Genomic DNA, 60,948 nt, shown 5'->3' with positions numbered 1-60,948 from the left:
AGGGGTTGGAGATGTAAAGCGTGCGCTTTAGATCATTGGGTCTGTCAGTGTAATTAAGTGGCGTGGTTTCTATTCCCTGGTGGTACGTGATACGGAGTAGAGTCTCCTGTACAACCTAAGTCTGTTTTGTCCGGGTCACACGGTTTCCTCCCCTGCGCGCTAGCGAACCATTGTAATCAAATTGAGCCCTATGTTAGTCCAAAAATGACCTAGTTTGTGTTGAGTGGGCGTTAAAATTCATTTCTATCTCTAAATTTCACCTGACTAATTAAGACGGACATAAGCCATAAGCCATACAATGTACTATGAGGGGAAATTTTACCCGGGCAGCAGCGCTACGGTCCACTCTTATATAGAATTCCAAGACACCTGATTAAAACACAGATCCTATTTCGTTTCGTTTTTTATAGTTCAAAACTTCGGTTTATTCGTCTTTATACTACACTAGGATCTGGAAGAGTTCTTATCATTGACGTGTTCTGGATGGTATTAGGAATTAGCCAATGAAACGGTCTGTTACAGCGAGCTTTTGGCGTGTTTTGCACGAAACTGTGGGTGATCCATTAGAAACATCAATGCTGATTGGTTAATCAAATGTCTGACGCCATAGGGTCAAAAGTCGCTCGTCTGACCTCTGACGCGACCCATCGCTACAACTTGTCAGATCTTCATGTAGTATAGGCCATCGAAAATATAGATCTGGTATTTTAATCAGTTTGGAATTCCAACTACCAAGGGTTGTTTTACGTGCACGGGATCTCGGTATTATATCCCATCCGAACCTCCAATCTCGTGGGTTTTCTCCGGGTCCTGCGGTTTCCCCCCACTGCTAAATACCCCTACGTGCAAGCGAATTATTGAACTAAAAAAATAAACCATGTATGTTAGTCCCGAAATGACCTAGTTTGCATCGAGTGGACGTTAAACCCCGTCTCTCTCTCTCTCTCTCTCTCTCTCTTTCTCTCTCTCCATCCGAACCACTTTAAACCACTAACAAGGGGGAACCACGCCGGTAAATCGCGCTAAACTTTCTCGGCCAACACGGGGATCGAACACGGGACGACCAAGTTAACGAGCCAACACCTTACTCGCTGAGCCACCGATACCCCGTAGCGATACATGGAATAATCTTCCTTTTAAGGGGTTTATGAAACATACCACGATCAACCGAGCAAAGCTGGGGAAATAGTAATGGAATGTAATCATGACATGTTTGGAAGTAATGGTCATGCAATGAGCAATATGAATAATGGAAATGTAATTAATTATATTCCAAAAATCATGTAATAAGACATGGGGCACCAACACGAGAGAGAGAAATGTGGTTTGACATCCACACGACACAAACTAGGTCATTTCGGGACTAATATTTGGTTCAATTTCATTTCAATAATTCGTTTGCGCGTAGGGGTCTTTAGCAGTGGGGGGAAAACGGAGGACCCGGAGAAAACCCACGAGGTTGGACAGGCGACCCTACTCCTTGTCACGTACAACCGTGGAATCGAAACCACGCCAGTTGACTCAATGACAGACCTTATGTTACCAAGCGCACGCCCTAACCATTCGCCCCGCCCCCCACGACACCAGCACATCTTTGTAATATTTTACATGTAATTATACAAAACTAAGTAATGTTTTCTTATCTATTTTAAGTATGAAGCAGACAGATTGAAGCAATGTGAAATGGCTGCATCACTGGATGAAATCTAAAGGTATTTAAAAAAATCGGATTACTTTGTACAAGAAACGAAAATGTAACGTCAAACCTTTTAGCTCCAACCGGTCGCGGTCATACGTCTTGCGGTGTGCCATGACAGGCATTTTGCCCAGAGGGCCTGACAAGGACAGCTGTCTAGTCGTTCGGATTATACGAAAAACCGAGGTCCCGTGTACACATTGGCGTGCATGTAAAAGATCCCTTGACAGTTGGAATTCGATATAAGAGTAGGCTGTAGTGCCGCTGTCCGGGCAAAATTTTCCTCAAAGCGCACTATATGGCGTATGCCCGTCTTCATTAGCCCCGTTCGGAGCAGAGCAGTAGGACGTTAAACCCCATTTCATTTCATTTCATTTTGCTCAGACAGCGGCGCCATGACCTACTTAAATTTCTAAATGTCAAGGACATTTTTATTGTGTTGTCAAGGGTATACATGGAATCATCAGAGCGACACGAGACCCTCCCTTGTCAAGACCTCCGTCCTGCACCACTGACAAGAGAGAAACCAGACTGACAAATCATTCAGATTCTTCTCGGCCAATCTTAACTATTTTTGAGGAGGCTGCATGTTCTACAGACACCACCAACTGACAAATCATTTACTCAGCCAATTTTAACTATTTTGAAGGAGGCTCCGTGTTCTACAGACACCACCAACCGTTATAACACCTAAATGTGTGTCCATAGACTCTACCCATGCCCAATTAGCGGTATCTCAGAAAAATTTATATTACAATCACAAAAAATTTCAATACAAGTCATTATTGGGAATTACATTTTCCGACCCGCTTCATAGGGTATCATAATTAACGTTTCGCGTCTCGCTTAGTTCGGCATTAAGGTTCATTATGTAGCTACGTGCATGACCCGAAACAGAAACCCCGTGCATATATACATCATAGGTTATGAAAGCCCCAATTTTTACCAAAATGAAATAATAGAAATACATGTACTATAATTTGCATTTAGGGAGCGCATATTGTGACATATCGCGGGGTGGGTGGGTGTTGCAAGAACTGGAGTCTAGTCGTTCTAGATGAAATAAAAAAGGAAGGGAATATGGTTTTTGTACCGACTGGGCTAATGAAGTCAGGCATATGACATGCTGTATTATGAGGGGAATTTTGCCCGGGCAGCAACGCTACGACCTACCCGCCGGAGAGAGATAGAGGGAGGGAGAGAGGGAGGGAGAGATGGGATTTAACGTCCACTCGACACAAACTAGGTCATTTCGGGACTAACACATGGTTCAATTTTTTATTTCAATAATTCGCTAGCGCGTAGGGTTCTTTAGCAGTTATGACCGGGAGAAAACCCACGAGGTTTGAGACAGACCCGTTCGTGAGACATACGCGTCACTATCGTGTGTTCGGCATCGTAGAGGATCGTAGATTGGCCGTAGACTTTTGGTCCTGCACATATCTTCACCAGGTTTCTTGCGGCTGGTTTGCGAGCTACCAAACCCCAAGACCCGTGCGTGTCAAAACACGTACGGCTGGTTGCGAGCTCGGCGTAACCACACTGCATGACTTATGCCCGTCTTCATTAGCTCAATTGGCGTCTAGGCGGAGAAAATATAAAACACTAAACCCTATCCCATTTCATGTATAATAGTATTAATCATTTATTGATTTATTTTGCAACTATTTATTTCAGTCTGTGAATGACGAAGTAGTGATTGTGCCTTCCTGCCATAACTCCTGTAATCCGTCCTGCTAGAGGTTGACGAACGCAGTATGTCGAACACACACCTAGAATGACTGATGAAGGGGTTGTTGCAGTAAAAATGGCAGTCATCTCTCTGCTGAATATAATGTATATATACCAAACATAAAATAAAATATAAAAGCTACATGAGCTGGCTAATTGTTTTGGTTTTATTTTTTATTTTTCACAATACAAAAGACATGCTCATTTAACAATTATTAGGACAAGCGCAATCTGATTAAAATACAGATCTATATTTCGTTTCGTTTCTTTTTATACTTTCGATGGCCTACACTACATGAAGATCTGACCGGTTGTACTGGAAGGTCGCGTCAGGGTTCGTAAGAGCGGCTTTTGACCCTATGACGTCAGACATTGATTAATCAATCAGCGTTGACGTTTCTAGTGGTATACCCACAATTCCGTGCATTGCACGACAGGAACGCGCCGTAACAGACCGTTTCATTGGTTAATCTCTCACTTCAACCAGAACTGGGTTATATAACAAATCTTCCAGATCCTAGTGTAGTAAAGACAAGTAAAATGAAATTTTGAACTATAAAAAACGAAACGAAATAGGATCTGTGTTTTAATCAGATTGGGACTGTCGTTGAAAAGTTCCGTCATAATACCTTTTACTCGGCGGTCATCGACAATCTCCGTCACCCAAGGTTTGACATCGGGGTTTCTTTATCGAACTATTCGGAATTCCGCGGTAGGTTCCCTGAACTTCACCGTCCCCTCGACGTCATGCCCACCCGGAAGGCTACTATGTAAGGTAGCCCTTTATCAACTAGTTACATTATTATTTGGGGATTATTTTCGACGGATTGCTTCCTTTTTACCCCTACGTTATCACTGAGGTCCAATTTACTTGTACTGTACAAAGGATGTTTTTTTTTGCCCATCTTGGGAGCAGTGGTGGCCCAGTGAGTATGACGCTGGCTCGCTAACCTGACCCCGAGTTCACAAAGCTATCTCAGACTTAAGTTAAGAATTTACTCAAAATTGTTCCCCTGACCCCTTATATTATCCAAAATATAGCCCAGCCCATTATAAAACCTTTGTTGTTTTAATGTATCAAATACATCAATAAGATTAAGAAACTATGTGCAAAGTTTTGTGTTTCTGGATCAAAGATATTTCTCATAAAGAGTGATTGAAAGTTGAGTAAATTCTTAACTTAAGTCTGAGAATGCCTACAAGTTGACGCGCACGTAAAAGATCCCTTGACAGTTGGAATTCGATACAAGAGTAGGCCGTAGCGCCGCTGTCTGGGCAAATCTCCCCACATAGCACACTGTATGGTGTATGCTCGTCTTCATTATCCCAGTCGGGGCAGAATAGTAGGACGTTAAACCCTATTTCAATTGATTCCGTTTCCATTGTAGGCCTACATATAGAAAGGGGTTATTTCATCATAGTCAATGGAGTTAATTACTTTTCAATGAGTGTTACATTACAGTGGTCAAGTATGCTCTCGTGAAACTTGACGATGTTTTGCATTTGGACAACACTGATTCGAAAACTCCTCAAATAGTAAAGCTGTAATTTCCGAAAAGAGAGAAGGGGGGGGGGGGCGTCCACTAGACACAAACTAGGTTTTTTCGGGACTTATACATGGTTCAATTTTATTTCAATAATTCGCTTGCGTGTAGGGGTCTTTAGCAGTAGGGGGAACCGGAGGACTCGGAGAAAACCCACGAGGTTGGACAGGCGACCCAACTCCTTGTCACGTATAACAGTGATACAGCGCTCACGTGCTAACCATTCGGCTACCCCCGCACTTTCCGAAAATACAACAGACAGTGAACACAGTCGTATTAGTATACATTGCGGCACGTGTATTCTCTGACCTTAATAACAGTCAATCAACGTAGCTCCTGCCTCAATAATCACCACGGCACAAGATCACTTCCAGTTTAAATATCTCGGTAGCCCGAGTGACCCCTTTCCAAGAAAATGCAAAAATAATCCTACACATACAGAAATATCTTCTGTTACCAAACATGAACACAGCAAAGTTGCAAATTACGGAGTTTGGCGTCAATGTCCTCGACATATGTATGCCACGTTATTCATAGATTAACTGATCCAATTTGCTAGAAACTTCCATTTTGGGTGAAATATTCCATAAACGTGTCTCAATTCTATCCAAACCCACATTTAAGTTAAAAATAAACACACGAACACGTGTATTCTCGAGTCCTCGCGGCCAATCGAAATACAAATTGGCTGTTTTCCATATAAATGTATCTTGTGTCAATAGGTCAATGCCATTCAGTAATTAATATGCGTTTCATATTTTACAATCTGGACATGTTCGATCTCCAAGCACCTGCATGATTCTAGTCTGAGTGACTGGTTTTTCACAGACACTACAGGGTACAGTTGTATGTTTCTCTTTGATATGGCGTTGTAGATTACTTTTATAATTTGACATGGTGCCACACAATAAACACATGTATTTCTCTTTATCCCCATCCTTTATTACACGTATCTGAAAATAGACAAAACAAATAATTAAACATACATTAAGCAAGAGCTAAATCTGTCTATTGCAGGTCTTTCTTTAGCCCTGAGCCTGACAAGGACAGCTGACTAGTCCTTCGGATGAGACGAAAAACCAAGGTCCTGTGTATAGATTGGAAGGCACGTAAAAGATCCCTTGGCAGTTGGAATTCGATATAAGAGTAGGTGATAGTGCCGGTGCCCGGGCAAAATTTCATTCATAGCACACTGTATGGCGTATGCCCGTCTTCATTAGCCCGGCATAGGAGCAGAAAAGTAGGACGTTAAACCCCATTTCATTTCATTTCTTTAGGCCTGAAATGTCATCTAAATTATTAATTAGACATTAATTAACCTATCCAGACCATAATCAACTCTAGATGGCATAGCTAGTGGATTATGAGCCAATTTACTGTTTATCATACTGAATTTAGTAATGATGATCAAGGCTAGGCAGAAATTTCATTCCTTAATTCTCGGATCAGAGTGGATCAATTTGAATGAAATTTTCAGCAAATTGCCTTTACATTATCTAGTTTTTAACTATTACAGTGAGAACTGCCAACTCTCGAATCGAATCTCCCATAATTTATCTTTAATTCAAGCATTATAAACAAAACAATTGTAATGCTTGGTTGTATCAAAAACTCTGTTAGGGTTCCGATTCCCCTGACAAAGAGTAGGGTCCCCTGTCCAATGTGTTGGGTTGTCTCTGTGTCCTCCGGTTTCCTCCTACTGTTAAAGACCTCTACGCGCAAGCGAATTGTTGAATTAAAATTGAACCATATGTTAGTCCCTAAATGACCTAGTTTGTGTCGAATGGACGTTAAACCCCCCCTTTAATTCCTTATAACCTAAGGATGATCCCTATTGCTTTTGGTGCATGCCTGACCCCCAGGGATAGGGCCACACCCATTTTTTGTATTTATTTATCATCTACAGGCCATATTAACGTCTTATCTTGAAACTTTGCATACTTATTCTTTATACCCTAAGGAACACCCCTATTGTTTGTGGTGCATGCCCAACTCTCAGGGGCAGAGCCATGCCCATTTTCTTTTTGTGTGTCTGTGTGTCACCTACAGGCCACAATTCTTAATCGATTGTCTTAAAATTTTTTATACTTATTACTTATACACTAAGGATGATCCCTGTTGTTTTTGGTGCACGCCCGACCCCCAGGGGCAGAGCCATGCTCATTTTCTTTTATTGTGTCTATGTGTTGCCTACAGGCCACAATTCCTAATGGATCGTCTTGAAACTTGGCATATGTATTCCGTATAGCCCAAGGACGACAACTGCATGTCCCAATCCCCAAGTGTAGAGCCACACCCAATTTTTGTGTTTATCGTATACAGGCGGGAATTCTAAATGGATCATCTTGGAACTTGGCATATTTATTCCTTATACTGTAAGGATAACAACTATTTATTTTGGTGCATGACCACTTTTATGTTAATATTTAGTCTGTAAATTTGGCAATTTAGCCTTCTTTGCCTCTTGTCATATTACAGTCATTGCAGCCATTTTATATTTCATTCTCTTCATTTTAAAAAGTACCATATCAATCAAAGCAGGAATGTGGACGTATATTGCAGCGTTAGCGATGCTCTTGTTAACTATTATAGTGAGAACTGCCAGCGGTTTATCTAATCTCCCATAATGTATCTTTAAATTCCATTTCTTTTCATTTTGTTCAACTACACAGCCATGCCAATAGAAGCAATAAATTAGAGAACAAGATTTCAATTTTCAGGAGATCATTCATGAATGTAAAGGTTCATATATATCAGTCACCGCTAGAACACAATAAACCGTAGACACGACTGTCTCGGTAATTTAATTATCAGATGACAATTAATTAGGTTCAACTAAAAGGATAATTGTGTAGTAGCAGGATTGTTTTGATTATATTGAATAATATTGGTGTTAAAACTATAACCCACAGATATTACTAATATCATACTCTAATAATTGAAATATTGACATGATATGATGCTCACTTAATTCACTTTATATTATTGTATAATATAACCATGGTCTATGAAATGAAATGAAATGGGGTTTAACGTTCTACTGTTCTGCTCCTATGCTGGGCTAATGAAGACGGGCATACGCCATACAGTGTGTTATGAGGGAAATTTTGCCCTGGCAGCGGCACTATCGCCTACTCTTATATCGAATTCCAACTGCCAAGGGGTCTTTAACGTGCATTCCACTTTATACACTGGACCTCGGTTTTACGTATCATCCGAAGGACTAGACAGTTGTTCTTGTCAGGCTCTCCATCCTGCATCACTGACAAGGGGGAACCACGCCGGAAAATCTGGATGAACTTTCTCGGCCAATGCAGAGATCGAACACCCGACCTCCAGGCTAACGAGCCAGCGTCTTACCCACTTAGCCACCACTTGATCCCCCACGTTATGAAAAGCCAATGACATCATGTAAGTGTAGCCCACACACCGTTAATAGAGCAAAATGTGGCAAAATGTCCCTCATAGCACGCTACATGGCGTATGAAAGCCTACATTAGTTCAGCTGGTTCAGAAAGGTAGAGTATTAAAATCCATTTCATTTCAGAAGGTCCAACAATCCAAAACATGCCATCTGAGCAAACCCAGACTGTTTTGTATATTATTTGTATACTCATTTCACCCCCTTACTTGTATATCTAATTACGCCAACTCAAGTACCAAACAGCTCATCAGAATTCTTTTCATGGCTCATTACTGGTCGAGATCGCGGCCTGATATTTCTCCGACTCAGGTATCCTCTTGGGAATCATAACTGTGTACAAATTGGGAATTTTACAATTTTAAACAACCTTTCTGACATAGTTCCAGTCAATGCCTTGAATAGATCTAATTATATTACCGGTAATTAAAATTTATCAATGAGATAGCTTCCATAGTATAACACTGATAAAATCTCAAGGCTGTTGCTATACAATAAAATTAGCAACAATAATAGTACGGCCATTGTGGTTAGAAATAAAGTAATTGTTATTACCATCATGGAGAGACACAAAATAGGCCCAGTCTGTTCCGATTCCATATTGAAATAACATATTGTTTATAAAATAAAATCATTGTCTATCATTTATTTGCCGGTTATATTGTAATGAGGTAGGGATTTGTCAGTACAGCAATGTTAAACATACATTATGCAAGAGCTAAATCTGTCTATTGCAGATCTTTCTTTAGGCCTGAAATGTTATATAAACTATTAATTAGACATTAATTAACTTATCCAGACCATAATTAATCAACTCTAGATGGCATCGCTAGCCTGCAATCTTTAGTGGATTGTGAGACTATTTGCTGCATAACTTTCCTTCCCGATTTAACGATTCAATGGTTAATCGAGACTATGCTGTTTATCGTAGGCGGAATTCAATCGCTTTGTTCTCGGTTCATAGTGGATCAATTTGAATGAAATTTTCAGCAAATTGCCTTTACATTATCTAGTTTTTAACTATTATAGTGAGAACTGCCAACTCGTATGTATCTTTAACAATCTGTTTCACTGGGGTGTTGTGAAAGCCTATTTATTGTATCGGCTTAGTGAATATTCCCAGCTGATCAGCGTGCGGTGATACCAGGGATGGTGGGTTGGGTGAGGGGGGATGGAGGTGGGAGGCTTTAAAGGGGTTAATATTCTCGGGTAGTTTTGGGGGCCCTTTAGTCTGTTTTGATGAATTGCCATTTGATATATTATGTTTGATGGTTTAAAGCAGTGGTTCTCAACCCTTTTTTGGGCCAACGGCACACCTTGGAACACGTGAAAAACATAGCGGCACACCTGGCTAAATATATTTGAAAAATATTTGAATTTTGCAAAATAAAAACATGGTAAGTCAGACGGAATATAACCATAGATAGACACACTTAGAATGACTCAAACTAAATAAAGAAAAACACAGATATGAGCGTATCAGTAGACACCTGTTTATACTCAATTGGGATCACAAGGTTTTTTGCATTTTATTAGTGTGCCGTTCAAAATTTTGCAGCACACTTAGAAGATCAAGTGGCACACTTGTTGAAAATCAATGGTTTAAAGGGACAATAACACTCTTGTTGGCTTGACAGCTCCAGAAAATAAAAAATAGCCTTATTCTAAGTATTAGATGTGTTAGTGTTCTACCTGTTGTGTAAATTATCCATTAAATCCTATTTTACTTGTCCAGAGGGTTCAAAAATATTTTTAAATCCAAGTCACATTTGAACAGCTTTACATCAGGCTTTTCAAATCATTTAGTTGATTTTTTCCAATTTTTTAAATTAGGTGTGTTAAGATGAAATTTGTATCATCAATTAATTGGAATATTGTAAAATAGTACAATTTGTTGAGGCCAACTTCAAGTTTGGACAAAGGTCACGAGATGTTAACAGGGCTAGCGCTCATCCCAACCCTGGACCTAGGCCCACTGCTTACCCTAACCCTAACCTACAATCTCGCCAACAATCACGTGCCCTAACCTTACTTATATCTCAGTGACCTTGACGAAAATTGAGCTGACCTTAACAAATAGATTTGGCCGTGGAACGGGTATATTGCCAGTTCGAAAACTTAAAAGTAACTTGATACTAGTTACAAAGCATAGCGGTTTAGAATCGATTAGATATGACATGTTTTTTTAATAATAACAGACTTTATTTTTTCATTTTAAATTGCCTTAAATACTTTAAGAGGTTTGCCCTTGTCAGTGGAGCAGGAAAGAGGGCTTGACAAGGACATCTTTCTAGTCATTCAGATGGGACGAAAAACCGAGGTTTCGTGTATACATTGGCATGCACGTAAAAGACCCCTTGGCAGTGGGAATTTGATTAAGAGTAAGCCATAGTGCAGCTGCCTGGGCCAAATTTCCCTAATATCACACTGCCCATCTTCAATAGCCCAGTGGGAGCAGAACAGTAGGACGTTAAACCCCATTTCATTTCATTCATTCATTGCCTACCTTTAGTTTGGAAGATTTGAATAATTGCAGCTGACTTCGTGTCTTAACATGTAACGCTTTTGTGAAAATGCTCTCTGACATTTGGAACAGTTAAATTTGATGTTAAGATGGGTTTGTTTGATATGGTCTCGAAGGTTTCTTCTGTATCGTAACTGTTTTCCACATATAGGACAAATAGCTGGGTCAACATCATTACAGTCTGTTGCATACATGTTCTAAAATTACAAATGAACAAATTATTGAGAATGGGGCCCAAAAGTTTCGTATTTTTGGCAGCTGCAACTTATTTCAATTCTAAAGCATGAATGAAGATTTTCATGATATTCATAACCCAATGCAAGCGAATTTAGTTTAGTATAAAAGTCTCATTTTTAAAGACGTTTAAAGATACATTATGGGAGATTAGATAAAGAGCTGGCAGTTCTCACTATAATATTTAAAAACTAGATAATGTAAAGTAAATTTGTTGAAAATTTCAGTCAAACTGATCCACTCTGAACCGAGAATTTTAGGCCTAGCCTCGATCATCATTACTAAAGTCGGTACGATAAAAAAACATAGTCTCGATTATCCATTTTTTGATTTAATCATCAATGAGCGTTGAGCAGCAGATAGGATTCCATTCCAGTAAATATCGCAGGCTAGCGATGACATCGAGAGTTTTTTATGGTCTAGATAAGTTAATTAATAATTTAGATAACATTTCAGGCCTAAAGAAAGGCCTGCGATAGGCAGATTTCGCTGTTGCATAATGTATGTTTAAGTCTACAAGATTCACCGAGAAAATGTCCCATATGTTAACCCTTGCAAGATGTCTCTCCGACCCAAGGGGGGTTGGATGCAAGCCTGGAAATAAGGCACCTGTCACAGACAATGTCAGGCACTGATTCAGGCATTGTCAGGCACAAAACCTCTGGTGCCTGTCATTTTGTCAGGCACTGATTTGTCTTTTTTATTGATATTATTAACACATGTCCGGCACTAAGTTGAAAATGTCAGGTACTATTTCATTAATGCCTGATATTTTGTCAGGTACATCTAAAACCGTTATTTCCAGGCCTGGTTGGATGGCCAAATGGTTAGCTGTTTCATACGGTCTGTCATTGAGTCAACTGGCGGAGTTTCAATTCCCCGATTGTATGTGACAAGGAGTAGGGTCACCTGTTCAACCCCGTGGGTTTTCACCGGGTCCTCCGGGTTTCCTCCCACTGCTAAAGACCCCTACACGCAAGCGAATTATTAAAATAAAATTGAACCATGTCTTAGTCTCGAAATGACCTAGTTTGTGTTGAGTGGATGTTAAACCCCATTTCTATCTTCGACCTATGCCACTGACAAGGGGGAACCACTTCGGAAAATCCTGATGAATTTTTTCTGTCAACACGGGGATCCAACACAGGACTCCCAGGTTAGCACGCTAATGTCTTACTCACTGAGCCAACGTGGATTCTATTTGAAAAAGAACTATGTAGTGATAATTGCAGACTGTCATCAACAATTACAGGAAGCAATCATGTAACTACAACAAGAAAATCGACTTTGTGACATGATGAAACAAAGTCTATTTGATCTCAACATCTATATGAAGAGCCCCGGTCAAGAACGATCTAAGTCACTTTTTTAATGAACCCCAGTTAATGAAGCCATCTGGTAGCAAATTGTATAAGCTTTCTGTGCAACAATCAATTTCAGGTAAAAACGATCAGAGTCCCATCGAACCAAGGCCCTTATGAAATGGCCTCCAGGACAAATACAAGTCCATTGTATTTATTTGACCTTAATTTGGCTAAAAAGTGAAAGTTAGTTGTTGTACTGGTAATTATGATTCGTATTAAACATCATTTTGAAGTAACTAAACCCAATCGTTTTTCTGTTCGCATCAAGCATTCTCGTCCAAAAGTCTGTTTTGCCTTTTATGCGAAAAGACAAAAATGTGACTTAGATCGTTCTTCCCCGGGACTCTTCATATGTTTATATAAGAATGTCTACAGTAAACAACAAGAATTCTTTCTGAAACTGGGGGGGAGGGGTTGGGGGTGTTTGATCGAATGGTCAAGTGGCATGGCGATGATCGCCTGTCCAACCTTCTGGCTTTTCTCTGGGTTCTCTGTGTCCCCTGCCCCCGCCCTAACTGCTAATGACCTCCCCCCCTCTCCCTCTTTTTTAAATTGTCCAACAACGTATGTGCATTTTCTTTGTGGAGTGAAATTAAAACAAACACAAGTTTTGTACCATTATTCTAAATCATATATATATATATATTCGAAATAAAGATGTTTTAGGAAAGAAAACTAGGTTTTTGCAAGTATTTTTCGCTTTATTAAGCTTCTTCAGGCAAACTTTACCAATTCCAACAATTGATATGATGTATATTATACTGTATATACAATTAAACAACTTTATAACAAAAAAAAATAAATTGTGTATAATATCCTTAAAAGCATTATGTGTATATATATGCATGCATGTGACAAAATATATGACAATATAGTGTTACCAATCTGATTAAAACACAGATCCTATTTCGTTACGATTCTTATAGTTCAAAATTTCATTTTACTTGTCTTTACTACACTAGGATCTGTAAGAGTTGTTATATAAGCCACATTCTGGGTAATGTCAGGGTTTAACCAATGAAACAGTCTGTTACTGAGCGTGTTCCGTCAGTAAACTTAATCTGTGAGTTAGTCGTAGAGCGAATTTTAAGTATGCAAAGTTTAAGTACAGTAATGTAACCTATGCTTGTAACCTATGTATCCAGTGCTTGATATAAAATGTAGAAACAAACTGTTTCATTGTTATTCCTGTGTGAAACCATAATCTGAGATATTAAGAACAAAATACACCATGTGTATAACCAGAGTCAATACTAGACGATGACAAGGCTAATAAAATGTGTAGCAGAAGAGAATATGGGTTATGCGTTGGATGTGGGGAGTTTTTGGCATCTTTGCTTTTCAAATTTCTTTGCTTTAATTTATTTTATCATCCATTTAATTTTATTTTATTTTTCTATGTGTGATTTCCACAAAACGTTAACTGCGGCATTGAGCAGTATTTTATATTGGTAATACGTGCATTATAAATAAATTATTAATATTATTATTATTATTAAATCTAATCAGCGACTGAGCAATGCATAGCACTGCTACACTCACTCCACTCTTAAACACATACATATGCAGCTAAATGAGCAGAAATATTGTTTCAGATCTTCTCAAGTAATCCCCCAAACCACACCAAACTTGGCGTTGTCTTCACTCCGGACCCCCCCCCTGCTAAAATTCCTGGATATGCCCCTGTAATGGCTACTATACAAAACAATCTAAACGAGCAAACAAAGCATGAATACAGTTCAGACACCAACAATGTTAAATCAAATCCCATACATATATGAGTCTACAAGAATGCAAGGATCTCTTGCGGTAAAAGGGGGTACTCAATGGTCTAGAAAGTGTAAGCATATTCTGCCTCATGTACATCTGTAGCTATTTGTAGTCCACACTTACAGCATGTAGTGTTAGTCCTAAAACACTTGTAGTATTAGGTCTACAACTTTAGCAGAGCATTCCTACGGCACTACAAAACTTGTAGTATTAGCACTAAAACACATGCAGTATTTGTATTAGCACTACAACTGTTGTAGCTACGTGTATTAGTCGTATGTCTTAGCACTTGAAGATATTGGCACTACAACATTTGTAGTATTAATCCTACAGCAATTGTAGAAATTAGCACTACAACACTTGTAGCTATTGGCACTACATCACATGTCGCTATTGGCACTACAACACATGTAGCTATTAGAACTACAACACATGCAGTCTTGGCACTACAACACTTGTAGCTATTAGAACTACGTCACTTGTCGCTATTGGCACTACAACACTTGTAGCTATTGGCACTACAACACTTGTAGCTATTATAGCTACAACACTTGTAGCTATTCGAACTACAACACATGCAGTCTTGGCACTACAACACTTGTAGCTATTAGAACTACAACACATGCAATATTAGCACTACAACACTTGTAGTATTAGTCATACATTTGTAGCTATCAGTCTTGCAACACCTTTTAGTTCTTACAGGCAGTCCTAAAACAATTGCAGCTCTAAAGTGTAAATGATTTAATTTTAGCCTTCCATTGCAAGCAATCAGATGTGACGTCATCATTTGATGTTGGCATACCATTATTTGAAATAATAGAACGGGCAATGTGCCAAGCGTACATTATTTATACTAGTTGCGATATTGGATGCGCTTCACGTATATTTCCTTGAAATGCACATCCTGGATAGTGTCTGTATTTTAAGTTGTTTAATGGTCTTGTGTAAGACATTGCATAATATACAGATATAGCACTTGTACAATATCAATACATTACTTAATGTCTCACACTCGACCATTAAACTACACATATTGTATGAGAATCTGAATTTTGTCAACCACTAATTTCTAATTCACAGTCCCAGAAGAAAAGTTTATATCACCCCGGATTTTCTCCTTTCGATGAGATCTACCTTGGGCATTACCCTACAAAATCAAACTGGATCATTCCTATTTCCTATGGCTTCCTCCAGTTAGTTTCTTAGGAAACACTTGTCTACGATATCAACCCTTGGTGGAAGTGGACGTAAAACTCTAGGAATGAACGAACGAACATTTCGTATAATGACTAAACTAATCAGTCATTTCGCGAACAGCCTTTGAGCATCAGGCAATATGTGTAATGACTGAAAATTCCAGTCACAAGTCACAGAAGTAAAGTTTATATCCATTTTGAGAATGATGTACTGACCACTTCGCTTTTCCCCGATTTATAATATCTAACACGAAAACTGTCCTAGAATAATATCAACAAATTAATCCACCTATTAATCAATCTAAAATTTCTACTTCACAGTCACTGAAGAAAAGTTTATATCCATCTTGAGAAGGATGAACCGACCATTTCTCTTTCCCCGATCTATAATATCTAACAAAAGCTGCCTTCTGAATTAACGATCTCTCTCTTTGGGGTACGCGAAACCTTCCCAGAATGATGTCTACTATGGTGTCTTTTGTTTCTCGACTCACAGATTTTAAATTAGACGGGCGTCCAGGAGTTGCCTGAGGTACTTCTCTGCCCAAGAACATCTGCAAGACATAAAATAACCAATGACGCCACTTAAAATCTAATCATATCTAATTAAAACGAATAAAATTAGGTTCAACACTTTAATTTGGAGAGAGAGAGAGACAGACAGAGACAGAGAGATCGGTTTAACATCCACTAAACACAAACTCGGTCATTTCGGGACTAACACATGGTTCAATTTTATTTCAATAATTCGTTTGCGCATAGGGGTTTAGCAGTGTGAGGTAAACCTACGAGGTTGGACAGGTGTCCCTACTCCTTGTCATGTACAACTGGGGAATCAAAACTACGCCAGTTGACTCATTGGCAGACCTTATGATACAACACGCATGCTCTAATCTTTCAGGCATCCAACCTCCTTGGCGACTAATGGTTATTTTTTTTTGTATATGCAGAGGTGGTGGTTCAGTGAGTAATTAAGACACTGGCTTACTAGCCTGGAGGTTCAAGGTTCGCTCCCGTTGTTGGCCAAGAAAGTTACTTGGTGAAGACCTGACAAGAACAGTTGTCTAGTTGTTCAGATAGAACGCAAAATCGAGGTCCTGTGTACGCATTTGGAATTCAATACAAGAAGAGGCTGAAGTGCCGCTGTCTGAGCAAAATTTTTCTCATAGCACTGTCTGACATATGCCCATCTTTATTAGTCCAGTCGGAGTAGAACAGTAGGATGTTAAACCCCATTCCATTAAATATGGACAATCTGCTAATGCCAACCCTTTTGTCCATCAATGTACTAACTGTGTGACCTCAAGACCTTGGTTTTTATTCTTACGACTGTACATGTATGTTTAGCAGTCCATAAAATAACATAAGACTAATTTAGGCATGAGGGGATTTACAATGTTCACTGATATGAATTCATTATTCACAGGGCATTGAATTGTAAAATTCCATTATTGGATTTGTGAATGTCAAAGAAGCTAATTACTGAGAAGACATCTTCAAGTTCATTCAACCTTTGAATACAATTGTCTAATTACAGGACCGACAAGATATATTGTGTGGTGTGGAGGGCCCGGATATAATCCATGAGGTTGAACAGGCGACCCTCCTCCTTGTCACATACAAGCGGAGAATCAAAATCATGCCACATGACTCAATGACACCCCTTGACGGGCCTTGAGCCAGTAGGATGAAATGGACAATTGTCATCCATGTCAATCAAGATATCCTGAACCTGTAATGGAGCATCACATAGTAATAGAAACTGTATTGGTCCAACCAATGACTGAGTCTTGTAGTACAAACTATTTCAAGTTTTCTCGTTTATTGTTACCAGTTACACACTTACATAACGATTAGTATAGTGTCTGCTAACAAATGATAATCCTTATTAATTCTGCAAACAGTATTGGTCCAAGGAATGAGCCTTGTGGTACACCCTATTTCAAACATTTTCTGTGACATCAATTACATAAACAATTTGATGACTTGTCTGAAATCAGTGCTCATTCAGACGGATTAAATGAACCAGTCGATTCTGCTGAGAATTATTGTTAGTGGTGTTGAAGGTTGCATAAATATCAAGTAGATCTATTATAATGAACACGAAATTTGTTATCCATGCAACACACGATATCCGGAACTATCAGTGTTAAATAAAGGAATCAGTTCATAACAAATAAAAGTCAAAAATACTGTTGATAGCCTATCCTAATCTCAAAGATCAATACTGCACTAATTCACAGATAATTAATTCACATATTCAATCAATCGCTAATTCACTAACTCAGGTATCATGTAGCTGTTCTGTTTTAGTGGGAGTTTTCGTATTTCTAGATATAAGTCGGTAAAACACAAAAAACACTCCTAAACTCAAAGATTAATACTGCACTAATTCACATATTTCACCAATCACTAATTCACTACAACTCGGGCATCGTAACTTTGTGCTGTTTTAGTTAGAGTTTCTGTATTTAAAGTTTATTTTCAAACCACTTCTGGCTAATTACTATAATTCATCGAGAATCATCGAACAATATGGAGTTCCTGTTGTCGCCTAGATTAAAATGGTCTGTCTAGATTACATAACGAGTGTCAGATTTACAAATGTTTACTACCCCCCCCCCCCCCCCGAGAGTGGTGTTACCTAATCAATCCAGCCTATTATCAACGATAATACATGTAGGGTTGAGTGGTACATGTAGTTATACACTCAGTACACTATATTAATTTTGGAATTTTGAATATTATTCACCATGTCTTGATGTCCGATTGGGCATATTCCTGGTCAGACAATTTAGGACGTTTGGAAAATAGCGTCGGACATGTCCGGAATATACGGGCGAAATCCCATCTCTGGTGATTAATTTCACTAGTCCACAGTCATAGAATAAAAGTTCATATTGCACCAATTAACAGCTAATTAATTCACATATTAAATCAATCGTTAATTTCTACTTCACAGTCACAGAAGTAAAGTTTATATCCATCTTGAGAAGGATGAACCGACCATTTCTCTTTCCCCGATCTATAATATCTAACAAAAGCTGCCTTCTGAATTAACGATCTCTCTCTTTTAGGGATGTGGAATCGTCCTAAAATGATATCAACTATGGTGTCTTTTGTTTCTCGACTCACAGGTTTGATATTTGGCAGACGTCTAGGAGCTATCAGCAACCTGTCTCTGTCCACTATCATCTGCAAGACAAAACAACCAAGAGGTCACTTAAAAATCCTAATGTCCTAAATTCTCCAACTTGGAGAGAGAGAGAGAAAATATGGGTTTTATTGTATCTAGGTCATTCCATGACTAATATATGGTTTAATTTTATTTCAATAATTTACTTGTGCAAAGGGGTCTTTAGCAGTGGGAGGAAACTGTAGGACCGAGAGAAAACTCATGAGGTTGGAAAGACAACCCTTCCTCCTTGTCATGTACAAGCAGGGAATCAAAACCACACCATGACGGACCATGTGATCCAAAGTCATGCATTAATCCCATTCATCCACCCAAACTCCCAAAAACAGATGAACAAACTGGATTACAGAGAGAAAGTGAGAAATGGGATTTAACGTCCACTCGACACAGACTAGGACATTTTGGGACTAACACATGGTTCATTTTTATTTCAATAACTCGCTTTCGCGTAGGGGTCTTTAGCAGTGGGATGAAACCAGATGACCCAGAGAAAACCCATGAGGTTGGACAGGCGCCCCTACTCCTTGTCACGTACAACCGGGGAATCGAACCCAATCCAGTTGCCACATGTACCAGAAAGTTTTATTTTGGGTTACACTAGATCTTTAGCGAAACTGGATTAAGACATGGGCAAATCATACCCCAACTATAAATGACGAAGGATCTGAAAAAAATCCTTTTCTGAAATACACAACACCAAATTATCAAATACTGTCAGTTATTTATTAATATACAAAATTTAATATTCATCGGATGTACGGTATATCATTACACATAGATATTTCAAGAATAAAACGACATGTAAACATTTATATATGTAGTAGACATATTACACAGTAAACTCATTTGTTTATATATGTAGTAGACAACTCATTCATTGATATATGTAGTAGGCGTATTACACAGTAAACTCATTCAAACCCATCATTTATGTAGGTAGTAGCGTATAGGCGTATTACACAGTAAACTATTTATTTATATATGTAGTAGACATATTACACAGTAAACTCATTCATTTATATATGTATTAGATTTATTACACAGTAAACTCATTTATTTATATATGTAGTCGACGTATTACACAGTAAACTCATTTATTTATATATCTAGTAGACGTATTACACAGTAAACTCATTCATTTATATATGTAGTAGACGTATTACACAGTAAACTCATTCATTTATATATGTAGTAGACGTATTACACTTTTTAAGTTATTTATTTTTATATGTAGTAGACATATTACACTTTTTAAGTTATTTATTTATATATATAGGAGGCGTATTACACAGTAAACTCATTCATTTATATGTGTAGTAGACGTATTACACAGTGAACTCATTTATTTATATATGTATTAGACTACTTATTCATTTATATATGTAGTAGACGTATTACACAGTAAACTCATTTATTTATATATGTACATGTAGTAGACGTATTACACAGTGAACTCATTTATTTACATGTATATATGCAGCAGACATATTACACAGTAAACTCATTTATTTATATATGTAGTAGACGTATTACACAGTAAACTCATTTATTTTTATATGTAGTAGACATATTACACTTTTTAAGTTATTTATTTTTATATGTAGTAGACATATTACACTTTTTAAGTTATTTATTTATATATATAGGAGGCGTATTACACAGTAAACTCATTTATTTGTACCATAACTAAAATACTGTATTTATTCTTTGTCTATATAACTTGAAATTATAGGCTACATATAATACACATACATACTATCCACAAATAACCAAATTAATATACGCCTACTTGGCTTATTTGTACCATAACTAAAAATACTGTTATTATGCTTTGTCTATAATTACATACCGGTACACACTACCCACAAGTAACCAAATTAATTCAAACCTACTTGGCTTGTTTTTGCATCCTATTTTTTTATGTCTTTAAATTGTACTTTTGAAATGAATACTGTTTAAAACAAAATAAACTCATTACATAAATATCAAGCCAACAGTGAGGCTGATGTCCAAAGCCTTAATCCCAAAATTGTCGCAAATCATTTTACGGTATAGATGTGATGAAACAACACACAACTACCACAGAATCAGAGTAATTTTGTTTTAAGGTAATGACAAATCAGAGAGAGAGAGAGAGAGAGAGAGAGAGAGAGAGTCCATGCAACACAAACTAGGTCATTTCGGGACTAACATATGGTTGAATTTTATTTCAATAATTCACTTGCGCGTAGGAGTCCTTAGCAGTGGGAGGAAACCAGAGTACCTGGAGAAAACCCACAAGGATGGACAGGTGACCCTACTCCTTGTCACTTACAACCAGGGAATCAAAACCATGCCAGCCGACTCAATGACAGAATGACAAATCAAATGGCTTATCTTATCTCTCTACTTAGCCTAAGCAGAAAATGATCATCATAAAACTAAGTCAAGGTATTGATGTAATGAAACTATACACAAGGTTTCATAACTGCAACTCAATTATCCATTATTCTAAAACCCTGACAAATCAAATTGCTTATTACTTAGCCTTAGCAGAAAATGCTCATCATAAAATTCAGTTAAGGTATTGATGCAATGAAACTATACACAAGGTTTCATAACTGCAACTCAATTGTCCATTATTCCAAAACCATGACAAAATCAAATTGCTTATTTCTCTACTTTAAGCAGAAAATGCACATTAAAAACTATACACAAGGTTTTATAACTGCAACTCAATAATCAATTATTCCAAAACCGTGACAAATCAAATTGCTTACGATCTACTGCTTAGCCTGAGTAGAAAATGATCATCATTGAACTGACAACTATTCAAAAAATATTTTGACAACTTCTAAACATTCTACCTCAATTAGAAACATAGTTATTGTGTTTTAAAATGTGTAAAGGACAGACACACAGACGAACGGACAAAACCACTTCCGAGTTCCATACGGAAAACAACACAGCCATCAGGGAGACAGGTTTAATATAGGTTATGCCTGTTCCCCAATCCCTATTCAGATACAAATCTGAATAAAAATATCATTTATAACAAAAACAACACAGCCATCGTAATGATTCAAGTGAAATGACCAAGATATGTAATATAAAATACAAAATGTCTTGTGATAATATTTCGACACAAAACTTGGACTCACAATATTAAAATAAAGGCTTGATAACATCTCACAAAATCGTAAATTGTTCACATTTTCTCACAAAATCATAAATTGTTCACATTTTCTCACAAAATCATAAATTGTTCATATATTCTCACAAAATCGTAAATTGTTCATATATTCTCACAAAATCATAAATTGTTCATATATTCTCACAAAATCGTAAATTGTTCATATTTTCTCACAAAATCGTAAATTGTTCATATCTTCTCACAAAATCGTAAATTGTTCATATTTTCTCACAAAATCGTAAATTGTTCATATATTCTCACAAAATCGTAAATTGTTCATATCTTCTCACAAAATCGTAAATTGTTCATATGTTCTTCTCACAAAATCGTAAATTGTTCTTCTCACAAAATCGTAAATTGTTCATTGTAAAATTGTAAATTGTTTCTTACCTCCCAGTAAATATATGCAGGCCCGTAGGTAGCAGGGGGGCAAGGGGGAGCAGCCAAACAATGTCACTTGGCTTTATGGGGCGCCCATACTTTGATATGGGTACGTTATGTTGTTGGCTTCGCATTGCATCCACTTGCCCCGACCCCCCACACACACATACACAGGCCTGATATGTAGATTATTTCTTCACAGTTTGCAAATTTAAAAAAACTGATTTGTATAAACATATAACCAATAAAATTATCAAGAAAGTCACTGACTTCGTCACAAACTAAATTATCTCAAAGGTAACTTGTTTATTTCTTCTCTGTAAACTGTTTATTCTTCTCAGTAAAGATAATAGATTATTCCATTCACAATTTGCAACCTTAAACATGCATTATGTAAGAGCTAAATATGCCTACTGCAGGTCTTTCTTTTGGCCTTAAATGTTATCTTAATTGTTAATTAGGCAGTTATAAACAAAACAAGACCATAATCAACTCTCGATGCCATCGAATACTTAAGATTTTAACTAGATAAGAAAGGTTCGCCATTTAAAAATTTAATTTAAAAATGGGTAAGAGAGGCTAAGTCTCGAATATACCAGTGCCTTGGTTACCACAATGCACACATCTTGTCAAAACTACTAACAGTGATAACTTGGCTCAGAATAAGTAATTTGAATGAAATTATCAAAATTTTCATTTTGCATTATCTATTTTTGAGCTATTGCAGCAAGAATGGTCAGCTCTTTATCTAAATCTTACATAATGTATCTTTAAAACAGACTTGTATAAACAGATATCCAGTAAAATTATCAAGAAAGTCACTGACTTCGTCACAAACTAACAAGATGGTGGATTCATATCAATATTGATCAAAACTGGCACACCGTTAAAAAATAAACGTCTTTCACCATCGACCTCTTCCACGGAATATTTTCCTTTGTTTCTCCAAAACTGAATAATTGCGTTCTTCTGTAGTGTAGTACGCAGCTTAACAGGTGTATTAAATTCTCCCATCACTAAACTAATTATTGTTTCATACGATTCGGGCAAGACCGGTCGTAAAGCCCGAATATCTCGCGGTACTTGATGGAACGTTTGCCCAGAATTACATTGTATATTGAACTCGTCCTTCAGCAACTGCAACAGACAAAAAATATAGTCTTAATCTTCAGAATGAAATGAAATGAAACATGGCTTAACTTTAACATCTTACTGTTCTGCACCAATCGGGCTAATGAAATGAAATGAAATGAAATGAAATGGAGTTTAATGTCCTACTGTTCTGCTCCTAACCTGGGCTAATGAAGACGGGCATACGCCATACAGTGTGCTATGAGGGAAATTTTGCCCGGACAGCGGCACTACGGCCTACTCTTATATCGAATTCCAACTGCCAAGGGATCTTTTACGTGCACGCCAATGTGTACACGGGACCTCCGTTTTTCGTCCCATCCGAACGACTAGACAGCTTTCCTTGTCAGTCCCTCCGTCCTGCATCACTGACAAGGGAGAACCATGCCGGAAAATCTGGATGAACTTTCTCGGCCAATGCAGGGATCAAACACCCGACCTCCAGGCTAGCGAGCTAGCGTCTTACCCACTTAGCCACGTGATCCCCAATCGGGCTAATGAAGACGGCATATGCCATGGAGAAATACCACAAACATTGTCTGAAAACTGAGAAAGAGAGAGCACAAACGTCGGAAAACTTACACGAGTCGAGTTTCAGAGAGAGAGAGAGAAATGGGGTTTAACGTCCACTCGACACAAACTAGGTCATTTCGGTACTAACATATGGTTTAATTCCATTTCATTAATTTGCTTGCGCGTAGGAGTCTTTAGCAGTGGGAGGAAACTAGAGAACCTGGAGAAAACCCACATGGTTGGACAGGTGACTCTACTCCTGGTCACATACAACTGGGGAATCGAAACCATGACACTTGACTCAATAATACAACGCACACACGTTGATCATTGGTTTTAAGAATTGGTGTCCTACACTGTTAAACAGATGTCCTACAATGTTATAGTGATGTCCTACAATGTTATACAGATTCTGATGTCCTACAATGTTATAGTGATGTCCTGGACCATTAGTTTTAAGGATTGGTTTCCTGCAATATAATAGTGATGTCCTGCAATGTTATAGCGATGTCCTCCAATGTTATAGTGATGTCCTGCAATGTAATAGTGATGTCCTGCAATGTTATAGTGATGTCCTACAATATATTGATGTCCTGCAATGGTAGGGTACACTTTTAGATAATATGACTCCTTGTTATGTTATAGTGATGTCCTGCAACAACATGATGATGTCCTCCAAAGGCAGATGGGGATAAGTACGTAGTTGAGTTTGAGTTCTCAAACATATGCAAGAGCTAAATCTGCCAATTGCAGGTCTTTCTTTATGACTGAAACTTTATCTTAATTATGGATTTGATATTAATTAACTTATCCAGACCATAATCAACTCTCGATACCATAGCCAGTCTCCAATATTCAGAGGTTTGGAATACATTTTGTGATGGATAATTAAACGTAAAAATGGATAATCGAAACTTTGTTGAGAGTGGAGCAATTAGACTGAAATTTTCAGTATATTTTATTTACATTATCTATTTTCTAACTATTATAGCAAGAACAGCCAGCCCTTTATCTAATCTCCCATAATGTATCTTTAATATAACACATCAACTGACCTCATGACGTCTGCTCTCCAATTTCAATAAATAGTGACATAAGAACTGTGTGAAACCAACGAATTGTTAATTGGAACGGACACACCTTTAAAAAACAAACGCTTTTCTCCATTGATCATCTCAACAGTATATTGTCCTTTACATCTCCAGAATTGTTTTAAAGCATTTCTTTGTACGTTAGTTCTTAATCTAACGGGGGTATTAAATTCTTCTAGCACTAAATCAACGATAGTATCGTATGTTTCCTGTGAGACTGGACGTACAGAACGCATTTCTTGACCTTTGTTGAGAACTACATCTGCTAATGACATGCTATTGTATTTTCCAGTCTCCAACTGCAAATAGACAAAAAGATGTCTTTTTTTTAGATCAATCATTTCAACTTCAGAAATAACAAATTTCAAAGGTCAGAATTGTTCTTAAAAATGTTATTTCTGTCTTAACTGCAGTTGGAGAAAGCCTTAAGTCTGAGTTGACTGAAACAGCGACTGATCAAAAACAATGGGCCTGAAAACAAAATCATGTGATATATCATGTGACCATGTCAAAATGGCAGAAGAAACATGGATGGGGACTGCCGAAACACACTGCAGAAAAATGTTGAGGGAATAACCATAGTGAATCAACAAATGATGAGAGCGACCATTATTTAGATTAGGAAAAGCTGAAAATGGCAGAAGTGGCCATTTTATTTATCAATATCATGTGTCATAACTAGGATTGTACTGTCACATGACCAATAAAACACTTTGATTCTTGACGACAGTCACTGTGGACATCAATCTGAACGACAGACTCACCCTACCAGCAGAGAAGTGACTCTGACACAGTGAATAGCCATGATATCCATATGACGTTATCTAAACGTCACAGGTCATGAGGTCACATCAACAAACAAATGTAAACACAATCATTATGATCATTATCAACATTACAAGACACAATGTTACATTGTAAACAATAGCCTTCTTGCAGCCTTTAGGACTGTATAATCCGTACAGAACGTCTTATCGCTTCTTCTAATGATTTTTCACAAAAATAACATCATCTACAACTCTAGATTTGACGTCGGCATATTGGCACTATTTTGTGCTTCGGTCATGTCTATTTCAGATATACACAATCAATTCTGTTAATGTTTTTAGCGTGGGGATTGACTAAAAGTTAATTTATTTCAGTTCTAAACAAAAATTTAAAACTCTAACGCACTTTTAAAAAAATAGCCAAATTCTGGCTGGGATTACTGAGCAAAATGGCCATTCACTGTATACGTGCATTAAAAAAAAGCCAGCTACCATTTAATTTTCGTACGTTAGTTACGTACGTGTGGACATGTGTCCTTGAAAAATAAGATGCAACTAGTATTATTGTCAGTTGTTTGATGTTTCAAGGATGCGTAGAGCTCAAAATATATATATTAAACATACATTATGCAAGAGCTAAATCTGTCTATTGCAGGTCTTTTTATAGGCCTAAAATGTTATCTAAATTATTAATTAGATATTTATAAAGATCATAATCAACTCTCAATGCCATCTTATGTGTCAGATTTTCACTGGATTTGAATCCGATCTGCTGCTTAACACTCATTGATGATTAAATCCAAAAATGGATAATCAAGACTATGTTTTTAATTATACCGACTTTAGAAATGATGATCGAGGCTAGGCCTAAAATTCAATTGCTAATATCTCAGTTCAGAGTGGATCAATTTGACTGAAATTTTCAGAATATTCCCTTTACATGTATGTAGTTTTTAACTATTATAGTGCAAACTACCAGCTCTTTATCTAATCTTCCATAGTGTCCCTAAAGGCATTAAACCATACTATTTTACTTCTAAGTACTTCATCCCGATTTTCCGCGAGTTTTCTCCTTGTCAGTGATGCAGGACGGAGGGCCTGACAAGGACAACTGTCTAGTCCTTCGGATGAGATGAAAAACCGAGGTCCCGTCTAAACATTCAAATGTACGTAAAAGATCCCTTGGCAGTTGGAATTCGCTATATAAGAGTAGGCGATAGTGCCGCTGCCTGTGCAAAATTTCCCTCATAGCACACTGTATGGCGTATGCCCGTCTTCATTAGCCTAGTATAGGAGCAAAACAGTAGGATGTTAAACCCCATTTCATTTCATTTCATTACTTCTGGGTACCCTAATTAAGCCACTTGCTCTAAGATTTTTTTTTTCACCTTGATATCACAACTAGGAACAAATCTAAAAAATTTCTTGTCTGTAGCATAAATGTAAAAGAGCAAACAGGATCTACATTTAACGACCATCCCATAAAAAAAACAACCCACCAGAGTTTCTTTATTTTTTGTTGATATTTAACTAGGTTTATCTATATAAGAATAATTAACATCCCAGCAGCCATGACAGGCACCCCTGTGTTTTTGATATGTTTTCTTATTTTTTCATAATTTCATGATTCAAATTTTAATTGTAAGTTTTCCTACTTGTCCAAGTATAGCATAAAAAATGTTAAAAACAATTCCAGTTAATCCAGACAATACCACCACGCATTACATGTGATAAAAAAAAAACATGCTTAACTAAGATAAAAAAAACCCCAGACCCGGAGTGTGTAATATTTATCTATCATTCTATATATGACCAACCAACAACCATGTGCGTTGAAGACTTTTATTCTCCAGCTTCATTCATACAGATTACCCAGACAACTTGAATCATTTGATAAGCAAATGTTATATTCAATATACATGTAGTCTTGATTATCTGGACACTATGTTACACAGAGGACAATTATTTGCAAAGATCAACACAAGTTTGACGTAACAGTCTTGTAAATGAAATTAATCAATTATATTTAACAGGGTAACTATTTTAGTTTGTATATAAATATGAAATGAAATAAAATGAAATGGGGTTTAACGTCCTACTGTTCTGCTCCTATACTGGGCTAATGAAGACGGGCATACGCCATACAGTGTGCTATGAGGGAAATTTTGCCCGGGCAGCGGCACTATCGCCTACTCTTATATCGAATTCCAACTGCCAAGGGATCTTTTACGTGCATTCCAATGTATACACGGGACCTCAGTTTTCCGTCTCATCCGAAGGACTAGACAGCTGTCCTTGTCAGGCCCTCCGTTCTGCACTGACAAGGGGAAACCACGTCAGAAAATCCAGATGAACTTTCTCGGCCAATGCAGGGATCGAACACCCGACCTCCAGGCTAGCGAGCCAGCGTCTTAACCACCTAGCCACTGTGGCTCCCGTATATAAATATAAATATAAATATCACGTAATATAAATCACAACTTTAATATCACGTAATATAAATCACAACTTTATGTATTTATTACTTTTCTACTATAAAGCAGTAAATCCATAAATCTGTGTTTTATTAATAAAAAAAACGGTAAATCCATAAAGTTGTGTTTTCCTTCGAGGAAGTAGTAAATTCGTCAAGTTGTTTTATTAATAAGAAACTGTTGTTTTATTAATAAGAAACTGTTGTTTTATTAATAAGAAACTGTTGTTTTATTAATAAGAAACTGTTGTTTTATTAATGAGAAACAGTATATCCATAAAGTTGTGTTTACTATTATGAAATAATAAATCCATAAAGTTGTGCTTTACTACTAAGAAATAATAAATCCAATGAATAATCAAGTTGGGTTTTACTACCAGGAAAAGGTAAATCCATAATGTTGTGTTTTATTACTAAAAAGTAGTATCTCCATACAGTTGTGTTTTCCTACTATGAAGTAGTAAATCCTGATGCTGTGTTCATTGAGTTGAACTAAGAACAGAAAAGAACCATTTCAAAGTAAACCCATTCCAAAAGTTGCAGTCCAAAAACAAATCTAATTCTTAAATCAATGACAAATTCTTGGTAAAATAAGTCAGTTCTAGTCCAAAAACAAATCTAATTCTTAAATAATCTAAAAATCTGATGCTGTATTCACTGAATTGTTTAAGGATATTGTTGTGTTAAAACTTAAAACCCACAAAACCAAAAGCAGAAAAGAACCATTTCAATGTAAACCCATTCTAAAAGTTCTAGTCCAAAAACAAATCTAATTCTTAAACTAAAGACAAATTCTTAGTCAGTAAGTGAATAATCTCAAGAAGGAGACAAAAAAAACTCCCACTTGAAAGGAAAGGAAGGGCGGAAGAGTCCCTATAACATGTAAGTGAATACTTACATGAAAATAATTTAGAAATCTAATGACGTATTCATTTCATTCAGTTAAGGTTATTGTAGTGTTAAAAAAACCCCAACAAAACCAAGAACAGAAAAGAATCATTCCAAAGAAAACCCATTCTAAAAGTTCCAGTCAAAAACAAATCTAATTCTTAAAAATTAAAAATAAATTCTTAGTAAGTGATTATCTAGAAATCTGAACGGAAAAGAACCATTTCAATGTAAACCCATTCCAAAAGTTCCAGTCCAAGAACAAATCTAATTAATTCTTAGTAAGTAAGTGAATACTTACATGAAAATAATCTAGAAATTTGATGCTGTGTTCACGGAGTTGTTTTGAGGTTTTTGTTTGCATCTAATCATGTGTGTATTACAACTACTAGACTGGCTAAAAACACGGCCACAAAAACAACAAGCTGCTGGTCTATGTGTTCTTCGACTTCCTATATGTGTCTCTTTAATATGGCGTTTAATGGAGGCTTTTTGTAGGAATTTAAAGCAGACAGGGCACTGTTCATATCCCTCACATGGTGAAGTCTACAAAAGATATTTTACTATTAATAAAATAAATCGTATAAATTCACGTTAATGCCAAATTAAAGGGTGTCGGGGTGGGGTGAGGGATGACTGCCTATCTACCATAATGACCTACAAATTGCGCGAGTGTGGCGGACAATGACCAGAATATGCCCCTTTTTCACTGTTGATACAAAGTCCAGTGGCATTTTCAGCCAGGAGTCCCCATGCGAGCTCAACCTGGCACGCTATTCCACTAATATAGAAGGTCTTCTCACTATCTTAGAAGACATGCCTGACATCAGAAAATAGAAATCATATCTAATTCCCCATTTAAATTGTTGAAAACATATAAAACTTACATGTATGCTGTCTTTTTACAATTAGCTCTGCTTGAGAACAGACAAAAAAGCTACCTAACTGACATTTGAACAGCAACGATTTTAGCTGAAAACACTAAATTTTCATATTTAATAAAAATGGAAAATGTGTAATTTGTCTTTATGTGTTTTTAAGATGTAAATCGGATTAGAACCACATTACAAAATAGTACACAAAGTTTTATGATACAGCGTAAACGTGCTAACCATTCGACCATACAATCAATCCCCCTTCAACAGAAACATACAGAATGGTAAATACTGTAATTTATATACAGACATAGTCATGAATTATGTAGATATATTAAATGGTTTATGAAGGGTTCGTGTATCAATTGTTTATGAAAGGTTCATCTATCAATTGTTGTAAATATTTGACATCAAAAATACAAACATCTGTTGATAAAATAAAACTATCGTATGACAACTTAAACTTTATCAATGATTTATAATGTATCCTATATTCATTAAAGGCTTGAAGTATCATTTGCATTTTCGCTAAAATATAAAATTTCTTATGGCTTAATACATGCTAAATATGTAATTAAATCGATTATTTAACATTTAATTAAGAAAAAGAAAGTCAAAATATGAATGCTAGATAATTTCCCGGCTTGGATTAAATCGAATTAAACTACGCTCAACCGGTCTCTACACTACCAATAAAAATTGTCTGTGTCTTCTTTCGCTCGAGCAACATAGATCAATGAAATTAAAATTGACCATAACTTTGTAAATATTTAACAGAATACCAACGCTTTACAAGAGAGAGAGAGAAACGGGGTTTAACGTCCACTCGACACAAACTAGGTCATTTCGGGACTAAATGAAATGAAATGGGGTTTAACGTCCTACTGTTTTGCTCCGAACTGGGCTAATGAAGACGGGCATACGCCATACAGTGTGCTATGAGGGTAATTTTGCCCGGACAGCGGCACTACGGCCTACTCTTATATCGAATTCCAACTGTCAAGGGATCTTTTACGTGCACGCCAATGTGTACACAGGACCTCGGTTTTTCGTCTCATCCGAATGACTAGACAGTTGTCCTTGTCTGGCCCTCCGTCCATTTTGGGACTAACATATGGTTTAATTTTATTTCAATAATTCGCATGCGCGTAGGGGTCTTTAGCAGTGGGAGGAAACTGGAGGACCCGGAGAAAACCCACGAGGCTGGACCGGCGACCCTATTCCTTGTCACGTACAACCGTAGATTCGAAACCACGCCAGTTGACTCAATGACAGGTCTTATGATACAGCACGCACGTGCTAACCATCCGGCCATCCAACCCCCCCAACGCTATACAATCTCCGGGCTTGGATTTAATCAAATTTAAACTAGGCTCGTCAGGTTTCTCCATTACCAATAAAAGATGGTTGTCTTGTGACACTCAAGCAGCATACATGTGCAATGTCATACATGTGCAATGTAGATCGATGAGATTTCAATTGATCTTAACATTTTTGGACTGATATTTGTATTAGAGATTTAACTTTTACAGTACTGTAGATTTCAAGGGTTCAATTTATCACAACTTTGTAAATACTCAACAGACATTAAAGCGATAATTTCATATTTTCTAAGAAAGTCAAAACATAATTATTTCTATATCTTTTGCTCAATAGGATGTCAACTCACTATTATACGATCATAGGTATTATTCTCCCAATTAAAAATCCTTTGACCCCGAAAATAATAACACAATTACCTCCCTTGTTTTTCTATTCCCCCCCCCATGGAATAGCTATCTTCAAACGTTTGAATTTGAAGTTGAAAATGATATTTTTGCCAATTTCTCAACTGGCAATAGTGAATTATAGGATTAATAGGATTATTCTTTAACAAGGTAGGACTGTTTATACATACCATCTATATTAAGGCTTTATTTTAATAAATTTTAAAAATATAACTTTAAAATATGAAATTGCAACTTTAACCATTCTTGGACCGATATTCCTATTAGAGATTCAACTTTCCTTTCACAGTATTGTAGACTTCAAGGGTTCCTATACAGCTAAACGTTGAATCGAGCCTTTAAACAAGTGTTGAATTCTGACACAGTATTGTAGACTTCAAGGGTTCCTATACAGCTAAATGTTGAATCGAGCCTTTAAACAAGTGTTGAATGCTGACACAGTATTTGTAGTCAAAAGGCACATAGTCAAACCAGTTAAAGATGCCTTCCCATATTCAAACTGGGTGATTTGATGATATACTTGGACTAAAACCATGTTCAAACTAATTAATCTTACAAAAATTTGCACCAAATCCATCTCTTAACATTGTATTCTCAAGGAAATACCCCAAAATATACAAAATCTATTTAAACAAGCCATGTTGGTGTCACTGCCAAGCCGAAGGAGAATTCATTGCATATAAAAGATGACGTAGAATCAAAATACATGTAGAAGAGACTACCAAACAATATGTTTTTTATCAAATAAAGGGAAGAACTTCCCACTAAACCCACACTCCATGGCCTAAGGCCGTAAACGGAAAGATTCCAAAATCATATTCTACATAAACAGGAAGAAGCTTCGGCTCTCCCTCGTTAAAACATCAAGGTGGTAGTAGTACATACATGTCTGACTAATCCAGTATGGTACATGTACCAAAAAAATTCAACTCCTAGTATTACTTTAATTGATGAGGTCTATCATTAAACAATGCACTAGTCTCAAAACAAACAAAAAAATCTAAGGGCAAATACTCTATTAAACATACAAGGTAGTAGTAGATACATGTTGATTAATCTGGCATGGTACATGTACCAATAAAAATTCAACTCCTGGTATTACTTTGTTTGATGAGGTGTATCCTTAATGTTGCTATGATTAAACAATGCACTAGTCCCAAAACGTTTCTAACACATTCAAGGGCAAATAACTCAATGATTTTCTAAATGGTGTATGCTTACAGTGATACAATTAAACCATGTATATTTTCTACCAATTTATGACAACTTTATTCTCTAATGCAGTGATTCTTAACCAGTGTGCCCCGAGATCTTATTAAGTGTGCCGTGAAATTTTGAATGGCCCACTAAGAAATTTTCTCACTAAAGAAGCCAGCTATTTGATAAAATTCGAAACACTGCAATAAAGTAAGTTCATAGCTGGGCCATTTCTTTATTTAGTTTGAGTCATTATATGTGTCTGTGACGAGTTTGTGTCTATGGTTGTATGCCGTCTATGACTGACCATGTTTTTATTTTTCAAAATTCAAATATTTTATATATATGTCTAGCCAGGTGTGCCGCTATTTTTTGCATGTGTTCCAAGGTGTGTTGTTGGCGCAAAAGGGTTGAGAACCACTGCTTTAATGTCAAACGCATTAGCGAATGATAGGGTAATCACTTTGTAAAAATACATTAATTGTGGAAATGCAACCATGGGTCATCTTTCGTAGCTTTAATACACAGGTAACATTTTTCTTTTCAAAGTAGCTATTTTTATGACGAGTCTGAGCCAGGTTTAGAACGAATTCCAAAATGGCTGCCAATCTCCCCAACACCAGCTTTGAAAAAGGAGCAGTATTTTCAACGTTTTCAGAAATTAAGGCAGCAATTTAGAGATGGGAAGGGTTAGGGTTACGGTTAGGACTATGTTTACGACTATTCAGTTTTTAACTTCGCCGATGGAGGGCTGTGAAAGCATCGTCGTAACAATAGCCTGAGGACTATTTTTACGACTCGTCGTAACAATAGCCACTGCCTTTTCTTTTGCACCATGTTTTGAGTCAGATTTAATTGTGATTGCTTTAGTTGTGAAGACTCGTACATAATAAAACATGTGTATGGATATAATACTAATGAATTTTAATAAAATGCTACAGTTCAATAGACAGACAGTTATTTGCTTGATAGCATGTGGGGGGGGGGGACGGTGGCTAAGTGGGTAAGACGCTTGTGCGTTAGCCTAGAGGTCAGGTTGGCCGAGAAAGTTCCATCCAGATTTTCCGGCTTAATTCCCCCTTGTCAGTGATGCCGGACGGAGGGCTGACCAGGACAGCTGTCTAGTTGTTCGGAAAGACGAAAAACCGAGGTCCTGTGTATACATTGGCATGCATGTAAAAGATCCCTTGACAGTTGGAATTCGATATAAGAGTAGGCCGTACTGCCGCTGTCCGGGCACAATTTCCCTCATAGCACACTGTATGGCGTATGCCCGTCTTCATTAGCCCAGTTCTGAGGAGAACAGTAGGAAGTTAAACCCCATTTCATTTCATCATTTCGTTATTAAAATATTTAGAAGTAGTAAATCCATATACATGTTTTATTTTGTAAAATCTATATGTCTTATAAGGATTATACCACACATTTTATGAAAGAATAACAAATTGAATACCTTTAACTCTCTGCTCTCAAGCTGTAGTTTATACAGTGCTGTATTATCCTAAAGGCTCACAAAGAGTAGGGGCACACAAAAACTCAGGGGTCCTTGCAACCAGTTTTTTCTTTTAGTGTTAGCACTATGGATAAGGAAAACGCACCATGTATGTATCATCCTGAAGGCTCACAAAGAGTAGGGGCTCACCAAAAGCAGGGGTCCTTGCAACCATTTTTTCTTTTAGTGTTAGCACTATGGATACGGAAAACGCACCATGTATGTATCATCCTGAAGGCTCACAAAGAGTAGGGGCTCACAAATAGAAGGGGCCTTTCCAACCAGTTTTTTTCTTTGTTAAATGTTAGCACTATGGATACGGCAAACGCACCCTGCATGTATCATCCTCTGATGGCTCACAAAGAGTAGGGGCTCAACAAAAGCAAGGGACTTTGCAACCAGTTTTTTTTTTCTTTTAGTGTTAAATGTCAGCACTATGGATACGGAAAACGCACCATGCATCTGAAGGCTCACAAAGAGTAGGGGCTCACCAAAAGGAGGGGCCCTTGCAACTAGGTTTATTTTTCTTTTAGTGTTAAATGTTAGCACTATGGATACGGAAAACGCACCCTGCATGTCAGGCTGACCTTAAAAATATCTTTGTTTCACCAAACCCGACCCACAATCGAGGAGAAGGGTCGGTAGGTCGGGTTTTTTTTCAGATTTTTTTTTTAAGAGCTAATTTGACAGCTTGATAATTTTCCGGGTGCAAACATTCGTCTTCTTTTATTGGCAAACAAATCAATGACATCGGGATTTTTCTTGTGCACGACTCGCACACAAATTGCGACAAACTCACGTTTGAAACTCCCTCAACACGTTTTTAACGATCGTGCGGGTTGTGCCTTTATTTTTCTCGAAAACGGATATTGAAAATATCGTCGTCATGTTTAAAACGACGCCCCACAGACATAGAGGCAGAATCATTTCGTGGGAATGGACATGCTTTCGTCTGCAACCATTTTGTTGAGAAGCGACACCTATGACGCTTTCGTCTTGATCAACCAGTTTCAATAATGAATCAAACCATAGCCATAGTAAAGGGAAATAACTCTCGTGATATATTTCAGGTTGACACACAAAATAAAATAAAAAGATCGCGGAAAAGTGCAATAAAATAATTTAAGTCGGGGGTGGTTTTAGTTAGTCGGTCGCGTTAGGCGAAACAAAGATATTTTTAAGGTCAGCCTCACTGAATGCTAATTAAAGGCTATCTAAGATGGCGTTTTTTCTTTAAATGGAGTTTAATGTCCTACTGTTCTGTTTCGACTGGGCTAATGAAGACGGGCGTACACCATACTGTGTGCTATGAGAGAAATGTTGTACGGGCAGAGGCACTATGGCCTACTTTTATATCGAATTCCAACTGCCAAGGGATCGTTTACGTGAACCCTAATGTATACACAGGACCATGGTTTTTTAATCCATCCGAACTACTAGACAGCTGTCCTTGTCAGGCTCTCCATTCTGCACCACTAACAAGGGGAACCACGAAGGGGCCGAAAGAAGTTTGAAGTACTGGGGCTCCACCATGGGCTAATATGGTACTGGGTTTACAAGCAACAGGGACGTCACACACAGAAATATCCAGATTTTCAAAACAGGTTATGGTGATACCATACAATCATGCAAGTATTGACAAAATTCTTTGATTTCTTATTTTATCCGCATGTCTGTGGGGGATGATAATATGCAGGCCTTTAAAACAGGGGCCTGTTTCACGAAATTTTTACTAAGATAAAATACAAATTTTAGTAATTTGATTGGATAATATTAGATTGATTTTAGTGCTTAACCAATCAAAATTGAAGTATCTACTAAAATTAGATTTTATCTTTAGTTAACCCGTTAACTGCGTAGGGCGTTATATAACGTCCTGGACAACTGCCACTCACCGTGTGTAGGACGTAATATAACGCCCTGGAGGTATTTTCCCCAATCTATTCTTCGAACACGATCGCAGCATGTGTAGGACGTTATATTACGCCTGGTCGAGGAAATCTAATTGAAGGGAGACAACTCTATTTACCGTTAATTTTAATATGGTATTAGACCACTAAAATTTGTATTCAGGAAGAAATAGGCCAAAACATGACGTTTTTCGTCAAATTAATTACGCAATAGGGGGTAAGTAAAGTTTTTAAAACTACGCAGTTAAGGGGTTAAGATTTCAAGAAACAGGGCCCAGGTTTCTTAGTTGTCTTTGTGATCTGATTACCACTCAGCATCGTAGTCTTCAGCATTGTAGTCTACGTAAGAAAGTACTATAGGAATGTTGGGACTGGTATTGTACCAAATTGATGGGACACCCCTCCACAATGAGCCTCCAGACTATGCGATAATACTATTGTATTCGGACTGACTTGCATGTACTTTTTATTTAAATAAGTGATTCAATGTTTTTTGAAAAAATTGTTATTTTTAAAGCTACAGATCGTCATTTTCCCTTCTTCCGAAAGCTCAATCCGAAATGAAATGGGGTTTAACGTCCTACTGTTCTGCTCCGACAGTGTGATCTGAGGGAAATTTTTCCCGGGCAGCGGCAGTATGGCCTACTCTTATATCGAATTCAAACTGCCAGGGGATTTTTAACGTGCACGCCAATGTATCCATGTGACCTCAGTTTTCGTCCCATCCAAATGACTAGACAGCGGTCCTTGTCAGGCCCTCCGTCCTGCACCACTGACAAAGGGGAAATCATGTCGGAAAATCACGATGATCTTTCTCAGCCAATGCAGGGATCGAACATGCAACCTCCAGACTAGCGAGCCAGATTCTTAACCACTTAGCCACCGTGACTCCCTCGATAGCATACATTTAATTAAGAAACAATTATAGTTGGCGCAGTTTTGTTTATAACATCTGCAGAGAATACCAAATGTTGCGAAAATTTCAATTCATCGTAACTTTGTAACCAGCGGCTGCCAGGCAGGATACGCCCACATTTTCGAGAGATGGATAGAAAACAAGCTAAAATATCGAAAGGAACCAAGATCTTTGGGTTATAAACTTACATTTCAAGTTTCAACACAATCGGATAAAAATTGTGACCTCTATAGGGTCCACAACCTTGATATACCATATTTTTACGCTATTTGAGAACGAACGGCGGCATTTTGTCTGTCAGTTTTGGGCTGATTTTCACTAAATTCGAACTCAACCATCCTTAGGGTTTAACGGTGATATAATAAAACGTTTTTTTAAATCAGATAAAAATTATGACCTCTATAGGGTCCACAAGCTAAAAACGCGATTTGTCATACAATAAGGGGCCATAATTCATGAAGTTACGGTCCGATATGCGCGAATATCGAAAGGAACCGAGATCTTTGTGTTATAAACTTACATTTCAAGTTTCAACAAAATCGGATAAAAATTGTGACCTCCATAGGGTCCACAACCTTGATATACCATATTTTTACGCTATTTGAGAACGAAGGGCGGCCATTTTATCTGTCAGTTTTGGGCCGATTTTCACGAAATTCGAACTCAGCCTTCTTAGGGTGTAACGGTGATATATTAACACGTTTTTTTTAAATCGGATAAAAATTATGACCTCTATAGGGTCCACAAGCCAAAAACTGCGTTTTTGCGTACAAGAAGTTACGGTCCGATATGTGCTAATATCGAAAGGAACCGAGATCTTTGTGTTATAAACTTACATTTCAAGTTTCAACAAAATCGGATAAAAATTGTGACCTCTATAGGGTCCACAACCTCTACAGTGTTCACAAGCCAAAAAACGTGATTTTTCGTACAATCAGGGGCCATAATCCATGAAGTTACGGTCCGATAGATGCCAATATCGAAAGGAACCGAGATCTTAGGGTGATATACCTATATTTCAAGTTTCATTGAAATCGGATAAAAATTGTGACCTGTAGACTGTTCACAAACAATTGTGGACAGTAGACTGTTCACAAACAATTGTGGACAGACGTCCGGACGGACGGACGGAGGCGACGACAATATACGTCCACATGAAAATGTGGGCGTATAAAAACTGAACCATTTTTGAACTGATGTTGCTTTTAGAGAGAGAAGAGAGAGAAGAGAGAGAGAGGGTATAATGTTCATGATTCAAATGGTTCTATTTTATTTCAATAATTCACTTGCGCGTAGGTCTTTAGCAGGGAAGCGGAGGACCCGGAGAAAACCAAGGAGGGTGGATCCTTTTAGAGCTTCAACTTCCAGTATGGTCAAATGACGATCTGTGGCTTTAATATCTAGTGAAATACTTACTTTAAAATGACTATCTTGTAGGAGATGGGAATCAGCAACACCACCAGAACCTAAACAACAAACAAAATCAATCTTCAAAAAACATTTAACCATTTTTAATTCATTTCATGGGAATTTAACCAGTTAATTATATGACATATGTTACAGGAACAAAATCAGCTTGTAGTGGAAGGTCATGTCAGAAGTCATACTAGCAGCTTTTGACCCTATGACGTCTGGCATTTGATTAACTAATCAGCATTGATGTTTCTAGTGGGTCACCCACAGTTCTGTGCACCTCACGCCAAAAACCCACCGTAACAGACTGTTTCATTGGCTAACCCCTCACATCATCTAGAATGCATGTTATATAACAACTCTTCCAGATCCTAGTGTAGTAAAGACAAGTTAAACGAAATTGTGAACAATAAAAAACGAAACGAAACAGGATTGTGTTTTAGCAAGAGTTTCTGTATTCAATACATGTATTTAGTTTCAAAACATTGTTGGCAAATTGTTAAAATTATTGGGATCGTGTAGTTGTGCTGTTTTAGCACGAAATGAAATGAAATGGGGTTTAACGTTCTACTCTTCTGCTCCTAAACTGGGCTAATGAAGACGGGCATACGCCATACAGTGTGCTATGAGGGAAATTTTGCCCGGGCAGCGGCACTACGGCCTACTCTTATATCGAATTCCAACTGCCAAGGGATCTTTTACGTGCACGCCAATGTGTACACGGGACCTCAGTTTTTTGTCCGATCCAAACGACTAGACAGCTGTTCTTGTCAGGCCCTCCGTTCTCCATCACTGACAAGGGGAAACCACGCTGGAAAATCTGGATGAACTTTCTCGGCCAATGCAGGGATCGAACACCCGACCTCCAGGCCACGTTTTCGCAGGAGTTTCTGTATTTCATCTTTAATTCTGTGTTCTGAGTGTCGCATATTTTTCAATTTGCCCACATTAAATACAGGAACTCCTTCTGAAAGAATACAACTACATGATACCCTGGTTGTAGCAAATATTTACCATATCAAAACTAACACGGTTATATGGGAAAACAATCACTGGTTTATTATACACAAGCACAACGTTTGGATAAGTATTCTCTTATCGTTATCAAGCACAACGTTTCAGGCTTGTGTATAATAAACCAGTGATTGTTTTCCCATATAAATGTGTTAGTTCTGTTATGTCTCCAATCGCTAAATGCCACTAAAGGATTATATTTACCATATGTTGATGAACTTGATGAATTATTGGGATCATTGAACTGTGAAAAGTTTTCTAGAGCCAGATTTATATTATGTTTATTATCATGTAGTGAGACTGGGATCGCTGTAGAAGTTTCTAAATACTGAGGAGAAAAAGTAGCATGACTTGATACTTCACCATGTTGTTGTTGATCATAATCATCAGATGAACCTCCTGGACCTGTAAATAATAATATGTATATTTATATCGTGCACAGTTCCATGCTAGTATACATGCTCAAGGCGCTACACAGACTGGGTGCCATAATAGGCCATAAATAGATGAGTTTTTAAATTAGTTTTGAATTTTTCTAGGCTGGATGACAGTTTAATGTTCAGCAGCAATGAATTCCACAGAACAGGCACAATATGAACAAATGATCTGTATCAAAATGATTTGATTTTATATTTTGGGATTATAAGAAGATGTTCTTGTTGAAAACGGAGTAGACGTCCAGGAAAGTACATGTTGATGTATAGTAATAACAGATCTGCTAGATAGGAAGGTTCGATTCCATGTAAACACTTATACGTAAGGCACAAGAGCTTAAAATCTATTCTTGATTTAATTGGCAGCCAATTGATTGGCAAACATTAATTAAACATTTACAATATAGAGTAACTGGGGTAAATATTGAAAACAAGAAAAATAGAAAAGGTCTGTGCATTAACGTCCACTCGACACAAACTAAGTCATTTCGGGACTAACATATGGTTCAATTTTATTTCAATAATTCGCTTGCACGTAGGGGTCTGTAGCAGTGGGAGGAAACTGGATGACCCAGAGAAAACCCCGGAGGTTGGGCAGGCGACCCTACTCCTTGTCACGTACAACTGGGGAATCGAAGCCACGGCAGTTGACTCAATGACAGACCTATGATACAGTGCACATGTTCTAACCATTCTGCCCCCCACCCACTCCACCACCTATGGGACAATAAAGCCATCTACAAGGTTTTCACCAAAATGGGAGCCTTCACTTTGAAAGATGACATGACATTGGTCAAACAATAAAATTGCTCCACAAGACATTGCTTGCTGGAGCATGCACATTGATGGCTGTGTGATTTCAGATCAACAATCAATTCTTTGTCATCAGAGACGAAAGTCAACACTTGATATGTTGCAATAACAGACTCACACAGATGATTGTTTTTAGCTATCAAACATCAATCAAAAACTTCCTAAGAATCGATGAAATATTTTACCTGGTACATTAGAATGATCAGCTGAATCAAGTTCCACATCCATTATTTCAGTTCCTGGCTCTTTTTTTATATCACATAAATCTATAACTTGCTCTGAAGAATTCCCATGTGCTTTTGTGGCGGCTCTATAATATTCTGGAGATTGCTTGGGAAGTTTTCCCATTGCAAATCTGGGAATTTTAACTGGTGGTTCCTGCTGATCATATGGTTTGCTTTGGTAAGTCATATGCCTTTGATCTCTATAGGCGGGATTAATATTCGAAGCATGTGAAGGACTTTGCAATAAGTTTCTTTGTTGATTTTTGAATTTGTCTGATATTACAGGTGTTTGATTGAGATTCTTTTGAGGGGACTTTTGTCCGATTTGTTCTTTGTTAATGTCTGATTCCGGCTTAGCAGAACCCTTCGGCTCAGAATGATAACTCTTGCTCACAAAAACTGTAGACGATGTGTCATTTTTGCAGACTTTTTCATTGACTATATAGTCGATATTAGTATCGCTGTCGACGTTTAAATACAGATGACCAATGACTTGAATAGAGGTATTAAAATTAACATGACCGTGGCATAATACTTGTAGATTTTTAACCAAAGCATTGATAAATTTATTGGCTTCCTCAGGATCCATTTTGAAAGTCTGTGGTTTTCATGAGCTTTTCAAGATAAGCTTACAAGTTATATACTGTGTATCAAATCTATAAAATAAAATAGATAAAATGTAACAGAATCAGAGATGAAATGAAATTGGGTTTTAAATTTTAACATCCTACTTTTCTTCGACTGGGCGAATCTTATGAAGGCAGGCATACGCCATATATACAGTGTGCTATGAAGTTAATTTTGCCTAGAAAGCATGACACCTACTCTTATTTTGAATTCCAACTGTCCAGAGTGTCCTGTGTCCTAGAACACACAGGGTCCGATCAGAAGCCATTCCTAAAAGAACTAATATTGAGCGAAGCTTTGAAGCATCGCGTGAATCGCAGTGCTAGAGCCAAGCTTTTTTCCAGTCACACAAGAGCGTAACTGAAACTGGCACAGAAGTGGTTAAAAACAATTCAGGCCCCGAGTTCACAAAGCATTCTCAAACTTAAGTTAAGAATTTACTCAACTTTCAATCACTGTTTATGAGAAATATCTTTGATCCAGAAACACAAAACTTTGTACATACATGTAGTATCTTATTAAAACAACAAAAGTTTTATAATGGGCTATATTTTGGATAAAATAAGGGGAACAATTTTTAGTAAATTCTTAACTTAAGTCTTAGAATGCTTTGTGAACTCGGGGCCATATCGATACGCTGGGCAAAACAATGCACATGTCAACATAGATTTATCTCCCCTCTACCAAATCTTGTCTAAGTATCTAATCAATGATGTCACATATACAACGTCAATAAAATAATTCTCATACTTTTTGTTCTTTTTTTAAACACAATTAATCATTAATTTATCCAATACAAATACACAATTTATATTACTAATTAGATCTAAATTAAAATCATATTGAAAAAAACGAATTTATTTAACAGGTTTTCATCACTTGAGAAACTTTATTAATATAAAGGTTTTATATTTGACAACAATCAGCTTCAATGTACTCAGGAAATGCTTGTATTAGGCACCCTGCCTGGTTAAAAATGGGTGAAACTGAAACTGAAATGATGGCCAAACTGCTCTTCTTTGAATACTGTGATGATAATCCCCTCTTTACTCATATTATATCTATATTGTGAATAAACAAATGTCAGCATTGTCTTATAATTGTAATTTAGACAAAATTAAATACGCAGATGATAAACTTACATCGAAATTTCAATTTTTATGCTGGATTTTCACAAAAATTAGACACAAAAAAATAATTTCCTCTGCGGGAGAACTCATTACACATTTTTCCTTTCATGGAACAGGGTATAAATAGTTTATCAATAAATAAAAATAGGATTTGTTTTCAAAGATTGGTCATTGAGAAAGTCGAATTATTAAAATTAATTTGAAATGTAGATGACAAACACAAAATAGCAGAAAATAATTATGATTGAAAACAAACTACACAATAACGTCTCCCTGGAATAATTTTGTCTCCGTCAAGCAAGACAATTGACGGGAAGTAACTCTTAATTTAATGCCCAGGGTTCAGACCAACCATAAAAGCTTCCGATTACGGAAAACTATGCAGCGAACGTCGTATTTTTAGACACCAATGGTCAGCTAGTACAATGTAATCATTAACTGGGCTTGTAATAATTTATATCCAGCTAGTCATTTATGTAGTGCATTGAGGGGATGGATGGCCGAATGGTTAGCACATGCGCGCTGTATCATAAGGTCAACTGGCGGAGTTTCGACAATGAGTATGGTCGCCTGTTTAACCTCGTGGGTTTTCTCCGAGTCCTCCGGTTTTCTCCCACTGCTAAAGGCCCCTATATGCGCAAGCGAATTATTGAAATAAAATTGAACCATATGTGTTAGTCCCGAAATGAACTAGTTTGTGTCAAGTGGACGTTAAACCCCATTCCTCTCCCTGGTAGTATTCGATATACTACCAATTCGGGCTATAAATTTAATTTCGATTTTGAATTGACAAATAAGAAACGTTGTCGAGAAAAATAAGTATGTAATCATATTGCGGGCGGATTTATATACAACAGTGTTGACTGTATGCTTCGTCGAATTTGACTGTTTTGTCCAAACCACGAGTCTAGGTTATTTATTGACATATTCATATTCCTGTCTGCCCATTGCTGGATTGGCTTCTGATACTTGAGCTTTTGAGGGAGTGACGTCTATTCTTCTCGTTCAATCAAATCTATCCCAAGTACAGCAACATGACAGCCCTTTGTTTAATCTGGGGTCTTCCCTAAAACTTTGGACAGTGATGTAAGGTATAAAAACGGCGAAAGTCTTGTTCGTTTACATACATTATAGTTTACATTGTTTTCGATTTAATAGCCTCGTTTGTCACGCAATTAGTTTATCTAAAATATTCTGCTATGCACTGGTCAATTGGGAATAATAAAATATTTGGTCCAATTTGGAGCTTTGTTTAAAGCGTAATCATATTGTTACGCAGTTAGCTATTGGTTGTTAATCGGACTTTTGACCAGGCATAATTTGGAACATAAATTTGCTTCTATTAAAGCTGTGTTTAGTGGGTTATTGAAGAAATGTAAATTTCCACTGCGACTGACGATCAGTGCCGTGTTTCATGCTTACCGCTATTTCTTGTAGATTTCTGGTGTTCCATCTAGCACTTCTAATTAATTTTAAATTTTTGCAAACATGCAGAAAATAATTTGGGCAAGTTTCCCTTTTGAAGTTTTATCTCTTCAGATTCCCTTGAAAATGATTGAAAGTAGCTAAGTCTCTAACACCATGTCGTAGACTTTATGAACAAGATTAAAGTAGCTAAGTCTCTAACACCATGTCGTGGACTTTATGAACAAGATTAAAGTAGCTAAGTCTCTAACTCAATATCATCCAAAGTCTTCGACATTGAAAACACAAATTATTTGTCAATTTAAATCAACGTTGATTTTGTGATCTTACCAGGAAAAGATGGCTTGCATATATATATATATATATCTCGTGTAAAATTTACCTCGTATGCCCCTCTTCATTTGCCCAGTTGGAGCAGAATTGTGGGACGCCAAACCCCATTTCATTTCATTTTGTTAGGATACATACCTATACCTTCCAGACCATGAGGTCGCGTGGCCCTGGGGCAGCTTAGCTACCGGGCCCCAGTGACAAGATGACACCCTAGGGGGTCGGGGATGAGGGGGTCCGCGGGTCCTTCCCTTCGACCTGAAATGTTGGTCTGTGGAGTATATCCCGAGCGGGACTTCATATACTTAGTTCTAAGCGGTTAGTATCGGTCTGATTTCTAGATTAGTAATCTGAATGAAGCTGTTGCAGATCATACTTCCTAGTAGTGCAGAATTTGTTTCTTCGAGGGTGTACCCGGAGAATTGATTTAAGATTTTTTTTTCCAACGGTTATGCCACTTTTCTGTTATCCAAATCCGACTACACGAGTTAATTGCACAAAGAATTAAAGATACATTATGGGAGATTAGATAAAGAGCTGGCAGTTCTCATTATAATAGTTAAAAACTAGATAATGTAAAGGGAATTTGCTGAAAATTTCAGTCCAATTGATCCACTCTGAATCGAGATCTTAGCGATTGAATTTTGGGTCTAGCCTCGATCATCATTACTAAAGTCGGTACGATAAAATAAAACATAGTCTCAATTATCCATTTCATGATTAAATCAAGAATGGAAGTCGAGCAGCAAATGGGATCATACTTCAGCAAACGTCACAGGCTAGCGTTGACATCGAGAATTGATTATGGTCTGGATAAGTTAATTAATGTCTAATTAATAATTTAGATAACATTTCACGCCTAAAGAAAGACGTGCAATTGGCAGATTTAGCTCTTGCATAATGTATATTTAATAAATAATACCAATGAGACAGTGAGTCGGTAGCATTTCCGGCGGTCGAATTTTCAAAATGTGTCACGCTGAGATATTATTAAAAATAATATATAAAAATATAAAATAATATTATATAAAATAATATTTTTTAATAATATTATATAAAAAATATAAAATAAAAATATAAAATAATATTATATGAAAATAATATAATTTTTTTGTCTCCAAATCGCCGGACCCAAGGCGCCCGGGCCCTAGGCATTTGCCTCTGTTGTCCTCGCCATCACCTGTCACTGTTTGGCAGTGGTGATTACATAGGAGCAATAAAGATAAATTATCTAGAAAACAGATCAGTCAGAATAATCCCCAACATTAGAAAGGCGAAGGTAATACATGTACGTCTAGAAACCAATCCAAGTCGTTCAATACAGAGGTAGTGTAAAAAATTAAATGAAATGGAGTTTAACGTCCTACTGTTCTGCTCCTAACCTGGGCTAATGAAGACGGGCATACGCCATACAGTGTGCTATGAGGGAAATTTTGCCCGGACAGCGGCACTACGGCCTATTCTTATATCGAATTCCAACTGCCAAGGGATCTTTTACGTGCACGCCAATGTGTACACGGGACCTCGGTTTTTCGTCCCATCCGAACGACTAGACAGCTTTCCTTGACAGCTTTCCTTGTCAGCCCCTCCGTCCTGCATCACTGACAAGGGAGAACCACGCCAGAAAATCTGGATGAACTTTCTCGGCCAATGCAGGGATCGAACACCTGACCTCCAGGCTAGCGAGCTAGCGTCTTACCCGCTTAGCCACGTGATCCCCCAGAGGTAGTGTAAATAGGAAATATAATCAGTTTATTTCTTTGTATATACATTATTGTTTTTCAGTATTTTTTTTTTATTTTAATGGCATGTAAGGCCTATAGTTATATACGATAGCCACGTGGGTTCGGCGAACATGGCGCATGTTGTTGTTCTTAGTGTTGAACGTCCGCTTCCACCGAAGGTGATATCGCAGACAAATCTTACTTTATTATTTTTTTATTATCTTAGCGCATGCACAGGGGTGTTTCCTGTGGGAAGAAACCGGAGTACCCGGAGTAAACACACGAGGTTGAGAAGGCGCCCCCTATCTCCAAGCCACATACGCTCACACCAGGGATCGAATCCACAACCGCAAGCTAGAGGTGACCGGCCAACTAGAGGTCGAAGCGCGACACTCTAGACACCCCCCCCCCTCGGTTGGTGCAGGAAAGTAATCATGGTTATAGACTCTGTCGGTTAAATCTAAAATATTATGGCTCCTGCAAATTTCGTCAAGGTTACGAGATGTCTAAGCGGCTACCGCTAACTCTAACCTTAACCCAAGATCTAGCCTTAAAGTAGCTCAGTCTCTAATTCAATATCATCCAAAATCTTCAACATTGAAAGCACGATTTATTTGTCAAATTAAATCAACATTGATGTTGTGATCTTACCGGAAAAAGATGGGCTTTTGAAATCCAATATTTAAGACAAAATAAACATTTTACCATTGGTACACGAGTCGTGTATCATAATGGGCTTCAGCCCCAGATGTATCAAGAGACTCGAGGGACGAAGCTAGACAAATTGCACCAATTCAAACGGCGTATGTAGACTGGAATAACCAGAAGCTAGAAATTTACACTCGCTTGAGTAAAAACGGAAACCATTGAATGTAAATCAGTTTATATACATTCATATTACAGTATTATATGCGTTGCGACCCACTTTTGTCAATTTCTAGATCCCAAATGTTAGCGATTTAGCTCCTTTAACACTAACCCAACAAACTGTTTACAGTTCAAGCGGCATTTAGTAACTGGATGAGAATAACACATGACACAAATATATGGAATACAGTTTACTTGAAGAGTTTATTTCAGCGACGTTTCGACGAGGGTTCTCCCAATTTGATAACATCGCTCAAATAAACCCTTCAAGTAACTGTATTCCATATAATTGTGTCATGTGTTATTCTAACCCAACACTCACGTGCCCTAACCCTGTTCATACTCTGTCGTAATATGGTAAAATATATATTTTTTATCATATATTGCTTTTGAGGAATATGTATGGTCGTGAGTTATTTTTAGACAAATGTTTCTTTGATGACTCCAACCTCGTCGGTTTTCTCCGGGTCCTCCGGTTTCCTCCCACTGCTAAAGACCCCTACGCGCAAGCGAATTATGGAAATAAAATTGAAGCATATGTTAGTCCCGAAATTACCTAGTTTGTGTCGAGTGGACATTAACCCCCTCCCTCTCTCTCTCTCTCTCTCTCTGTCTGTCTCTCTCTCTCTCTTTAATCACCCAGCTGCAACCCACCCGGCCCATCCGGACCTATTATCCCCCTCAATTACCTAAAATTGCGGTCTTGAGTTGGAAAGGGTTTGAATTTATACTTTATTTCATATTTTAACCCAATAATAATGGATGTATAATTGTTTATGAGTAAGAATATTTAAAACAGTAACGGATTTTTTATTTGGGTTAGTTAGGATTAGGGTAGAAATAGTTCCACTACTGATGTCTTCCGCCTTGCTTCAGTCGCTAAAAATTGCCAATCTGTTATACAGAGAATTACGAGTCTCGTATAATATCTCTGTCATAGATGACTGCCTTAACACGTGCTGTCACAGCACGCGGTGTGGTGAATCATTGGCTGAATGGCGCGTGCATTGTTTACATAAGACATAACTGCTTCGGAGATAATGCTGCATTTTAGTCATTTTAATACCCATTTACACTAAATCGGAAATAATTTTTAACTACAAATACGTCAAACGCCTTTATTTATTTTTCCAATATATACAAAAAATGTTTTAGAATTTAATTTGTCGCATTAATTTCTAGTTCATTAAGCCGCATCAATGTCATCCTTATCAGTGATTGTCGCGGCCAAGCAAATATTCACTGCGGATCAGTGTGAAAAATTGCAGCTAGGATTAGGGTTGCCCTAACCTTTAAGGCCCAACCAAGAACAACGAAGCCAATGTCACCTTAGAATTGAATAGAAATGACTATAATTTTATTGCATCGAAACATCCTTTGAGGACAGCAATATACAATATACAAAGTATAGAATTCAGAGCAATCACATAATCAGACAGCATATAGAACCCACATACAAGGTACCGGGAGGCTACATTGTACATTTTATTATTTGAAAATACAAAACAAAACGTACCGGTACATACAATATACAAAGTATAAGATAAGATTTTATTGTATCGAAACATCTATTGAGGACAGCATACAATATAAACATGCAAATAAATCTATCACAATATGACAAATAATATATTTATATTTACAAACACGACATTTAAACGGTAATTTTAATTTAGCTTACATATACATTTACTAACAGGACAACAGTATGCGTAATGTACACATTTGATAATGCCACAGCATTCCATACAAGTATGATGTATGGGTATTAAAATATAAATACATAAATAACGAGAAGACTTAGTAGGCCTATAGGTATTTACATGGAAATATGATATAGGAATGCTAGAAGCCTTAATGAATCAAGTAATAAAATATGGAATGAACTATATAGTAATTCATGGAAATCTAACCTTTAACGTCCACTCGACACAAACTAGGTCATTTCGGGACTGAAATGAAATGAAATGAAATGAAATGGGGTTTAACGTCCTACTGTTTTGCTCCTAACTGGGCTAATGAAGACGGGCATACGCCATACAGTGTGCTATGAGGGAAATTTTGCCCGGACAGCGGCACTACGGCCTACTCTTATATCGAATTCCAACTGTCAAGGGATCTTTTACGTGCACGCCAATGTGTACACGGGGCCTCGGTTTTTCGTCTCATCCGAATGACTAGACAGCTGTCCTTGTCAGGCCCTCCGTCCTGCATCACTGACAAGGGGGAATCACGCCGGAAAATCGGGATGAACTTTCTCGGCCAATGCAGGGATCGAACACCCGACCTCCAGGCTAGCGACATTTCGGGACTAACATAGGGTTCAATTTTATTTCCATAATTCGCTTGCCCGTAGCTAGGGGTCTTTAGCAGTGAGGGGAAACCGGAGGACCCGGATAAAACCCACAAGGCTGGACAGGCGACCCCACTCCTTGTACCTACAACCGGGAAATCGAAACCACGCCAGTTGACTCAATGACAGACTTTTAAGATACAGCGCGCACGTGCTAACCATTCAGCCTACCAACCCCCTGCATGAAATAGGCCTACAAACGCACTAACTGATTTTGTAACTGTTTTGGGTGGGTTAAATAGATTTTCTAGAGAATAGAGTAGATAATTATCTGTGTATGTTGGGTATTTGTGGACAGTATAAGATAAAACAAAATCAATGAACAGTCAATAAATAATAATAAAAAACAATACAAGAGAAAGCTAATGTGTGATCAATTCAAGGACCGGGTATAGATAACAGAATCGGCATATGGCATAGAACGAGAGATGTGGTTTTTTTTATTAAGATACCGGTGATATAAATTGCTGTCCGCGACAGGGGCTAATTAGTGAGAGTGACGCAATGAGGGTCATGTGGATATGAGTTTTTGTGCCACCGCGCAAATAGCATAAAATCACCCGGGTTCCAACATTGTTTTACATAATAATGCTCAACCAGTGTCAATCAGTATTCAACAAATCGACTCTAGTTCCACACAGCCCCATATTACTCGGTGGCACTGCAGGGAAGGACTGTCACCCCACCCTCTCCCACGCACACGCATATATTATAAATATTATTCTTTAGGGGGCCCGGGCGAGATTTTTTTCCTCGTGAGGCTCATGCAAAATCATGGTCACCGTTGACATTCTCCGCTAATCCCGGCCGATAAATAGACACTGATTTTTTTCGAACATTAGTCTCTCGGCGATGAAAACATATTAAAAGAATGTGGTATTTTCTTATGGCATGCGGTAAATGGATTTAGAATTATCATCTTCTAAATCATAAATTTTGCCAACACAACCCAAATTGTCGGCGAATCATTATTTTTAGCTTGGTACACGATATAATTAGTCTTGTTCAACCACGCTGTATTTCTGGTATAACTGATATGGACCTGGATGATTGAGTCTAAAAGTGGAAGTTACCGAGACGAAACACACACAAGTAAACAGTTCATATTCGCGGTTTACAAGTGGTCATAACAAAGTCGGGTTCAGTTGTTAACAATCAAGTTTCATACAGAGGTTTGTTTTGGTTTTTTTTACTTTTTTGTGTTTTTTACCTTAAATTTGCCATGAGTTAGATCCACACTTTGTTAGCTTTCACATTGAACATTTGAACACAACAAAAAAAACAGCACCGTGCATTGACATTTGTGTACCGTTGTATTCAACTGAGTGGAATGTACCGTTGATTGAATCTATTGGACGGCTTGTGCCATGGATGATGGCAGGTATAAGAGCACTGTCATAACAATAAGGAGTTATTCATACAAAACAGTGGACCGTGAGGATCGTGTTTTTATTTTAGATGGACAGGTAAAGTCAGGAAAGATTGGCTTAGATATTATAGCCTAGCCCTACTTCTAAAAGTTAAAACATTGGAATTCTAAGAAAGTTATGATCAACTATTTAGTATTATTTTAACTTAGTCCAAGATCCCAATACTAGTATTTCTAATATTGTTAACAATACTCAAACAAATTTTTATTCCAATACCAGTCCTGTATTGTTTTTATTTTATTTTAATTTTTTGTGTTGTCAATTTTTACAATTTTTGGTTAAATATATATATTCACTGACAAAGCAACTTCCCACCTTTGTGTACCTAATCCTTATTTTTCAGTGGTGTTTGAGAGAGAATTTTAGTATGCAAAATGAGTAGTAGGCCTATATCTCTGGCTTCTGAATTTTAAATCTAGTGAATGGTGTTATATGTAAATCATAAGTCTGCTTGCTCTTTGTAAAACCCTTGTGGGTTTTCTGCGGGCCCTCTGGTTTCCACCCAGGGCTAAAGACCCCTACGCGCAAGAGAATTATTGAAATGAAAATTGAACCATATGTTAGTCCAGAAATGACCTCGTTTGTGTCGAGTGATAGTATTTATTGTACATGCTCTCCAGATAAGAATATGGCGTCACTGTTTAACATTACTTGTGGAATGTGTCTAGCCTCGTTTTTCGAGTCTCTTGTTACAAATGGTGCTGAAATGCATTATGGTACACGATTCGTGTACCAATGGTAAAATGTTTATTTTGTCTTAAATATTGGATGTCAGAAGCCCATCTTTTCCTGGTAAGATCACAGCATCAAAGTTGATTTAATTGACAAATAATTTGTGTTTTCAATGTGGATGATATTGAGTTAGAGACTTAGCTCCTTTAATATAAGGGGGGTTGGATGGTTGAATGGTTAGCACGTGCATGCTGTATCATACAGTCTGTCATTGAGTCAACTGGCGTGTTTCGATTCCCTGGTTGTACATGACAAGGAGTAGGGTGTTATATGTAAATCATAAGTCTGCTTGCTCTTTGTAAAACCCTTGTGGGTTTTCTCCGGGTCCTCCGGCTTCCTCCCACTGCTAAAGACCCCTACGCGCAAGCGAATTATTGAAATAAAATTAAAACCATATGTTGATCCCGAAATGACCTAGTTTGTTAGTTTGTGTCGAGTGGACGTTAAACCCCATCTCTCTCTCTCTCTCTCTCTCTCTCTCTCTCTCTCTTCTTTAATATAATGACTATTGATTTTATAATAGTTGTGTCTAGCTTTAATGTTCAATCAATTGTTTAGCAGTTGTAGCTTCAAAGTGTGAAACAATTATATTATTGTTAATTCGTAAAATTATTCTAGATGTATATGATTTTGGGTACAATATTTAAAGGAGGGTTGGGTGCTTAAACATACATTATGCAAGAGCTAAATCTGTCTTTCTTTAGGCCTGAAATGTTATCTAAATTATTAATTAACCTATCCAGACCATAATCAACTCTAGATGGCATCGCTAGCCTGCGATCTTAAGTGGATTGTGAGCCGATTTACTGCATAACTTTCCTTCACGATTTAACGATTAAATGGATAATCAAGACTACGCTGTCTATCGTACTGACTTTAGTAATGATAATCGAGGCTAGGCAAAAATTTCAATCGCTTAGTTCTCGGTTCATAGTGGATCAATTTGACTTAAATTTTCAGCAAATTACCTTTACATTATCTAGTTTTTAACTATTATAGTGAGAACTGCCAACTCGTTATTGAATCTCCCATAATGTATCTTTAAGTGGGTTAGTGTGTGTACATTAGATCATCAAGTCTGTCATTGAGTCAAGTGGTATGGTTTTGATTCCCCGCTTGTACATGGGTGTTTTTCAAGTCCTCCTGTTTCCTCCCAGGGGGGTTGGATTGCCGAATGGTTGGCGCGTGCGTGCTGTGTCATAAGGTCTGTCATTGAGTCAGCTGGTGTGGTTTTGATTCCCTGGCTGTACTTGTCAACTTTGTTGGTTTTCTCCGGGTCCTCCGGTTTCCTCTCACTGTTAAAGACCCGTACGCGCAAGCGAATTATTGAAATGAAATTGAACCATATGTTAATCCCAAAATGACCTAGTTTGTGTCGAGTGGAGATTAACCCAACCTCTCTCTCTCTCTCTCTCTCTCTCTCTCTGTGATCCCAATGCCAAAGAAACTTATTAAAATAAGATTGAACCATGTGTTAGTCCCAAAATGGACTAGTTTAAAGTTACAATTTCATCTTTTCTAAGAAAGTCAAAACATAATTATTTCTATGTCTTTTGCTCAATAGGTTGGCAACTAACTATTATACGATCATAGGTTATCTTTCTCACACTTAAAAATCATAACACCGGAAATATTAACACAATTATCTACCAATTACCTCCCTTGTTTTCCTATTCCCCACCATGGAATAGCTATCTTCAAACGTTTGAATTTGAAGTTGAAAATGATATTTTTGCCAATTTCTCAACTGGCAATAGTGAATTATAGGATTAATAGGATTATTCTTTAACAAGGTAGGACTGTTTATAGATACCATCTATTTTCGGCCTTGTTTTAATACATTTTAAAAATATAACTTAAAAATATGAAATTGTAGCTTTAAACCTACAATTTATAGAACATGACTGTGTTTTACAGATGGCTATTGATTTCTGCTTTTCGATATTATATTTAGTTCTCAGACCAGTAAACACCATTTAATAAATTTCCTCTTCATTAGTTAGATACTAATTTTACCGGACACCAGATTTGTCCAATAATTGGTAAACATTGACTGACAGTGGTGTACGCAGGATATTTAGTTAGGGGGGGGGGGGGGGATCTGGGGGGTCATCCTCCAAGAAAAGTAAAAAAAAATTGTTGTGTCAGTGGTGATTAATGGCGCATATCTGGAGCTGAATATAACAGTCAATTCCATCAATTAAATCATTCGAGTCAACAAAAGGTCAAATTTTCATATTTCATAGAAACAGAATAATTTATAATCCTTGAGAGGTACGGTATTTAACGATTAACCACATTAATAAACATAACACAATTTATATGGAAAACAATCGAATATATGTCGAAATGTTGTGCTATATGTGTATAAACCAGTGATTGTTTTCCATATAAATTGCGGAGGGCCTGACATGGACAGCTGTCTAGTGGGTCGGATAGGACGAAAAAATGAGGGCCTGTGTACACATTGGCATGCACATAAAAGATCCCTTGACAGTTGGAATTCGATATAAGGGTAGGTCGTAGTGTCGCTGTCCGGGCAAAATTTCTCTCAGAGCACACTGTATGGCGTATGCCCGTCTTAATTAGCCTAGTAGGAACAGAACAGTAGGACACTAAACCCGTTTTCATTCCATTTCATTTCATTTCCGAACCATATAAATTCTGTAGAATAATATATGATTGACAAATATTTTATACCGTTATTTAAGGGTGGGATGAGGTTGGGGTTGGGTGGGGGAGAGGGCCACTGGATATGCTACTGAGGACAGATCAACTTCTGTTTACTACAACATTTGTTTAAGCAGCAGAGGTTGAGCTACTAAATCTATTTGTTAAGGCCAGCTCAATTTTTGTCAAGGTCGCTGAGATGTAAATAAGGTTAGGACGTGTGATTCTTGGCAAGATTGTAGGTTAGGGTTAGGGAAAGCATTAGCACTAACCCTGTTTACATCTCGTGACCTTTGACCAAACATGAAGTTGGCCTTATGAAATGGATCTAACTGATGTTGAACAAGTGAGTGTTGTACTTGACACTGTAATACAATCCGTTTGCTTCTCACGGGGGATCACGTGGCTAAGTGGGTAAGACGCTGGCTCGCTAGCCTGGAGGTCGGGTGTTTGATCCCTGCATTGGCCGAGAAAGTTCATCCAGATTTTCTGGCGTGGTCCCCCCCTTGTCAGTGATGCAGGACGGAGGGCCCGACAAGGACATCTGTCTAGTTGTTCGGATGGGCCGAAAAACCAAGGTCCCGTGTACACATTGGCGTGCATGTAAAAGATCCCCTCACAGTTGGAATTCGATATAAGAGTAGGACGTAGCGCCGCTGTCCGGGCAGAATTTTCCTCATAGCACACTGTATGGCATGTGCCCGTCTTCATTAGCCCAGTATAGGAGCAGAACAGTAGGACGTTAAACCCCATTTCATTTCATTTCATTTTGCTTCTCATCATTTTTCAGTCGAGAGGATTATAAAAGAAATATGGCCGAGTGTCAAGATAGAGCTATAAACCACACCCATAAAACAGTTCATAAAAAACGTAAGTACCATGTTTAAAGTCTCGGTACGCGTAGGAATCCCTTGCAAACTATGAAAGAGGGATCTCTTTTCAAGGGCAGATCCAAGAGAGGGGGGCGGGTGCGTGCTCAGCAACATAATTTTTTTTTTTAAACAATACTTTTATGAGAAAAGTTTCACAGTCGTGGCCTCGTGGGCTTTATCCTTTATCTTCAGATGGTGGGATTGGATGGGCATTCAAAGCGTGAGATAATGATATAGACATACACTGTATGTGATATCATCACAATTAAGGCTAGTTGGTAGGCAATAAGCTTACCACCATTTTGTTGTCCACGAATTTTAATGATAGGCCTGTTTTTAATTCGATTGAATCCAACCTATGACGTTATCTAGCGTTGGTATTTTTATTTTGTTATCTTAAATTAAATGTTAATTAATCAATCTGAGTACATATTAGTGTAGATTTAGTGCAGCAGTGAGAAATTTGATATTTTCAGAAATTTTTTTAATGGACCTGTTTTTAATCCAATTGCACCCAAGCCATGACGTTATCTAGGGCTGGTATTTTTATTTTGTTATCTTAAATAAAATGTTATATAATCATTCTGAGTACATATTGATATTAGTGTAGATTAAGCCATGAGAAATTTGATATTTTATCAAAATATGCCAATGATGCAGCGCTACTTTAAATGTTATGAGTTAAGCTACCACCAGATGGTCAGCGTACTCGTTGTCGTAAAGATAAATATGAAGAGAATGTGGATTGTCATTTGCTTAATCCATGCATAGAATCTACTCGAATTGATCATTTAGCATTTGATAAGAAATACCAAATTAAAATGTCGATGCTAGATATTCCTCAATCAGATTAAATTGAGGTCTTACTATCAAATGTTTGTAGTTAAACTTAAAGAGGATGCTGGCGTATGAGTTATAGCCTACATGTAGTCGATACAGCTTCAAACCAAAATGTCCTAAAAAAAAGTTGTCAAAAGGGACTTAACTTTTATTCAAAAGTGCTATAGATTGGTCATTATGGTAATTAAAAAAATAACACAATGACCAATGAAGTATTTGTTAATTAATACAAATCTAATTATACATATTTAGATACATTTTGACCAAATTTTTGTCCATTTTGTCTATAGTGAATTTTAACCATATTAAGCCTTGTCTACTTAGGCAAAGCCTTGTCTACTTAGACAAAGCCTTGTCTATAAACAAAGCCTTGTCTACTTAGACAAAGCCTTGGTTACTTAGGCTAAGCAGAGATAAGCATTTTAATCAGTTGAATGTTGTATAAAAAGATAAAAATGTGTAATTTTGTACGTGACAAGGAGTAGGGCCACCTGTCCAACCTCGCGTGTTTTTTTCCGTGTCCTCCGGTTTCATCCCCCTGAAATAAAATTGAACCATATGTCAGTCCTGAAATCACCTAGTTTGTGTCGATAAACCCCATCTCTCTCTCTCTCTCTGTGTCTCTCTCTCTCTCTCTCTCATATTAATATTAATATATACCTTTCTTTCAGATGAATCCGAGGGTCATGTTCATTTCTCAGCGGAACAACTTGTAGAACATGATTTAGAAATAATAATAAAACGAGCTGGGGAAGATAAACTGGATGTACATTTAGGATTTTTACAATTTAAACATCTATATGAAGTACGCTTCTGTATACAAGATGATTTAGGAGAAGATTTAGATTATGATCCCTTACAAAATCTTCATGTTAAAATAGAAAAAGTTCAACCCACAGAAGATGGTAAGTTCATTTTGAAAATAGCAACCTGCTAAACAATTTGATTAAAACACAGATCCTATTTCGTTTCGTTTTTATAGTTCAAAATTTCACTTTACTTGTCTTTACTACACTTGGATCTGGAAGAGTTGTTATCATTGACGTGTTCTGAATAGTGTGAGGGCTCAGCCAATGAAACGGCCTGTTACGGCAAGCTTTAGGCGTGTTTTGCACAGAACTGTGGGTAGTCCACTAGTAAAATCAATGCTGATTGGTTAATCAAATGTCTGACGTCATAGGGTCAAAAGCCGCTCGTATAACCTTTGACGCCACCTATCGCTACAACCGGTCAGATCTTCATGTAGTGTAGGCCATGGAAAGTATAAAAACGAAACGAAATATAGATCGGTATTTTAATAAGATTGCCTGGTAAAGAACCCTTATGCAAATTATTGAAATAAAATTAAATCATGTGTTAGTCCCGAAATGAACAAATTTTGGTTGAGTGGACATTAAACTCTTATTTCATTTTGAAAATAGCAACTTGGGTTTTCACCCTGTGTCTTTGTACTGCTAAAGAACCCTTATCCGAATTATTAAAATAAAATTGAACCGGGTCATGTGTTAGTCCCGAAATGCCCAAATTTGTGTTGAGTGAACCGGTTGTACGTGACAAGGAGTAGAGGTCGCCTGTCGAACCTCTTGGATTTCTTCGGGTCCTCCGGTTTCCTCCCACTGCTAAAGACCCCTTACGAGCAAGCGAGTAATTGAAATAAAATTGAACCATATGTTAGTCCCGAAATGACCTAGTTTGCGTCGTTGACTAATACATTAGTTACCGTTTTTGCATGAGTATGTGTTATAGTTTATTACTCTATCCAGTTACTAAATGTCTCTAAAAGATCATATATAATTATGCTATGTCGGCATTCTATTGATAGAATTAAATTCATCAGTAAAAATAGCATTATTAAGTACCAGCTGGTTTAGGGTAAATCTTCATCACGGCTCCTACCGACCTAGCAATAATTTGACATCAAGCCGACGATTTTCAGCCAAAGTATTTAAAATTTAACTTCTTCAGACATGTGTATAAATTATCACGAGTGACGAGAATATCACTTATCGTGATATTTGATAAAATTATTATCACGATATCATTATTTCTTTATCGCCAAACCAAAATACTGGTCAAAAACAACCTAGTTTGTGTGGAGTGGACGACAAACCCCATTTCTCTCTCTGTTTGTAATTTGGTGATGTTTTTGTATGTTGATGATATGTAAGTTGAGATGAGGACGTAAACAATGAAACTGGACAGGTTGATTAACATACAGATATAAATAACAAGATGAACATAACAACCAGACATAATTATTACACATATAAATAACAATATTAACATAACATGTCAGACATAATTATTGGCTACATTTACATATCCTGTTTTGTACTTGTCATTTTGTTACATGAGAAATGACATTAAATAAATAATATAACTCACACTGGAAAAACAGGAATAACACCATGCCATCATTACCATTACAAGATCATTTTCTATGTCCTGAACTTCATTTGACCTGTGGGAGGTGGGGTTGTCAAATGTCTTTAGATCATAATGTCTGTTATTGAGTACGTGGTGGGGGGGGGGGGGATGGGTGGCCGAATGGTTAGCTCGTTCGCGCTGTATCATAAGGCTTGTCATTGAGTCAACTGATGTGGTTTCGAATCCCCAGTTGTACGTGACAAGGAGAAGGGTCGCCCAAGCGAATTATTGAAATAAAATTAAACCATATGTTAGTCCCGGAATGACCTAGTTTGGGTCGCGTGGACATTAAACCCAATTTCTCTCTCTCCCTCTCTGTCATTAAGTACACTGGCGTGGTTTCAATTTCCCGGTTTTACGTGACAAGGAGTAGGGTTACCTGTCCAACCTCAAAGTTTTTTTGGGGTCCTCCCACTGCTAAAGACCCTAAGCGCAAGCAAATTATTGAAATAAAATTAAAATAAATTGAAACATGTTAGTCCCAAAATGACCTAGTTTGTGTTGATTGGACTTACACTCTCTCTCTCTCTCTCTCTCTCTCTCTTTCTCTCTCTCTTTGTGTTATTTACAAATCGAAAGGTACAAAAATTACCGAGTACTCCTTTGTGTGACACAATAATTCATTACTGAGAGTTACATTGAAATGATTTGAACATACCACATAAAGGTATGCAGTTTTGTGCACAAAGCTACCATTATATGTATGTGGTACATGTAAAAGACTAGTATTAGCTTTCGAACACACACTAAATTACTAACACGTTTATGTTAGTAGAGAGTCCTCCGGCTTTTCTGTAATTAGATGTAAATTCCTCTCGAGGGTATAATAGCATGTACACAGAGAAACTCTTTCAAGCTGGACACAGGTCTTGACTAATCACACCAGATTATCAGTGTGTGGTTGTCAAGGTTAAACGAAAATGAAACATATTGAGAATAACACTTAACTGATACCTCTCTCAATAAATTCATACTGTCAGATTTCCTCCTACAAGTAAGAGTTATGGAAGACACTAATGCAGTCAATGGCACTGGTCCAGCACTTTTGAAATGAAATGAAATGGGGTTTAACGTCCTACTGTTCTGCTACTAACCAGGGCTAATGAAGACGGGCATACGCCATACAGTGTGCTATGAGGGAAATTTTTCCCGGGCAGCGGCGCTACGGCCTACTCTTATATCAAATTCCGACTACCAAGGGATCTTTTATGTGCACGCCAATTTGTACACGGGACTTCAGTTTTTCATACCATCCTAATGACTAAGTTGAAAATGGCAGGAACAAGCTAGTTCATTTCATATTCCTGAAGCAATGGCCTGAGAAATCCCTCTCTGCCCATTGCTGGATTGGCTTCTGATACTTGAGCTTTTGAGGGAGTGTGTCTATTCTTCCCGTTCAATCAAATCTCTCCTAAGTACAGCAACACGGCAGCCCTTTGTTTAATTATTGAAATAAAATTGTATGTGTGTTAGTCCTGAAATGACCTACATGTAATTCGTGTTCAGTGGACATTAAACCTCTCTCTCTCTCTCTCTCTCTCTCTCTCTTATGGCCTCTATAAACATGTCAGTGAATTCAAATTCTGAAGTCCTATCACATAATTTACGTCATCAGAATAAATCGTGTCCTAAATAGGGTGATAAAACCATTGACATTCCTGTACATTTATATTTACGATTTTTCTCACAAACATAAAACTTATATGTCGACAAAAACTGCACCCACTAGCAACAACTACACATAGGTCATTCAGACTAAGAAATGAAATGGGTTTAACGTCCTACTGTTAGATCCGACTGGGTTAATAAAGACGAGCAGACGCTACGGCCTACTCTTATATCAAATTACAACTGCCAAGGATTCTTTTACTTGCTAAGGTTTGGATGGCTGAATTGTTAGCGCGTGGTGGTGGGGTGGGGGTGTCCAAATGGTTAGAATGTGCGTGCTGTATCTTAAGGTCTGTCATTAAGTCAACTGGCTTGGTTTTGATTCCCCGGTTGTATGTGACAAGGAGTAGGGTCGCCTGTCCAACTTCGTGGGTTTTCTCTGGGAACTCTGGTTTCCTCCCACTGCTAAAGGCCTGTACACGCAAGTGAATTATTGAAATAAAATTGAACCGTGTGCTAGTCCCGAAATGACATGTCCAACCTTGTGGGTTTTCTCCGGATCCTCCGGTTTCCTCCCACTGCTAAAGACCCCTACGCGCAAGTGAATTATTAAAATAAAATCGAACCATATGTTATTCCCGAAATGACCTAGTTTGTGTTGAGTGGACTTTAAACCCTTTTTTTTTATGTGTCCCGTAATGTGTGCACAGGAACTCAAGTTGTTCATCACCTCAAAATGATTATATGTTGTCCCTGCACCATTGACAATGAGGAACCACGCTGGAAAATCCTGACGAGCTGTC

At 37.5% G+C, this 60,948-nt stretch overlaps 1 protein-coding gene and 1 long non-coding RNA gene across 12 annotated transcripts; one reads left to right on the top strand and one right to left on the bottom strand.

Annotated features, from left to right (window-relative positions):
* Nucleotides 1–3,427: 3,427 nt before the first annotated feature.
* Nucleotides 3,428–42,957, bottom strand: LOC126815931 (uncharacterized). 11 transcript variants are annotated; one of them, XR_007678126.2, is made up of 7 exons: nucleotides 42,880–42,957; nucleotides 41,072–41,766; nucleotides 39,844–40,044; nucleotides 38,629–38,678; nucleotides 29,397–29,641; nucleotides 10,899–11,113; nucleotides 3,428–5,924 (listed from the first exon to the last, which is right to left on the bottom strand). XR_007678126.2 is itself a non-coding variant. In XM_050542049.2 (6 exons), exons 2-5 carry the CDS (start codon nucleotides 41,697–41,699, stop codon nucleotides 29,408–29,410), a joined length of 1,113 nt encoding a protein of 370 aa, XP_050398006.2. In that variant the 5' UTR covers nucleotides 41,700–41,766; nucleotides 42,880–42,957; the 3' UTR covers nucleotides 3,428–5,924; nucleotides 29,397–29,407. The 11 variants fall into 11 exon arrangements, 9 of the variants coding, with proteins under 9 accessions (XP_050398006.2, XP_050398007.2, XP_050398008.2 ...); XR_007678128.2 differs by lacking the exons at nucleotides 3,428–5,924; nucleotides 10,899–11,113 and adding exons at nucleotides 19,314–23,369; nucleotides 24,932–25,266; XM_050542049.2 differs by lacking the exon at nucleotides 10,899–11,113.
* A 7,825-nt stretch (nucleotides 42,958–50,782) lies between these two features.
* Nucleotides 50,783–56,820, top strand: LOC126815988 (uncharacterized). The gene is made up of 3 exons (XR_007678168.2): nucleotides 50,783–51,032; nucleotides 55,189–55,268; nucleotides 56,782–56,820. It is a non-coding gene; the product is annotated as an uncharacterized LOC126815988 (long non-coding RNA).
* The last annotated feature ends 4,128 nt before the right edge of the window (nucleotides 56,821–60,948 follow it).

The sequence above is a fragment of the Patella vulgata genome, chromosome 3 (genome assembly GCF_932274485.2).
Source record: "Patella vulgata chromosome 3, xgPatVulg1.2, whole genome shotgun sequence".
Classification (NCBI taxonomy): domain Eukaryota; kingdom Metazoa; phylum Mollusca; class Gastropoda; family Patellidae; genus Patella; species Patella vulgata.
The sequence above is the reverse complement of the archived record's forward strand: the minus strand, read 5'-3'. Positions and strand labels throughout refer to the sequence as shown.

Bases quoted from the DNA above. Each gene is read 5' to 3' on its own strand.
- LOC126815931 (XM_050542044.2), bottom strand. From the start codon at position 41,699: ATGGATCCTGAGGAAGCCAATAAATTTATCAATGCTTTGGTTAAAAAT. The intron at 40,045-41,071 runs GTAAAATATTTC...TATTATTTACAG, and splicing joins TGATCATTCTAATGTACCAG to GTCCAGGAGGTTCATCTGAT. The intron at 25,267-38,628 runs GTAAGTATTTCA...GTCTATTTGCAG, and splicing joins TACAAGATAGTCATTTTAAA to TTGGAGACTGGAAAATACAA.